General features: G+C 38.4%; 1 protein-coding gene and 1 pseudogene across 1 annotated transcript; one reads left to right on the top strand and one right to left on the bottom strand.

Annotated features, from left to right (window-relative positions):
* Positions 1 to 1,679: 1,679 nt before the first annotated feature.
* Positions 1,680 to 5,571, top strand: LOC142629478 (uncharacterized; annotated as a pseudogene).
* Positions 5,572 to 21,454: 15,883 nt separating this feature from the next.
* On the bottom strand, positions 21,455 to 53,964 carry LOC142622162 (uncharacterized). The gene is made up of 12 exons (XM_075795593.1): positions 53,826 to 53,964; positions 53,436 to 53,697; positions 53,246 to 53,300; positions 49,160 to 49,683; positions 48,822 to 48,855; positions 41,887 to 42,563; positions 41,738 to 41,786; positions 41,539 to 41,664; positions 24,370 to 24,474; positions 24,136 to 24,227; positions 23,591 to 23,744; positions 21,455 to 21,907 (listed from the first exon to the last, which is right to left on the bottom strand). The coding sequence occupies exons 2-12, from the start codon at positions 53,615 to 53,617 to the stop codon at positions 21,641 to 21,643; spliced, it is 2,265 nt and encodes a 754-aa protein (XP_075651708.1). The 5' UTR covers positions 53,618 to 53,697; positions 53,826 to 53,964; the 3' UTR covers positions 21,455 to 21,640.
* Positions 53,965 to 72,089: the final 18,125 nt, after the last annotated feature.

The following is a 72,089-nucleotide window of genomic DNA, read 5'->3' as shown; positions in this document are numbered from 1 at the left end:
GTACAAGCTTGTATTTTACACACGAAGCAATAGCAATCAATTACCATAGAAGAAAAATTTGGATTGAATCTTCCACTCTTTTTCTTATCTTCTAGTTTTTATTTTCCTCTCCTCTTGGTAGGAGTTTTTCTTCTCATCGTGGGTGAGAGTTGTTCCACTCACTAGGAGCAGTGGTATTTCCTTCCCATCACTACATACTGTGGCGAGTGGGAGCTAAGGTTTTTCTTTTTCATTTTCAAATACTAGTTACAGTTTTGATTTGCCATAGGAATTTATTTACAAACACATGGATCCAGATTTCATAGACAGGATTCATCGAATAAGCTTGACTGAGGAAGATGGGGAAATCATAAAGGTTCGATCAGACAATCATGTGAAAATACTCGAAGAATGCTCTCTGAGCCTGATGGGTCGTTTTCATACGATGAGACCAATAAACACTCGAGCCGCTAAGAATCTTCTCTGGTCGGTTTGGAAGTTTGGTCAAGACTTGAAGATCACTGAGGTTGGCGACGGATTGTTTCAGTTTAAATTTGCTATGGAAAGTCAACTGAATTGGGTGCTAAAAAATGGACCGTGGAGTTTTGATAACCATATATTGCTACTACAAAGATGGGAAAAAGGGATGAAGGCTTACTCAGTGGAGTTTGAATGCATACCAATATGGGTACAGGTGTGGGGATTACCGCTCGATTTGATTACTATTGAGGCTGGTCAGGATATTGGAAGAGCATTGAGAAGGTACTGGAGGTGGACTGTAAGGCTATTGTAGCCGACCAAGCCCACTTTCTTCGCATTCGGGTGGAATTGCCATTGAAGAAGCCAATCAAGACAGGTGCTCCAATTCTAAGTCTGGAGGGGCATAAAGTGCAGATCGCTTTCCAGTATGAGCAATTGGTTGGCTTGTGTTTCAACTATGGGCTAATCGGACATGAAGCTAGGGAGTGACACCATCCAATATCAAACACTGAGGAAGACAAGCCTTATGGAGAGTGGCTCAAGGCTGGAAGCAGAGGGGCGAAGGATCCACGAGGGAAGAAGCAAGCAAGTCCACCACAACATAATGCGGAAAGGGCCAATGAACGAGCAAAGGATCAGCCACAACCACCGCGTGAGCAACAGAGGTGTGAGGCTAACGGCACTGATGCATTCCGAGGAACTGTTACAAGTGAGGAATTAGTTGTCAATGAATGCATGGAGAAAGGAGTAAATGCCCCCGTTGCAAATCAAAATAGCATGGATCACGCACTTAATTATTCAAATATGGTAACGGATAACTCAGTGGGGGAACAGGAAACCGAGATTTTAGGAGGAAGACTAGTAACTGTGCCAGTTACGTATATGGAAAAAAATAATGAGGAGACCCGTGGCGCATCAAACTCTGAAACCTTAGCAGCTGGGGCTGGATTTAATGGGTCACATGACCTCACACGTGATATTCAGGAAAACCAAAAATCTGAAATATGAAAGTGGAAAAAAATAGACAAAGCTGTGAAACAAAGCAAACCGACCCATGGGTGTTCAAGCGAAGAAAGGAAAGAAGTAGTGGGGGAAAAATGCAGGCTTGGGGCTGAGCAGAAGGATGGTAACACAGGCGGGAGAAAAAAAAAAACAAAAGGTCAACACAATGATCAATCATGCAAAACGGTGGAGGCTGATGTCCAGCCCCGCCGAGCACAATGAAAATCATAAGTTGGAACTGCAGGGGGCTTGGGAACCCCTGTGCAGGTGCAGTGCTCTCTCACTTGGTGAGGGAGAAAGCTCCCAACGTTTTGTTCCTGATGGAGACAAAACAAACGGTGGATGAGATGAGAAAAGTTCAAGCAAATTTACGTTATGACAACTTGCTTGTTGTTCCTTGTGTTCGAAGGTTGGGTGGTTTAGCCATGCTTTGGAAGGATGAGGTTAGGCTAGATGTCCAAACCTATTCCTTGAACCACATTGATGCTCATATCCTGACTGACCCAAACTCCCCTTGAAGACTTACGGGTTTCTATGGCAGACCGGAGGATCAAAGGAAGCATGAATATGGGGTCTTTTGAAGCATCTACACTTTAGAGATACAGTGTCGTGGGTATGCATTGGAGACTACAATGAAATTTTGAGTTCATCGAAGAAACAAGGTCGTCATCCAAGACACCCTAGGTTCATGGATGAGTTTCAAAGTGCACTGCTACATTGTGGTTTAGTGGACATTGGTTATCAAGGTAATATTTTTACATGGAGAAATGGTAGGCAGGGTGAAGCTTTTGTTCAAGAGAGGCTTGATAGGGTGTGTGCAACAATAGAATGGAGGGAATTATTTCCACAAGCAACTATAAGGCACCTCCAAGCATCATACTCAGACCATAATCCAATCTTACTCACTTTGCAGAGGGATACACACAACGGAAAAAGGAAAAAATTTCCAAAGAGATTTGAAGAAAGATGGGCTACACATCCAGAGTGTGAAAGCATCATACGAGAAGCTTGGAGTAGAGAAGCTCATTCGGGCAACTAGGCTATTCTCAAAAATAAGGGAGTGCAAATCGGCTTTGGTAGCATGGAGTAGGAATATGGGAAGTTTTAAGACAAGGCTAGAAGAAAAAAAAAGGGTCTTGGAGCAACTTAAGGCAAGGAATGATGATGGCAATTTACACTTGATTCAGGCAGTTAAAGGTGAGATCAATGCCCTATTATTCCAAGAGGAGCTATCTCGGAGACAAAGATCACGTGCTATATGGTTACCTATGGGTGACAAGAACACAAAATATTTCCATGAACGAGCTAGCCAACAAGGTAGAAAAAATCACATTGCTGGTTTTATGGATGATTGGGGGCGGTGATGCACATCAAATGAAGAAAAGGAGAGGGTGGCAGAGGAATATTTTCAGAGGCTCTACACCACTACAAATTCAAATGTGATAGGGGCAGTTTTGGACAAGGTGGATCAGGTTTTCACTCCTGCTATGAATCAAACACTTATCCAACCTCATTCACCCGATGAGATCAAGCGGGCTCTCTTCCAAATGCACCTTTCAAAGTCTCTAGGTCCGGATGGTATGTCCCCTTTCTTTTTTCAAAAATATTGGAATATAATAGGGAATGATATCATAGAAGCCATGTTGTCTGTTTTGAACTTGGGTCATTTCTTGAGAAAAATGAATTACGCCCACATTGTACTCATACCTAAGATAAATGAGCCTAAAATAGTTGCTGACTATAGACTAATTAGCCTTACAAATGTTATCTCCAGATTGGTCTCAAAAGTATTAGCAAACCGGCTAAAACTGATCTTGCCAAATGTTATTTCGGATTCACAAAGTGCTTTTGTGCCTAACCGATTAATTACTGATAATACTACAGTAGCATTTGAAGTTTTGCACAGGATGAGAAATAAAAGAACAGGGAGGAAGGGGAAGATGGCCATCAAACTAGATATTAGCAAGGCGTATGATAGGGTGGAATGGGGTTTTCTCAGGAACATTATGCTCAAATTGGGGTTTGATGCTCGGTGGGTTCAGCTAGCTATGGAGACTATTTGTATTGCTTCATATTCAGTGCTTATTAATGGAGAGCCTAAAGGATACATCAAGCCATCTCGAGGTATAAAGCAAGGAGACCCATTGTCCCTTTATTTGTTCCTATTATGTGCAGAGGGCCTATCCTCCTTGATTAGACACGTCGTTGCAGCTCATAATCTTCATGGAATTTTATCCAGCAATAATGGAGTATGCATATCTCACATTCTGTTTGCAGATGACAACTTCATTTTTTGCCAAGCTACTGTGGAGGAATGCCAACAACTCCTTAGACTATTACGGTGTTATGAGGAAGCATCTGGCCAAGCAATTAATAGGCAAAAGACTTCTATTTTCTTCAGCCATAATACAAGGCCCGATGTTAAAAGAAATATCCAGAGAATGATGGGGGCAAGAATTATGGAGGATTGTGGAAAGTATTTGGGCCTCCCAATGGTTGGTGGCAAGTCGAAGGTGAATACTTTTCGGGAGCTTCGGGAGAAAATCTCAAAGAGAGTCATGGGGTGGAAGGAAAAATACATCTCAAAGGCAGGAAGGGAAATTTTAATTAAAACAGTGGCTCAAGCAATACCCACATGCACTATGGGAATTTTCAAAATCCCAAATCCTTATGTGATACCATAAACTCTACTTTGGCAAAATATTGGTGGGGGCAGACAAAAGAGGAAACGAAAATCCATTGGATCAATTGGTCGAAGTTATGCACTCCTAAACAGAAGGGTGGCATGGGCTTTAGGGATATTCAAGCTTTTAATCTAGCTTTACTAGCTAAACAAGCATGGCACATAATCCATAATACCCACTCTCTGTTTTATAGGGTGTATAAAGCAAGATATTTCCCTAATTGCTCTTTCATGGATGCAACTCTAGGCCATAATCCCTCTTATGTTTGGCGGAGTTTACTGGCAGCACGGGAGATTATTAGGGAGGGAGCGTGTTGGAAGGTGGGAGATGGCAGAAAAATTGAACTATTAACGCATAAGTGGCTGTCCCATAAACCTGTGTTTCTGGGGGAGGCTCGGCCAAAAATGTTTGTATGTGAGCTTATGAACACCAAGACAATGCAGTGGGATAGGGAGAAAATCTTTGACCTATTTATGTATAGAACTCGAATGGAAATCCTGTCCATTCCTTTGCAGAACAACACAGCACAAGACAACCTAATTTGGAAGGAAAATGGCAGCAAAAATTTCACCATAAAATTGGCATACCAAGTAGCACTGCGAAAAGGACCAAGCACAAAGTGAGCACTCAAGGGCTAGGATGGATCGGCCAATATAGAAGAAAATCTGGAAACTAAATGTCCCTCCAAAGGTACGTACGTTTCTATGGCGAGCATGCTCAAATATTCTGCCTACCAGGGACGGACCCACACTAGGGCAAGGGGGGCCATTGCCCCCCCCCCCTCCCCAACTGGTATACATATGTAATTTGAAAAATTAAGATTTGCCCTTAAATATATATATATATATATATATATATTTTTTTTTTTTTTTGGATTTCATCTGAAATAACGTCGAGTTCCATTTTGATAAATGTGTTAAAATGTTTAAGAAACACTTATTTTATATGTTATACTTTGTTGATATTTTTATAATATCAAATGTTTAAGAAACACTTATTTTATATATAGTATTTTGTTGAATATGAAATAGATGTTAATTTTTATTTTCTTTAAAAAAAAATTTTGTTTTAAGCTTTGGCCCCTCAAGTTTGAATACTGGTTCCGTCCCTGCTGCCTACAAGGGGAAATCTGCATAGGCACAAGGTGCAGGTAGAGCCAACGTGTGGGCTGTGCTACCAGTGTACAGAAACTGTTGAACATGTACTGTGGGAGTGCCCGTTAGCCAGAAACATGTGGGCTTTAAGCAGCAGAAAAATCCAGAAATGCCCGAATGAAGCTCCAGAATTTTACTCCCTGTTCAGGTTGTTGATTGACAAACTTACTCCACAGGAACTAGAGCAGTGGGCTACAGTGTCGTGGGCGATTTGGAACGGGAGAAATAAGTTCAGTTTTGAAAAACCCAACGGCATCCAGAACAAATCCTAAGAGAGGCTACTGGTTTTTCAGTGGAGTACCAGAGACTGAACGCAGCTTGTTGGTGTCTTCTCATGTTTTGCTGAGTCAGGCTAGATGGTTTTATTTGTTCTTGTCTTTGGTATAGGCCTGACGTGGTATTTTGATGTTGTTTATTTCTCTGATGTAATTTATTCTTTATGTGGCTCGCCTGCTCTGCCCAGGGTGCTAATGCCAGTGTTGAGGCATGTTTTTTGAAACTCAATTTTTTATGCAATTCATTATATCTTTATGCTGTCATGTTTGTTGCGTATGGCTCTTCTATGGCCGGTTATTGGTTAATGCTCACGTTTATGGCATAAGGAGTTGGAAATGATTGTTATTTAACATATATAGAATACACACAATTTTTTGCTTGCCTAAATTGAGCTCTCTTTTTTTTTTTTTTTGCATAAATTATGCACAATTTAAAAGCAACTAGATTTGAAACCTTTTTTCTCGCCTACTATTGTCAGTTTCTATTCTTTTCCTCCCTAGAAAAATAGTTGATGGTAATGCTAGTTCACCTGGTTATCCTTTCAATTTTAAGATATTTACTTCTTTAATGAAAGTAAATTTGTGTTTATAATTTGCTGATGGAAGTGATGAATCTCACAAATGGGCCATCATTTTACAACAGCTCTATTGGCATAGCTTAGAGATTGGATCATCTCCAAGGCAATCTTTATGTCAACCAATCAAGCATTTTCACAAACAATTTAAAGGCAATCTTTCAAGACGCCAATCTTATCGACAAAGCCTATCAATTTGAACAAAGAAACTCATTGACAAATGTTGGGTTAAAATGAATTGACCCCTTGCAAATTAATTAATCAAATTACATGCAACAACGTAGTAGCACAAACAAATCACCAATTATACTAAATGCAACGGAAAATAAATTTGACACAAATGATTTGTTTACGAATGAAGAAAACTACCAAGGCAAAACCCCACTAGGTGAATTTAAGGTCATCACTTCCAAGAATCCACTATTATCAATCACAAGTGGTTACAAGTATAAGAAATCTTACCAAATCCTTTGACCTATCCCGAAATACCAATCTACAATTAAACCCTTACCTTAATACCCAATTGTACTTGTATTGTAGTAGCAACTTTTCATTCAATGTACAAATCCCAGTACGTGACTAACCAATGATGCACGGATCACAGTACGTGACTAACTCTAGCAACTTGAAGAGGTTGTTGGCTGCAAAGTTTTTCAGTTCGTCAACAATGAAGATCAGGAAGCTCCTTGATCACAAAACCCTTGGCGTAAAGACGTAGTAGCTTCTACAAAGAGAATAATGAACTAGGGCAATTTCGCATGCACTCTCTTTTATGCGACGGCCTTTAAAATAAGTCTTATATATATCTAGGGTTGTGAGAAAGGAAATCTTATACAAATAATTTAGCATAGGCTGAAAATCAGATCTGGAAATTCTGATTTTGTAAGTCTCGACAGAAATAGTTTGTGTCCAGCTTCAACATTAAATCTCGATAGAAGTTTTTTGTCGAGATTGCTGTCGAGCTTTAATGAACAGCTCTTCTTCACTTGTTTCTTGGTCAGATCTTCATGGCTTTTGAGAGGAGTAAAAGGACCTAAGCGGGCATTTGGGCCTTTGGGCTCTAGCAAGGAGGGCCGATCTGTTCTTGAGCTAAGAATTTGTTAGTACTGCGAATCAGCCCATACTCTGAGGGTCCGAGGACACATCCGAGGGTGAGTTTCTCCTCGGACAGACCCCAGAGAACTTGGAGGTTCACTACGAAGGTCAAAGTAGAATTCCGAAAAGACTGTTGGTTAAGAGGGGGAAACCCTGAACCTTCTAGATACACCGGTGTTAGAAAAATATCATGAGTAAAGGCTGCCACCTTCACATTTAAGGCTCTGCACCTACCTCCCTGGCCGCATTAATGGGGAAATGACCCCTGAACAGTAGAACTGAAACTTCTGGTTACTATTCAAAGGCACTAAGAGAAGAAATATCTAGGGGGAGGGGATTTGAGCAACATGTGGATAAAGCATCAGAAAAAGAAGTATTTAGGGGGGGCAGTCTGTAACCAAAAGGGAAGGAAGAAGAATTGTAATCTTTAAGAAAGAAAGAGAAATAATACAAAATTAGTCCTCGGCTCACGTCCGAGGAGGTCCATCTGCAATTATCATTCATTATTTACAAGTGTTTGCATACCATAGTCTGTGATCAAGTTCTCAGTACCTCTAATCTAGATTTCAAGCCCACACTCTACAAATTTCATTGTTTATGGCTCATTGGGCCTGAGCCCATAATTGTCTTTGGGTCCAGGTGCAATTGTGCACTTACAATTGGCGCTGTCTGTGGGAATCTAGTCTGGGAGGATCTGGGATACTATGGCAGGCCTAGGTTCACACCATGTAGAATCTCAAGGATCACAACCGGAGGATCTTTTCGAGCGTCTTGAGCGTCGAATGGATCGAGAGGGAAGCGTCCATACAGAATACCCTAGGGCTAGCCATACTCATGGCGGGGGCAGCGCCACCCACGAGGATGGTGCTAAAGCCATGCAGAAGGAGATTAATCGTTTGAAAAGAAAACTACGCCACGCCAGACGGAAGCCTTCACCGTCCTCATCTAATCCTTCTTCAGTGGAGGTCCGAGGAGGTAGTTACAGCTCAAGGTCATGCTCACCCCCCAGCGCAATGTCCTCTTGTGAGGAGGACGACCCGCCAGCTCGCAGACACAAGAAACTTCCTTCTAGGGGCTTGGGGAACGATTCTATGAGTCGGGCGTTGCACCAACTCTCCAAATCTCCATTCTCATGGAGGATTGAGAAGGGAAGGCTCCCCAGGAGGTTCACCCAGCCCACCTTTACCATCTACAATGGCCGGACTGATCCGGTGGAGTACGTGAGTCACTTTAACCAAAGGATGGCGGTGCACTCTCATAACGAGACCCTGATGTGTAAAGTTTTCCCCTCTAGCTTGGGACCTGTTGCTATGAGGTGGTTCAACGGCCTTAAATCGGGGTCTGTAGGTTCGTTTGGGGAGCTTACTAGAGCATTCGCTTCGCTGTTTATTACGTGTAGCAAAGTGCCTCGGCCATTGGACTCGCTGTTATCCATGACCATGAGGAAAGGGGAGATGTTAAAAGCATACTCCGACCGGTACTGGGAGATGTTTAACGAGATAGATGGTGATTTTGATGAGGTGGCGCTCAATACCTTTAAGGTAGGCCTTCCAACTGATCACGACTTGAGGAAGTCCTTGACCAAAAAGCCCGTCTGCAATGTACGTCGCCTCATGAATCGTATTGATGAATACAAAATGGTAGAGGAAGACCAGCAGCAAGGAAAGGGTAAGGAGAAGGTTATCCTGCAGGAGAGAAGGGATTTCAGGCCGGACAGATACCACAACAACAAGCCAAGGAGAGATTACATCGGGCAGTCTGGCTCGGCAGCACCTCAGACCGTGAACACTGTGTTCCGAGAACCAGTACATCAATTACTGGAGAAAGTTCGTAAGGAGCCCTTCTTCAGGTGGCCTAGTAAGATGGCAGGAGACCCTGCGAAGAGGAATCAGAACCTCTTGTCGTTACCATCAGACGTGGGCCACACTACCGAGAACCGTTGGACCCTTTGGAACCACTGGAGCAGCTTGTCAGTGAAGGAAAACTGAAGCAGCACCTGTGTCAACCTAATGGGCAGGGCAGTCAATCCGGTTCAAACAATCAGAAGAATAATCCATCTCGGCCGGCATTGGGAACAATTAACGTTATCTTTGCTGCACCCGGCAGGACCGACTCAGGTCCCACTAGGGTGATGGTGGTTTCCCATTCTCAGGCCGAAGAGGCAGGCTGCAAGCCGAAGAGGTTGAAGGTGAATTTACCCGTCTTGGGATTTTTAGAGGAGGATAAGGTTGGTACCATTCAACCCTATGACGATGCTCTTGTGGTCACTCTCAGGATAGGGAATTATGACGTGAAGAGGGTGATGATTGATCGTGCGTGGTGCGTATATCATGTACCCCGATTTATTTAAGGGGCTAAGGTTGAAGCGGAAGATCTTACTCCTTATGACTCGCCACTCATAAGCTTTGAAGGAAAGGCCGTTGTGCCGAAGGGACGGACCGTATTCGTTTGCCCGTTCAATCCGGCTCTCGAAACGGTTGAGGTGGATTTCATTGTGGTTGACGCGTACTCCCCATATACAGCCATCCTCACCAGGCCATGGCTGCACGCTCTGGGAGCCGTCTCCTCTACCTTGCATGTTAAGGTTAAATTCCCCTCTAGGGAATATGTTGAAGAGATCCTCGGCAGTTCTCAATCCGCGGCACAGTAATGCATATCGGCCGCAAGGTGCTTCATCGTGACGAAGTCGAGTCATCGGCTTTGCTCATCAAAGACTCATATAGCAATTAACCTCCTCGGATGCACTCGGAGCGGTGGCAGGAGAGGAGGCTCTTTTGCGAGGAGTTAGAGAAGTTTTTGATAGCGGATGACCCCGAGCAGAGGTTCTTCCAAGTCGGCATACGTTTGCCACACCAGGAGAAGATGGAGTTGTTGGAATTTCTGAAAGGCAATATTGATGTTTTTGCGTGGGACCCTTATGAGGCTCCAGGCGTAGATCCGAGCTTCATTTGTCATCATTTAAATGTCAACCCCGCCATTGTTCCGAGAAGGCAGCCACTTCGGCGTTCTTCCAAGGAACATTCCGAGGCTGTCAAGGAGGAGGTGCTCAAACTCAAGAGGGTTGGGGCTATTAAAGAAGTTTTCTACCCCGAATGGTTGGCGCGTACGGTTGTGGTCAAAAAGAAGAATGGAACGTGGAGAGTATGCGTGGACTTCACAGATTTGAATAAAGCCTGCCCCAAGGATTAGTTCCCAATGCCGCGTATTGATCAGCTTGTGGACGCCACTGTCGAACATCCTCGTATGAGTTTTTTGGATGTCTTCCAGGGTTACCATCAGATTCCATTGGCATTGGAGGATCAAGAGAAGACTGCTTTCATTACTCCAACAGGGAACTACCACTATAAGGTCATGTCGTTTGTGTTGAAGAATGCTGGGGCTACCTACCAAAGAATGATGACCAGAATGTTCGAACAGTAATTAGGGAAGACCATTGAGGTATATGTGGATGATATGGTGGTGAAGAGTAAAATAATACCTTCACACGTTAAAGTTTTGGTCGACACCTTCCAGGTGCTAAGAAAGTACAAGTTGCGCCTTAACGCCTCAAAGTGCTCTTTTGGCGTGGGATCTGGAAAGTTCTTGGGATATATGATTACTCATAGAGGTATAGAGGTAAACCCAGCGCAGGTCAAGGCTATTCAAGGTTTGCAACTGCCTCGGAACCCAAAAGAAATCCAGAAATTGACCGGAATGATTGCCGCACTGAGCATATTTATCTTTCGGTCAGCTGACCGGTGCCGTCCTTTCTTCCAATTGTTGAATAAATGGAAAGGGGTTCAATGGACCGAGGACTGCGTGTTAGCTTTCCAATAGCTTAAGCAATACCTTTCTCGGCCACCCATTTTGTCTCGCCCCGAGGTGGACGAGGTCTTGTTTGCTTATCTGGCAGTGGCCGTCCACGCGGTCATCCTAGTCCTCATAAGGGATGAAAGCGGGGTGCAAAGACCGGTCTACTATGTTAGTAAGTCTTTGAATGAGGCCGAGGTGCACTATCTACCCTTGGAGAAAGCACTTCTGGCCATAGTTCATGCCACGCGGAAGCTTCCTCATTATTTCCAGTCCCATACTGTGGTGGTTCTGACCCAATTGCCTCTCAAGGCGGTGTTACGCAGCTCCGATTACTCTGGCAAGGTGGCAAAGTGGGGAACCATTTTGGGAGCCTTTGACGTTAAGTACAAGCCTCGCACCTCGGTGAAAGGCCAGGTCCTTGCTAACTTGGTGGCAGAGTTTATCGAGCCATTGCTAGAAGAAACTCTGAAAGAAGCACACATGGATGAAAAATCAGTTGGTGTGATCACAGCCGCAGCACCTCCGACTTGGAAAGTGTATGTGGATGGGGCAGCTAATCAGAGAGGGTCTGGTGTCGGACTTGTCCTGATATCCCTTGAGGGAATTGTCTTCGAGAAATCTCTGAGGCTATCATTCTCGGCTACTAATAATGAGGCCGAGTACGAAGCAGTCTTGGTGGGCATGAACATGGTACATAGGATGGGTGGAAAGGAAGTCCATGCGTTCTCGGACTCCCGCTGTGGTCGGCTGTGTCACGGGACCATGGAGGCTAGGGACCCAAGAATGCAAGAATATTTGGCCCAGTCAAGCGTCGCAAGCCGAATTTGACTCCTTCGTCTTAGCTCACATTTCTAGGAGTGGAAACACCCATACGCGGACTCCTTGGCCACATTGGCAACGTCTTCGGCTCGTGGATTGCCCAGGGATTATCCTCGTAGAGGATTTGCTAGAGCCAACTCTTACCGTCAACGCAGCTCGCATCCATCTAATAAGGCCTGGACCTAGTTGGATTGACCCGGTCATATCTTTTCTTAAGAACGACATCCTTCCTAAGGACAAGTCTGAAGCAGATAAGATACGTCGAAAGGCGCCACGTTTCTGGTTGTCCGAGGACCAGAAACTTTATAAGCGATCCTTCTGGGGACCATACTTGTTATGTGTGCACCCTAAATCAACGGAAGCACTTCTAGAAGAACTGCATGAAGGGATTTGTGGGAGTCACACCGGGGGAAGATCCTTAGCCCACAGAGCTCTGACTCAGGGTTATTGGTGGCCCAATATGCAGAGGGAGGCTCAGGACTATGCCCGAAAATGTGATTAATGCCAGAGGTTCGCCCCTAATATTCATCAACCTAGAGGGGTTCTCAACCCTCTCTCCAGTCCTTGGCCTTTCGTACAATGAGGATTGGACATAGTGGGGCCATTTCCGAGGGCTATAGGAAACAAAAGATGGCTTCTCGTGGGGACAGACTACTTCACTAAATGGGTTGAGGCCGAGCCCTTAGCAAATATCAGAGACGTTGATTCCAAGAAGTTTGTCTGGAAAAACATCGTCACTAGATTCGGTATACCACACACACTTATCTCGGACAATGGCGTTCAATTCGACAGCAAGGCTTTTAGGAAATATTGTGGTGATATGGGCATCATAAATAGATACTCCACCCCAGCTTATCCTCAGGGAAATGGGCAAGCCGAGGCCGTTAACAAGGTCATAGTCAGTGAGCTCAAGAAAAGGTTGGACGAGGCAAAAGGTAGATGGGTAGAAGAACTCCCACATGTTCTGTGGACATATCGGACTACACCGCGCAGGTCCATGGGGGAAACGCCATTCTCTATGACTCATGGAGCCGAGGCGGTGATACCCCTGGAATTTGGTTTTCCCACCCTAAAGACGAGTTCTTTTAGCCCGGAGAATAACGATGGCCTCCTGGAGAAAGGCCTGGATTTAGTTGAGGAACGACGCGAGGCAGCTATGGTCCAAATGGCTTATTATCAACAGAAGCTTAAACGGGGATATGATGCCCACGTGAAGCTAAGGCCACTCGCACCTGGGGATCTTGTACTAAGAAAAGTTGTGGGTGCTTCTAAGAACCCAGCTTGCGGTAAGTTAGGACCAAACTGGGAAGGCCCTATCGCATTGTTTCAGTAGCAAGCATAGGGTCGTATCGACTAGCTGACCTAGATGAAAGAATTGTACCACGCCCATGGAATGTAAATAACCTTCGAAGGTATTATTATTAATAAAATGTGCTTTTGTTAGTTAACAGTTCAAAGTTATAAATACCTCTGGGGCTTACAGTTACTATTCTTAAGTGCCAAACAGAAACTTGGTTAAGTATGGTCCTCGGATCACAAACCTTGTGAAAATTGATATCTTATCATTTGTTGAACAGAACCTTAGTTATGCCGGGTCCTCGGACCTCCTACTTTGGGAAAATTAACATTTGAAGTCACTTTTCTTAAGTATCAAACAGAAACTTGGTTAAGTATGGTCCTCGAATCACAAACCTTGTGGAAATTGATATCTTATCATTTGTTAAACAGAACCTTAGTTATGCCGGGTCCTCAGACCTCCTACTTTGGGAAAATTAACATTTGAAGTCACTATTCTTAAGTTTCAAACAGAAACTTGGTTAAGTATGGTCCTCGGATCACAAACCTTGTGGAAATTGATATCTTATCATTTGTTAAACAGAACCTTAGTTATGTCGGGTCCTCGGACCTCCTACTTTGGGAAAATTAACATTTGAAGTCACTATTTTTAAGTGTCAAACAGAAACTTGGTTAAGTATGGTCCTCGGATCACAAACCTTGTGGAAATTGATATCTTATCATTTGTTAAACAGATCCTTAGTTATGCCGGGTCCTCGGACCTCCTACTTTGGGAAAATTAACATTTGAAGTCACTATTCTTAAGTGTCAAACAGAAACTTGGTTAAGTATGGTCCTCGGACCACAAACCCTATGGAAATTGATATCTTATCATTTGTTAAACAGAACCTTGATATCTTATTGTTTAGACATTGTTCTTATTCTTATCACATACTTTGTGGAAGTCAAATGCCTTACCATCTGTTAAATTGGATCTTAAGGTAAGCAGCTGTAAATATCGAAATAAAGATTCTGTAAGGTATGATCTTCGAACCTTACACTCTACTAAAATTGATATTTCGGATTACAAAGTTTAACTATCATGTGGGCTTTCTAAGTAAGGCACTGCATACCATCCAAGCTAAGTTAGTTTTTGCCAGATTCTTGAACGATATGCTTTGCAAAGCAAGTATGCATATGGGTGTTTAAAAGTTATAATTGTTTAACTGAGTGGAGTTAAACTTATTTATTCTGTTCTTCCTTTAACTATGTGTTAGTGAGAACTTTCATGACAAAGCACAAAAAGAATAAAGTAAAATAAATACAACTTGAATAAAGGTTGAATAAACATTGTTCTTCATTAATTATAAGCAGAATACATCATTACTTGAAGAAAACTGTAAAGTACAGAAAAAATCCTATGCTAGGCCCTAAGCGTTGGGAGGGGGGTCTTGGAGGGAGCTACTGCCAGCCTCTGTGCTCTTCAGCTCCAACTCAAAGGTAGACAAGACTCGTTTCCCTTTGTCTGTTGGAGGAAGGATGGGCTCCACATTCTGGCTTGGCTCCTACTCGGCAGCTTCACACCTGTCCTTCTCTTTATGAGAACCTTCAGGTTCTGTAGGATTAGGAACGAGTTCTAGCACCACGGGAGGAAGGGCGGGAGAGGCAACAACAGGAGGGTCTTCTATCTCCTGTATGTCTAGGGGAAGCCAAACGTTCTCGGGCTTCCTCAGCTCGAAAGCTTGAGGAACCCCTACTGTGTTCAAGGCCTCTCCCCAGACCTGTTGACAGTACTCTCGACACAAGGCCGCAAAGACTTCTGTCAACTGTTCCTGCGTTGCAGTTACTCCCTCCTGATAGCTGGCCTGCTTAGCGGCCTCCAATGAGCGCTTGTGGGTGTGAGCCTCCTCCTTCATCCGCGTAAGCTCCTTCTCCAAGTCAGAGCGTGCCCATTGGGCTTGGGAGAGCTCGTCGTCCTTTTGGCGAAGAAGCTTACGTTGCCCCTCCACTTGGTTCTCCATCGTCTTTAAGCTGGCCTCGGCACCATCTTTCTCTCTTTTTAGATCGGCCAGCTGCGATGTGATCTTCCCATTTTCTGCTCAGGCCTGGCGTAGGGACCTTTCTGTCTCTTGCCGTAGCTCTTGCTCCATTCCAGCTCGCTTCCGAGAATCCTCCACGAACTTCTCGGCCGCGAAAACTTCTTGGATGGCCTGCAAAAAAAAAAAAATGTCAGGGGGTTAACTGTGGTAAAGTGTTTACAAATGAACCTAGAATATAAGTGTGAGGTGAAACTTACCAGAGCTAAATCCCTTTTTAATGAAAGGAATAGCTGAGGCTGGCTCATCTTCTCCAAGGCTTCCATGTCCTTGGGCAGCAGAAAAGGACGCTTCAACGCCTCGGCTAGGTGGAGGGCATGGCCTTGTTAGAACAACCTGATGTTCGACTGGAGTGGAATTGGCGCTCCATCCAGTCTCAGTTCGGGAGACCACATAGCTGGTGCTCGGCGCACCTCGGCCATGTCTCTGATCTCCCCGCTTTCAACTGAACGGGCGCGCCCTTTGCCCTTGTCCAGCTTTTGCTGCTGAGCCGGCGGTGGCTGTTGTTTCAACTTCTTTTGCTTCTCGCCACCAACCCCCTCGGCCTCCACCTTCCTTTTCTTCTTAGGATCTTCGACCGGAGGAGGGGGTGGTGGCAAGGCTGGGGGAGCTTGGGATCCCCTCGCCCCCTTTTTGGCAACTTGCTCCCCTCTTGCGGTCAGGAGATCCTTAAGCACGTCCATTTCCTCCTCAATAGAGCTGTCGTCTGGACGTGCTATCACTAGACCGGCTATCCCAGAGGTCTCGGCGGCTTCCTCTTCCTCGTCGGAGAGGACGACAAATGGGCTTCCACGAGGCCTTTGGACGTCCTCAAGTTGAAACTTATTTATCTCCTCGTCTAACGTGTTCGACGAAGACACTTGCTCCTCTGGAACAGCTGTTGCTTGAGAGTGCGTGGCGAGGGGGATTGCCGCAATGGGTTGTGTGTACAATACAGTGTGGGGGTCGTCAGGAATGTCGTGGTCGGCTAAGAAGTGTGGTCTGGCTACGTGAATCCTTCTTCGCCTCCGGTCACCCGCAACGATAGCGTTCTCAATCTCCTGGAAGTCTGAGGAGATAGGGTCGTACCCTAATATCAAATGAGCCGCTCTCAGTTGCAAATCTTCACTCACAAACACCTCTGAGTGTAGCACTCAGTTCAAATCTGCAACGTTGCAATGGCTCAGGCGCGGGCGGACGAATTGTTTATCTGCAAAGAAAGACACCAAAACAGACAAACATGGTCAGATTTGTAGGAAATGTAATAAACTAAAGTTAAAATGCTCAGTAAACGTAAATGGACATTTTAAGATGTTCAAATGGAGCTATGGGGCAGGAAGTTAGATCCTAAGGAGTCACACCTGGATCTCCCCACTCGACTGGGCAGTGGGGGCCGTCGTGCCAGTTGCCTGAGGCGATGAGGTAGTCGTCCTTCATGCCTTTATTGGACTTAGGCAGACAAGAAATCAACCTAACTACGCTAGAGCGGGATTTGATGTAATAGCCTACCCCAGTAAGTTTATGGCATTCGTACATAAAGGCGACGTCATGCCAGGTAAGGTTTAGACCCATCTGCTCGTTTAGAGCATCGACGCTTCCTAAGACTCTAAAGACGTTGGGAGCACACTGGTCAGGACACAACCGGTGGTTGCGGAGGTATTCCCTGGTCACGCTTCTCATAGGGAGGGTCATCCCACCTTCTATGAAGGCAATCATGGGGATGATAACCTCTCCCATTTTCCTAGACCCAGCCACGGCTTCCGCCGAACAGTATCTTAAACCTACGTCATTGGGAATACGATATTTGGTTCTAAAACCTTCCATCCCGGCAGCGGTGTCAACTAAACACTTAAACTTTCCCATTAGAAAGGAACGAAAGACTAAGTTTTAAAAGGGAGGACGGTTAAAATGGGAGCTGAGGACAGGATCCGAGAAGAATGGGTTAAAGAAGAAGAATAGGAACTTACAAGTTTGAAGTTGTGCAAGTTTCCACGGATTTCTGCAGAGAAAAGGTGATTATTGATGTTTTGATGGGATTAGCCTCTGAAGAAATAAATGAAGGCGCAGGTTCCCAAAGCGTCACGACGTGCGGGAAGCGGCCTTGAAATTGCATTCGTCTCGCCCAAATTTTCAGGGGGTAACAAGGGCCGTTAGATGCTCATCTCACCGTTGAACGTGGGGGACAAGGTGTAACTCACGGTAATAAATGTGGGCGTTTTTGAAATTAAAATCGCCAAATGGCATCCTCTGGAACACGAAACGATCTCCACACGCGCAGTTATTTACAAAACGTGTGGGGTAAGTTCTCGCTGGATCAAAACCCTATTTTTCTCCTCGGATGTTGAAAAATAGAGTTTTGAGGGGCTATTGTGGGGAGTAAAAGGACCTAAGCGGGCATTTGGGCCTTTGGGCTCTAGCAAGGAGGGTCGATCTGTTCTTGAGCTAAGAATTTGTTAGTACTGCGAATCAGCCCATACTCCGAGGGTCCGAGGACACATCCGAGGGTGAGTTTCTCCTCGGACAGACCCTAAAGAACTTGAAGGTTCACTACGAAGGTCAAAGCAGAATTCCAGAAAGACTGTTGGTTAAGAGGAGGAAACCCTAAACCTTCTAGATACACCGGTGTTAGAAAAATATCATAAGCAAAGGCTGCCACCTTCACATTAAAGGCTCTGCACCTACCTCCCTGGCCGGATTAATGGGGAAATGACCCCTGAACAGTAGAACTGAAACTTCTGGTTACTATTCAAAGGCACTAAGAGAAGAAATATCTAGGGGGGAGGGGATTTGAGCAACACGTGGATAAAACATCAGAAAAAGAAGTATTTCGGGGGGCAGTCTGTAACCAAAAGGGAATGAGGAAGAATTGTAATCTTTAAGAAAGAAAGAGAAATAATACAAAAGTAGTTCTCGGCTCACGTCCGAGGAGGTCCATCTGTAATTATCATTCATTATTTACAAGTGTTTGCATACCATAGTCTGTGATCAAGTTCCCAGTACCTCTAATCTAGATTTCAAGCTCACACTCTACAATATTCATTGTTTAAGGCTCATTGGGCCTGAGCCCATAATTGTCTTTGGGTCCAGGTGCAATTGTGCACTTACAACTTTAACATTTGACTTGGACAACATATTTTTTGAAATCTTAAACTCATCCTAAATCTACTCAATTACAAGTAAAGTGCATTTTGTAAAAAGATTAGCCAATTACATAGAATATGTCCCTAACAACAAACATAAACAAAAACATCAAAAGATCCAAAACAAAAAATTAATGGATATTGGCAACTAGGACTCACAATCCCAATCTCTGCAATTCAATTCATCACAAGCATATGTAAATTAATTTTTCTTTTAAGAAACATAGGTAAAAAAAAAAAACCATTTAGCTCTATAATTTACAATTAGTTTTGAATTCCAATAAAGACTCAGTAACATATACATCAAACGATCAAAAATGATGTGAAGTACAATTTATGTTCCTAAAATTTGGTCCAAGTTCAAATCAAAACCTCGTAACAATGTGGAACTTAATTACTTTTAGTAACATATACATCAAACGATCAAAGCATGCTCTCTTTTAAATCCCCTCTTTCAATTAATTTTATCCTACAGGCAGCCAATTGTATATCACGAGGTCATAGTTTTAAGACTTGATTTAACGTGGAACTTAATTACTTTTGCGGTAAGTATCAAATCTTGTAAGAATCTTTTGAATTTAAAATTTTCTATTCGTGGAACTTTAGCCGAAGTTCAGTCGGTGGATTCTAGTTTAAATTCGTAGATGTTCTATATTTTTCAACTTCAAAGCATAGCTTTAACCTAAAACATCGCTGCCCCTATTGATTGTTTTGCTTCATTAATGACCGTCATAGTTCTTGTTCTGAAACCATGTCAGGGCCGAGTGAATGGACTTGGGAAGAAAATAAAGTGTTCGAGCATGCTCTTGCAATGCACTATGATTTCTTTGAAAAAGGTGAGTGGGAGAAACTTGCTGTGTTGATCACTACCAAAACCCCTACTCAAATAAGCTCACACTACACACATCTACTGGAGGATATAGAGTCAATTGAATCTGGTCTGATACCACCCCCACGATTTCAAGAGAAAAGGAGTGATGACAATGGCGGTGGCAGTGATCTTGAGGAAGGAGAGGGATCTTCTACAGAACTTTGAGTGATGACCAAGTCATGTCTGTGGAAGTTACTGCTACACCGGGTTTTTTTTTTGGTGATTGATACTTAGTTGATATTGCATGGGCAAACTAGGAATGTACGTATTATTATGGGACAATAATGCAGTTTTCTATTATTATGGGACAATAATGCAGTTTTCTTTTTCTCTGTCTTCCTTCCAGGAAGTAATAAGAATTACGTCTATTAATTGGACATTAGAAATTTTCTTATCTGTTATGACATAAGTGTAGTATTAGTTGATACGAAGGTGAATATATGCTAAGCTAAGGATCTTTGCTTGAGCAACAATCGCACTAGAAATATTAATCTATATCTCATATTGGAGTTCAGGTCCTGTGGAGTCGGGTTACAATGAGCATTCATTCATTCAATGTTGCTTTAGACTTGGTATTGCTCCTTGTTATGTGGTTTGGGTTTAGTACAACCAAGTCATAAATAAGTTTTACAAGTTAATTGGCTCAAAATACTATTTTGCCTAGGTTATCTATTTGGATTTTCTTAGTGTGTAAGAAAAATCTATTATTTGTTAAAGAAGTAATTGTTGTGAGTTTAATAAATAAAAAATGGCTTTTGTGATACTTGAAATTTCTTTTTTTTAAATGAAATAGGGTGAAGAAATTGACTACCTATTTAATTGGTGTCGAGAAGTAAATTTTACTATTCTTAGAAGTTCAAAACCCTAATTCACATTATTTATTGTCTCTCCAATGCAACTCAATCTCCAACCAAAAAAAAATAAAAAATTAATCTGTAAGACCTGAACTCCAATATGAGATGTCGAATATATGTTTGGTGTGATTGTTGCTCAAGCTTAGTTCCGTATCAAATAATATCAGAAAATAAATAAACAAATATTACTTCAGTTCTTGCACTTATATCAAAACACAGAAAAATTTTAATATCAAATCAATGTTATTCTTACATCTTGTTATAAAGACAAGAAAAAAAAAATTAAAAATTACATTGTTAATCCATACTAATTCTAAAACCTGCGTTCCTAGATTGCACATGCAATATCAACTAAGGATCATCAAAAACTCCTTGGTAGCAGTAACTACACTACAAAAAAGTTTTTTTTGGCCATGTTTACAAAAAACGTGGCTATAGCTAACCTATAGCTACCACAAAATGAACTAGCTCATCACTCAAGTTCTATTGATGATCCCTACCATGTGGGTTTGTGGTTGTTATTTTGTTTGGATTCTGGAAAAATTCTCACTGCGGTGATGCCATGATGTGGTAGTTGGGTTTGGTAGCTGAAATTTTGGTTGGATGCCGAGAAAAGAAAACGTTAGATTAAATATTTTGTTGTTGGTAGTTTCTTTATAATTTTTAGATTTTACAAATTTCATTTTGACAGTTGACATGACAAAATAAAAATTACATGATATTATTTTATTTGATCTTGTGTAATACTGAACAGAAAATATGGATGGAATGGTTTTTAATGCAAGCAAAATATAACTTCAATGGATAAAATTCAAATTCTATAATTTAATGTTTAAAATCCAGATACCCCAAAAACTTAAAGAAGTGTAATTTGCAATTGCATTCTAACCAAATTTTTTTGGATATCTTTTATTGAATGTGAATTTAGACAATTCCACTGATAAATTACATTTTTTTTATTATATACTTCATGCTTGTAAAATTTCAAGAATATAAAAAATCATGTCATCAAATAAATTCTTAAATTTCAAGTTTTTGTGGTCTTAAATTATACACACTAATAGGTTTATGAATCTAATAATAATTAATATCCAATTTGAACAAAATTTCAAATTTGACATGCATATAAGAACATGCAATTAAATCGTTAAATTTTCAAAATAAAAAGGGATGTTAATTTTTAAAGGAGAGATGAAAGTCTAGTTTGGAGAGAAACTTTATCAATTTTTTATTAAATTTTAAATCATTATTTTATCAAAATAGATCACATACAGCACAGAAAATCACATTTTGTCCACAGCCAATGAAAGTGAAAAAAAGGAACAATTTCACCATTCTCAAATACCACGACAATTCTTTATTAACTAGCACAAAAGGGAATGTCTTACACTTAGAACAATTAAAATTTATAAACAAAATTTAAAAATTAAAGTAAATAAAAGGAAAATTTTATTCATGTACAACGAGACAAATACACCAGTAAAATAAACTGTTAGCAATTGTCCTAAAGCTCATAATTTTTCTTAGCCTATGTAATTATTTACACGTTTCAAAACAAGCGAATCACAAGTTAAAACTCCAACTTAATTTCTGGGTTTTGAGAACCTACGTTGTTCTCAAATTTCTTTGGAATGTTGGTTGCAACCCTAATTCCACCGTTGTAACCATCCATCAGCATCTTTGCTATCTTGGATCTCCATTCTGAGCTGTCTCTCTCATTCTTCCTATCATGCACAACTCTGTCACAATAGTTAAGCATCGATCCCAAGCCGCTATTTGGTACCCAACCGTATTCCATTAAAACCTTTGCCTCCCCTTCAGTCAAGTCTTCTCCAACCTTAATAACAGATTCCCAGGCACAACACACAATTAAACAGCAAAAGACATATATAGGCAAATAGCATCAATTTCATGTTTATAGATTATTACAGAAGCATCATGAATTTGTTTAAAAAAATTAGTAGGAGATTTCATTTAACCAGCTTTTAGCATTACAAATTTTGTGTCCATCCCCTTCATAATTAGCTAAACACGATATGGATACTCAAACCACATTGCATTTTCTACTAGTCACCAGTCTAGCATGATGAAGACTTTCATTTCAGATGCTTCTTCCCCAAATCATTTGCATTGGATGCAATATTAGTTTGCTATGCAGTATTACAAAATCCAAGTCATGCCAGGCATATGTATTACCTAGAGTTCTTCAACATTTGCACATTCTACCTCAATCATATTAAGCTCAACATTCATCTTTACTAAATATATATGGACCTCAAAATACACTACTATACAGCAGGTAATCAAGAGAGTTAAGAAGACAGTTGATGATAAAAACAAAGAAATATATGAACCAAATAATCTTAACCGTAAATCCAGTTAGAGAAATCTATGTCATAATTCTGGGTGGTTCCTTAAACGCTCAACCCAAATCCAACATGAATAATATGGTCAACTCCAAACCAGAATCATCAATCCAGTATTATTCTCAGAATTTAACATTTTTAGAAAGTTACTTTAAAATAACGGTAATTTAATAAAATCAAACAATCAACTGACTATCCCTGATAGAAAACTTTTTTTGAGGTAGCCAAAGCCCATACTAATGAAATGCATTTGTTCATCTTCTCCTAGACTCTTCTTGCACCAAAATAGAAAATAAAAGAAAACCTAACTTCAACTGATCTGTAGAACTTGGATTGGCAGGTCAAGAGCCCAAACAGACCCATTTTTAATGGTGGGATCAACTTTAAGATACTCAAAACCAACCACCTGCTTAGTAACAGAACCACCCAACCTAATCCACTTTTAAAGAAAATTGGTGGATTTACATTAACTGCCAGCTATAAGTACAGGCCAAAGCTAAAAGAAATTACATTACAAACAGACTAACACTATAAGTAACTTTTCTTTTCTTTTTTTCCTATTGGGATCAGTGACATGAGAAGCTAGTTATGTGTACAACTTCCAAATATAATGAGAAGCTACTCAACTTTTTATTACCATGAGCATGCATATGAAAAACTGACATTTGATTATCAGAGAAATGAAACAGTTAAAGTAATGTAATAGAGAGTACAGACAACACACAAACACACCTCCTTCGGGCTATTATACCAATTTTTGTATGAAAATAGTCTGGAAACAAAGTTAGCAATGAGAATTAATATATACCTTGGACTTCTCAAAATCCAAGGAATATTTTTTTTTAAATGGAAACAGCCTACACATGATGTTTGAAGTTAACCTAACAGAGTTTAGAATCTAGTCAAGTGTCCCAAGCATCATATTGAACAATGACATAAAAAATTTTAAAACCAAAGTCCCTAATCTAGGTGCAGAAGGTTGAGGTCAATGTAGTTTCCTACCCAGTCATACATGGCCCCATGGCACATCTATCATAGACAATTATTATATACATACAGTCCTAGTAGGCCAATTAATATAACAAAGTCAGTAATAACCATAAGAAAATGATATAATTGACCAGTCATCTTGAAAGATGCACTAAAGCCATTACCACTAATGCTTTGTTCTCAATTAGCGAAACCCTGCCACAGCTACTAAGCCTCATTGCAGTCACCAAACGCTTGATCTGCCAGTCAACGGGTAAGGAATCCACTATCTCAAAAAAGTACGTTGCATAGCCATATTCAGGACGTTCCAGCACTATCCTGCATCAGGAATTCTAACATTATACAAGTAGACAAAAAGATAGACATCAGACATCATTTGTGTAAGAAACTATCAGTCCCAAAAGCTTAGGCTATTAAGAATTAGGTCTATATCAGCAAAACACTAACACTAACACATCCCCTAATGTGTGCACCTTCCAAATAATACTGAACCAACAGCAGGCCTAATATTTTTAGAACACATGAAACTAATAGATTTTGGATCACTGAGACTCATAAAACAAGGATCCTTTAAAAATATACAGCTTTAATACAAAGTTAAAACAATCAATCCCTACTTTCAAATGCTGAAGCATATTAGGCAGTATGCCAACAATGTCAAGTTGACAAACATACAAACACTAGCAATTTTATGATGAAAATCATGCACCTGTTATGTCTTTTAAAGACAAATATAAATGATTGGAGGTCTCGGCACCACCCCCATTCAACAGGCCATTGTCGAAACTGCAAATATCGGGCCTATAAAAAAATGAAAAAACTTAAATCAGAAAAGAATGACTAAAAAAATTAAAACTTATAACCCAATACAGATAGATGGTTAGCTAATGGACAAAAATGAGTATGACTATATTCAGATAATCAGGTTTAATAAATTTGTTACCTGCTCCACAAGTGAAAATAGACAGGCCAAGCAATAAGTAGCTCTAGCACCCTTTGTGCATCGTACAGGAGCAAATTTTATAAAGGATTCCCGCTGAGAGAAAAGCTGTCCACATGAATCAAGAAACTAGGATAAGAAACGAATTCATCGAAAGGTGCAAACTGCCACAAGGAAAAAAAGAAATTAAAAAAATCAATAATATCATATTTTAGAGACTTTGACCACCAAAAGTGCTTAACTCTATTCCTTCACTCATTACTACCACACGCCAGATGACACTCCGAAGTCATTCTTATAGACAATCCACCAATTAGGCAGGAACTATTACATCAGCAATAGAATGCAGAAACTACAATTTAATTGTCTCAACCTATACCCTCAAATATGTTGTAAATGTACATTACATCATAAGGAAAAAAAGATTGAAAAGTTAGAAAAATCTTAAGAGGGAGAGAAGGAACTAATGCTACTCAGGTATTATTGAGGTGCTTTGCTTTGGAATCAAAATGACAAATTTTTAGTGTAATAAAACAAGAATTATGAGATTTTGAAGAAGTTAGCATTCCTTTTTCTTTTTGTTTATTTTTTTTAGGGTAAACTACTGTCATTAGATTTAAATAATTGAGTGTTTCCTAGCAGAAAATTTTCTGATGATTACCCAATACCCAAATTTGAACCCACAATCCTTAAACTTTAAGGCAAGCCCTTCAACTTTTTCTTTAAAAAAGTATTTGTAAGTTACGCACCCAATGTATGTCCTTCATATGAATCAAACACAGGTACAAATAAATTTAACAATCTCACATGATAAGACCGTCACACAGTATTGATCCCACTTAGACAAATCCTAAGAGGGAAGATCATATGTAGAGCGGCAATTTACCCCACTCTAACATACCCTGATCAGGGAGGATTTGAATAGGGAGAAAAATTATGAACCCAGTGAGGATGGGGGTGGATTTTGGCTGCGCTACCCACCTCAAGTATATTTACAAAAAATGACCACCATGTATGCATGTATGCATATGAGATAAGTTAAAGTTACACTTGGTATAACTTCTCACATTTTACAAGCTTTTAACACTGTTGATTTCCATTAGATCTATCAGCAATGAGAATCATTATTATCCACGTCTCTTACTTTCTCAAAACTCTTCTTCGTCTCTTTGATTGGAACAGCTCTTTGTTATTTTTTACTGCTGCAAACAAAGAAAGGAAGGAAAAAAAAATTTCCTTCGTGATTATATTCAACCATGCTAAACACAGACATGAACTACAATTGTTAGTTCCCACCCCAGAATCCCATTAGGAAAGTTCCTTTTTCATTACAACAAGCAGAATCCAAAATGTAGGTCCAAAGAGAATTGACCAACTTTAAAACCTTAACAAATACTTCACAATTCCACTCATCAAGGATATCTTGCTAAGAAACTGCAAACCATTCAATATGAGGTCACTGGGTAGCCCCATCCATTCATCAAACCAAAACCCCTTGTCGTTTTGCCTTTTTTTTTTTCTTGGTCTTTTTCATTTTGTCACAAAAGAATGAGAACTTGCATTTCTGACATAGTTTCTTCCAAATCTCAAAGACTCGAAGAGTAAAGTTCACTGCCATTGTGATTAGTAGGACTTTCATTACTCAATATATAACAAATCTTGCATCGTCTAACCACACCAAATCAACAAACATTGAGATTGAACAAGTATTTGATCTATTCAATAAAGTATTACATTGTTCAAATTTCTGGCTCTTATTTGGATCCTTCCTCAATTTACCACATTTTGGGAAATCATATGACATGGGGATTTAATCTCTCCACACCATTGGAGAGATTTACCTCAAGTGTAACTTGAACCCTATCTACCACTATATGCAACAACAAAATTAAAGAACCAAAAAAAAAAAAAAAAAAAAGAAGAAAGATAACCTAGGAGTCAACACCTAGGCATGCTTAGAGTCAACACTCAACGCCAAACAAGAGAGAACAAACCCAAGAATCAGCACCTAAGGTTGACTGGAGTCAACAATACTCCATTGAAAAAATTACAAGAGGGATTTTATTTATCAACCAAATTGTCTCTCCACAAGAGTAAAATAGTATCTTATATAGATTATTAGGACTAAATCCTACTTCTAATTAACTTGGTAAAACTAAATTATTAAATTACAAAAATGGCCTTAATTCTAAGAAATTAAACAAATTACTAATTAACTAATAAAACCTAAAATAAAATCCAAATGACCAATAAGAATGCAACTGACTTCTAGAAATAAATAAACAAAATTAGAATATAGTTTTCCTTGCGCAGGCTATAGTAAGTCTATTGCACATGGTTCAGACATTCCATCATACTGTTTAGGCTCTGCAGTATGCTTTTATAGTAGCAATATCTGTTAGCATCAAAACGTCCATTTCAACACAAATTTTTGGAGGCTCAACATTATTATCTAGTGTGTGAAGTATTAACTTCAAGATTATTGGTCAGCCTTTGGATGGATGCTATCATTATCCATCCATCATTCTATTTAATCAGGCATTCCATTGGTCATATATTCTAATATGCTTATCTAACTTTGCAAATAGATTTTGGACAGTTTTCACAATATTCTTTAGGGTTTGTTATCAAAACTGGTCGTATGTTGAGTTGGTCCAGAGTGGGTATGAATTTTTTATTATAAATCGGCTGGGCTGGTTTGATATGTTGGACTAACACCAAAATTGATGTAGAACAAAGCAGCTCCGATACCAAAACTTAACGTAGGAAAAAACCAAAACGGATGCAACAACAAACAAAATTTTTTTTTTTGATAAATAACGTAAGAATATTATTAAAAATAATAAAGAAAAAGCCAAGATGAGTACATTGGGGATGTACTATGGGTACAAAAATCAAGAAACAAAAGAACAACGGTCAAGAAAAATAGAAAAGGAAGAACAAGAAAAATGAGAAAAAACCACACTCCATTCAAAAAGTGTGTGTAAGAAAAATGACTTAATCTCCAGCAAAGATCGTTCACAACCCTCAAAACTTCTAGCATTCCTTTCTCGCCAAATGCACCAAATCAAGCAGTGAGGTACTAATCTCCAAACATCAATGTGACGATGTCGCGCAAACTTTCCTTGCCAAGACTCAAACACCTCAATAACAGTACGAGGCATAACCCACTGAATGCCAAACAAACAAAAAACCAAAGACCACAACTCCCAAGCTATGGTGCAATGAAGTAGGAGATGATCCACCGACTCCCCACACCTCTTACACATAAAGCACCAGTCAAGAACTATCACTCTTCTTTTACGAAGGTTGTCTGTTGTTAAGATCTTACCTAAGGAAGCAGACCAACAAAAGAAGGCTACCCTTGGAGGCGCCTTCGATTGCCATATCATTTTCCATGGAAAGGAAACAAGATTATTAGGGTAGAAGGAACTGTAATAACTTCTAACCTCAAAACTTGTATTCCTTGTAGACTTCCAACAAACCTTATCTGGACCAAACCCTCTCGGTGACGAGGAATAGACTAGTCCCATGAACCGGTCAAAAGCTTCCTCTTCCCAATCTTGTGGTGGACGACGAAATTGCACGTTCCAATGAAACCTCCCAGCAGACCAACCCATAACTTCAGCCACTGAGGAGTCCTTGGACCTACTAAGACAATATAGCTCCGGAAAGGCCTCTTGGAGAGTACAATCCCCACACCATACATGCTTCCAAAATTTTACTCTAGTACCATCCCCCACATCATAAACAAGAAGTTTAGAGAAGTTCAACCAACCACTTCTAATATATCTCCACAAGCTGACCCCATAAGGACTTGTCACCTTCTTCGTACACCAACCACCCCACATGTTCCCATATTTTGCCTCTATAACCCTCCTCCATAAAGCATCAGTCTCGGTACCATACCTCCACAACCATTTACCTAATAAGGCAGAATTAAAATTACTCAACTGTCTTATACCCAACCCCCCATCCTGCAAAGGCCTACAAACCTTGGCCCAATGAACTAAATGAAATTTAGGTTCACCACCAATCCCATCCCACAAAAAATCTCTCTGTAACTTCTCCATACGCTTAGCCACCTTACCCGGTAAAGGAAGAAGGGAAAGGAAATATGTAGGTAAGGACGAGAGTGAGCTTTTAATGAGTGTCACCTTACCTCCTTTAGATAAATACATTCTCTTCCAACCTGCTAATCTCCTCTCCATTCTCTCAAGAATAGGGTTCCAAACAGATAAGTCCTTGAATTTTGCACCTAAAGGAAGGCCCAAATATTTCAAGGGCAGAGAAGACTGTCCACACCCCAACAAACCCACCAAAGCCTCCAAATTGGGTACCCCTCCAACAGGTACCAACTCAGATTTCCCTAAATTAATACGAAGCCCTGACACCTCCTCAAATCTAGCAAGAATCGCCCTCAAATTAGCAATCTGAGAAGGTTCAGCATCACAAAAAATCAATGTGTCATCCGCAAATAAAAGGTGAGATACCATTACTGAAGAACCAGTCATACTGCCCACAGAAAAGCCTGAGAATTGCCCAGTGGATACAGCCACATCCAACATACGACTCAACGCCTCTATCACAATATCAAACAACAATGGAGATAAGGGATCCCCTTGCCGAAGTCCTCTAGAACTTCCAAAGAAATCAGATGGGCTACCATTGATCAAAATGGAAAACTTCACAGTTGAAATGCAATACCTTATCCATTTTCTCCATTTTTCTGAGAAACCACAACGCCGCAACATATACATTAAAAAATCCCAACTCACATGATCATACGCCTTCTCCACATCCAACTTACATAGCACCCCCGGAACTCCCGACTTCAATCTACTATCAATACATTCAGAAGCAATCAAGACGGAATCCAAAATCTGTCTGCCCTTCACAAAAGCATTTTGTGAATCCGAAATAAGTCCATGCGCCACCCTACGAAGCCGATTAGCCAGCACCTTAGAAATAATTTTATACATCCCACCAACTAAGCTAATAGGCCGATAATCCTTGACCTCCACAGCATCCACTTTCTTAGGAATAAGGGCTAGGAATGAAGCATTAAGACTCTTCTCAAACACCGCCTGAGTATGGAAGTTGTGGAATACAGCCATAATTTCATTTTTCAGAAACACCCGACAACCTGGAAAAATGCCATGGAAAAGCCATCCTGCAGGTGCCTTATCACCATTAAAGTCATGGATCACCTGAAACACCTCTTCTTCCTCGAAAGGCCTATCTAACCAACTCGCATCTTCCACCGAGATGCTAGAAAAATCTACATCATCTAAGACAGGTCTATGAGCCACCTCCTCAAAATAAAGCTGCCTATAAAATTGAGAGATACAGTTTGCTATCGCAGCCGGGTCCGATGACAACACCCCATCCACCATAAGCCTATCAATAGAATTAACCCTCCTGTGAGAATTAGCTATACGATGGAAAAACTTAGTATTCCTGTCTCCTTCCCTAACACAAAGAACTCTGGATTTCTGTCTCCAACAAATCTCTTTCAACAGGATAGCTTTCTCTAACTCATCACGAATTCTGCCCATTTCCACCCTATCCTCTGCTGATAATCCCTGACTCTCCTCCCTTTTCTCTAGAACACTAAGGTCCTTCCACAATTTTCTAATCCGGACATCAACATGACCAAACACCTCCACATTCCATCTTTTCAGATCATTTTTAAGGAGCTTTAATTTAGTGGCCAGAATATAACTCGGTGCACCATGAACCTGGTAGGAATCCCACCATGACCGAACCCTATCCACAAAACCTTCATCCTTCAGCCACATATTCTCAAATCTAAATGGCATACTCCCTCTCTGAAAAAATCCACCCTCCAGGACAATTGGAAAATGATCTGAACACAATTTAGACAGCCGTTTTTGAGAAATTGTTGGGAATTTATCCTCCCAATCTGCAGAAAACAAAAATCTGTCCAACCTAGCCTTCGAAACAGCTTCTCTAGAATTAGACCAAGTGAAAGTACCTCCTTGCAATGGCAGATCAATGAGACCCTGTTCTGAGATAAAATTGGAGAACTCCCTCATAGCAGTAGTGAAAGAAGTAGACCCCAATCGTTCAGAAGGGAACCTAACCACATTAAAGTCACCCCCCACACACCATGGGACACTCCACCAGCTATTCAAGCCACAAAGTTCCTCCCATAATAATCTCCTATCTCGGTATAAATTAGGACCATAAACACCCGTAAACGCCCATACAACTCGATCTGACACACTCGTTAACTTACAGGAAACCGTAAATCTCCCAACCGCCTCCTCCAGATTTATTCACTACCAGAGTGTCCCACATCACTAATACCCCACAGAAGCACCACGAGCCTAAGTATGACCGGTCAACATGTTGGCCACCCCACAAGCTACGATAAGCCTCTATTAATCAGCCCCATTTTGGTTTCTTGAAGACAAACCACATCTGGCCCCCATTTCCTAATCAAGTTTCTAACCCTGAACCTTTTATCCCGCTCATTCAACCCTCTAACGTTCCAAGAAATAATCTTCAAATTCATTGATAAGACACAACCGCCCGCTCAAAACTTGCACTCCTTGCTTTATTTATATCATACTCAACATTCAAAGAAGACAGCAAATTTTCGGCTCCAGGTGCCCCTTCTGTCCGGACTTAACCAACTTCGTCTGATCACCCACCACAAGTTTCTGTCTATCTTTCTTTCTGGCCTCTATGGCTAATAACAGTCCTGTAATCTGCTCCTCAAAACCTTCTAGTGAAGTACCCACAGATTTCTTGAAAGCCCTAATCCTATTTGTTACCCATTGTGAAAGTTGACAATTATCTGCATTCTCCTTACACCCAATCTCCTTCATAGGACTAGACTCCAACTCCAACGGACCTTCAGTGGCCAAAGGTACCACAACTAACGGCTCATCACCTCCCTCAGAAGACCTCAACCTTCCATTAGACTCCTAAGGCTCACTTACTAATCCGGGAACCACAGCCAAGGAGTTTACTAGCCCCTCACTCTCATCTGCCCAAGTAACCCTCTGCCCTCCATTAGTACAAGGAACGCTGCCTGGTACACACTCACCCTCTATACTAGAGCAGACTGACAAACAATCTGGAGAACGATACAGGGATAATGGGAGTACTAATTGCCGGCCATCACGCATTTGTAAAATCCAGTCTTTGGAGTTACCCCAAGTCTTATCCAAATCTCCAACCAATTCCCTTATATTAGGGCCAGGGAGATGAACTCCCTCAGAGTCAGAATAATCCAATCCTTCCAACCCCACAAAGTCCTCAACCCCATCCTCCGATGCCACTGAAGACGACAAAGGTACCACCTCCGACACTATCGGGTCATCAAGAGTCATAACTTGTTCCGTTATTAAGTCCGATGACACCACCGGCCCCAACCTCGACCCAAACGGAGCATCTAACAGCGGAACCTGTTCTTGGGAGACTTGGGCCACCACCACCGGTTCTGTCGGCTCAGTGGGTGGCTGGACTAGACGAACCGAGCTGAGCTGACCACCCTCAAGTTCAACCTCCGTCACAGCGAAGTCCATCGGAGCTGTCGGCGATGTCGAAGTTTGCACCGAGGTGATGGTTGTGACCATCGGAGCTGTCGGCGATGTCACCAGGATCTCCGATGTGCTGGAAGAGATCGCCGATGCCTTCGACGGCATCGCTGGATGCTCCGATGTGTTGGGTCTGACCATTGAGCGCCGATACACCTTCGTGGCAGTAAGTTTATTTCCACCTGGACTTGGCAAAGTGACTCCTTCCTGGAAAGAAGACTCCAGACTCATAGATCCACTAAGTGAGCTCTCACCGGCCTCAAAATTAGTTGGGCTTAACAATCCCAGGCCCAACGTGGGTTCTTCATTACCCAACGAGGCTTGGGCCTTCAGCTTGGATGGACCATACCCACTGCCTTAGTAGAAGCGAATTACGTGGAACCCATTTGCCCAAGCCTGTTGTTCTCCCTTAACGAAAGCATCCCATAATACCCGCCTCTTTCCAAATTCATTCACACTCACGTAGACCCTCTCCCCAGCCAGCGTCCCTTCCTATTATCACGCAACTTTCCAAACTCAACCATTTTTGAATTCAAATTAAGTTTCAAAGGAATATTACAATTATTTCCTTCCAAGATTTTCTCATCAAGTTTATTCTTGCCATTAATATCACCTGCTCCACCCTCCCCACCACCCACGGCTGCCTGATGAGAACTACCATCCTGCGTTTCAAAAGCTACAACCTGTGTATGAGACTTTTCACTAGGAAACTCCACAATATTCTTCACAAAATCAGCCTTAGGCTTATCATTGTTGAAGGGCTGCTGAACATGCTTCAACCTCGCCTGCACTGGAGCTTTGACAGCTTCCACATAAGACCTGGGAGGATGATGTTTGGGGATCTGCTTAGACCTATACGGTACAAACTGCACTCCACCCAGCGCATATTGGGCTGGTTCCAACATCCTTCGTAATTCAACCCCAAAAATTCTCCATCCATGTTGTAATTTACCTGCAGGAATAATGATAGTTCGCCGCCGCCCACCAACCTTAAGCTCTGTCACTGATGCGTACTGCCCAGGAAAGACTAAACCCGTTGTAAGGTGTACGCCGTAGCACCTTCCCTAAGCGTGAAAAATTGCTTAGGACTAACCCCAATCACAAGGTGTTCCAGATTCCGTACTAACCAAAGGGCTGCTCTCTTGCCCAAAAACACTGATTGCATGTAGAATTTTCCCCGTTCAAAGATCTTAAGAGAAAAAAAATTCCCTCCTTCCTCCACCACCAACTGAAAAAACTTAGATTCAATGAAGAAACTTCGGAATCCCCCCATATTGATCCTAGTACATAATAACTAAAACAGGATTTCTGGCTAATTCGAGGTAGCCGGGCCTCCACTCTCCTAGAGCGCACATACATATGTCATTCCGCAACAACAAACAAAATTGAAGAACAGTAAAATAAAAAAGATAGACAAGGGATGATTTGGTATGATGTGGGTGATGGTACTCGTGTGAAGTTTTCCAAGTTCCTTCGGTATGATGTGGCTGAAATGTGGCTGAATTTTTCCAAGTTCTTTCGGTATGATGTGGATGATGGTACTCGTGTGAAGTTTTGGGTTGATGTGTGGTGTGGGGATAGTCCTCTTAAGGAGGCGTTTCCAAATTTATACAATATTAGTAGGACAAGGGATGCTTCGGTCTCTGAAGTTATGTGCTATGCAAATGGGAGAATTTTTTGGAACTTTCAATTTTGCCATTTAGTGAATAATCAAGAGTCACACTCGTTGGATTCGTGTATGGCTTTGATCTATTCCACAAAGGTGCGGGGTGTAGGTTCTGACGAGCTTTGTTGGAAGCTAGCCAGCAGGCGAGATTTCGAGGTGAGTGGGTATTATCACTCCCCTCCCCCCCCCCCCTACTGCCACTCCCTTCCCTTGGAAAATGATATGGCAATCGAAGGTTCCCCCCCAGGTTGCTTTTTTCTCTTGGACTGCTGCTCTAGGCAAGATTCTTACTATTGATAATCTTCGGAAAAAGCACTTTGTTGTTCTTGAGTGGTGTTATATGTGCAAAAGGTGTGGAGAATCTGTAGATCATCTCCTCCTTCACTGTCCTATAGCTTATGAGATGTGGAGTATGGTCTTTTGCTTGTTTGGTATTTGTTGGGTGATGCCGCAAAGGGTAATGGATCTGTTGAATTGTTGGGCTTGCAATTTCTGGTGTCATCACAATATAGTGATTTGGAGGATGGTGCCGCATTGTTTGATGTGGTGTATCTAACGGGAACGGAATTCTAGAAGCTTTGAGGGTCGCAAACGGTCCATTCTTGAGTTTAAGTCTTTTTTCTCTCTTCTCGAATGGTGTTTTGTTTTACCATCTTTTTCTTGTCTTTCCCTTCCTATTTTGCTTGATCATTGTAATTTGGTTTCCTGATGTTTTTGCCTCTTTAGTACATTTCCTATGTACGGGGCTGTGTTCTTCTCTAATATATATTTTCGTTACTTATCAAAAAAAAGATAGACAACCTAGAAATCAGCACCAAGCAAGAAAGAATAAATCTACGAGTTAGTACCTAGGGTTAGCTGGAGTAAGAACAAAACCATTGGAAATATTTTATATTATTTTTTTGATAGGAAGAATAATTTTATTGAAAAGAGACTCCATTGAAAAATAAACAAAGTAGCCTAAAGATTACAATTGAAAAAATATCTACATGTGAATCAACTCTATGAAGAATTGAACAAAGTTAATATATGTGAGACCCGATACAAAAGACCACTCATAGAAAGAGCTAATGAATGATGCTTGCAATTGAGTAGACATGCATTCCACATCCTCAAAAGTATGTCGATTTCTTTCCCTCTAAATAGTCCACATCAAACTTGGAAGGAACGAGATTTCAGATATTTGGTCCCCTACTCCACCACCCACATAATAAATCAAGAACCTTCTCCAGTAAAATCCATTGAATCCCAAACAACCTAAATATGAAACTCCACAACCCAAAAGCTACACTACAATGTAAAAAAAGGTAATCCACAGTCTCCCCACTACGGTGACACATACAACACCCACTCACTATTGAATAACCATCTTGGTCAGGTTCTCAAAAGTGAGAATTTTCACCCAAGCCACTGTCCATACAAAAAATGAAATTCTTCAAGAGAGAGGCATAGAAGATGAGCCCTGTAATGTCTCATAAAAAGATCACTTAGTGAAATCCCCATTTCTCTTCAACTTCCATCTCATTCTATCATTCCCCTCCCTAACGAGAATATGAGATTCTAATAAATAGAAAAATGAAGCCACCCCATCAAACCATTGGAAATATTTTAGGAACACAATAGCTTGCTTTTTTTTTTTTTTTTTTTTGATAGGTAATCAGAAAACTATTATAAATGATAGAAAAAAGAGAAATACAAGAAGTTCGTGATGATGAACAACAAGAAATAAAAGAAACAAACAGAGGGTAGTCAGGAAACTAAGCTAAGAGAGGACAAAAACTCAGAGAGAAAAGAACAATCATTAAAACCCTAACAACGAGACCACTCCAAAAGACTACGATGGCATAAAACATTTAACTCATCCAACGTCTTCTCTTTGTCCTCAAAGGATCGACGATTTTGTTCCAACCACACAATCCACATTAAGCACCCTGGAACCAAGTTCCAAATGTCCGAATTATGCTTCCCAAACCACTAATGCCAACAAGATAACAAACCCGCCACCGATCCTGGCATAACCCAAAGAATACCAAAGGCCTGAAGCATAAAAGTCCATAGGGAAGGGGTAACAGGACAATAAAGAAGAAGGTGATCTACCGACTCCCCATCACAACAACACATACAACACCTATTAGCCAAAGGGCAACCCTTAAGCATTATATTATCTAAAGTGAGGATCCGACCATGTGTAGCAGTCCACAAAAAGAACGCCACGCGCTTAGGAATCTTTGGTTTCCAAACACCCTTCCAAGGAAACAAAGAATTCGAAGCACTCCGAATCGCATGGTAGTAAGACCAAGTGTCAAACTTACCATCACCTTTAAGCCTCCAGTAAAGAGTATCTCTCCTATCACCCCGAGGAATACGAGTTTGGATAAGCTGAAGTAGAGAATAAGATGCAGTCAACTCTCAATCTTCAAAAACTCTATAAAACCTTAAACTCCACACTCTAACAGTACCCTCTTCTGAAATCCACAAAACCTCAGAAATACAAGCATCCTTGACCGCTAAACACACATAGAGCTCAAAATAGAGATCTTTTAGAGTATTGTCACCAATCCACCTATCATGCCAAAAGCGATACGAGTGCCTTCACCCACTACAAAAGACAGATGCTTAGAAAAGCTCCCCCACCTTTCATTAATGCTTCTCCATAGGCCACACCCATGAGTCCTACAAACATTAGTACTCCACCCTCACCATATTTAGTGGAGATAACTCGCCGCCATAGATGGGTAACTTCATGACCATATCTCCACAACCATTTCATTAATAGAGCTTGATTAAAAGGAACCACACTTCTTATCCCCAAACCACCCATCTCAACAGGTAAACACACTTTTTCCAAAGCCACCAAAGGATAATTGAAACTCCCCTCAAAAGACCCCCAAAGTAAATTCCTTTGAATACGTTCCAATCTAGCAGCCACAGCTTTAGGAAAAGTAAAAAGAGATAAAAAGTACGTTGGGAAACTTGAGAGAGTACTCTTTAGTAACATGAGCCTACCACCCTTAGATATATAGAGACGCTTCCACCCAAATAGCTTATATAGAGCCATAAAACCTAATTCTAATTGAATTAAGAATACCAAATTATTGAATTACAAAAATGCTCGAGTCTAAGAAATTAATTAAAATAGAAATGAAAATAATTAACTAAGAAAACCTAAAACAAATTTCAACTGACCAATAAAAAAAAAGTTGAGTTCTAGAATTACATAAAACTAAATTAAAATCAATCTCTCTCCAAATAAAATATTTCAAGAACATAACTTAAATTTAACAATAAAATAGACTATATAACTGAGAGCAAAAATTAATTTACATGGAAAAATAAATAACATAAGACCCAAGGTTTTATTAAAATAATAATGAAATTTATTATAAATTTCTTGAAACTTTTGGTAATTTAGTTTTAATCATAAAATTAATTTGAACTTCTTAAAGCATTGGTAAAAGAGTTTCAATTAGAGTAAATACTATGTTAATAGTTTTTATTTAGTTGTTAGGGCTTATTGGCGATATTATTTTCCCTAGTTTATTTAGATATAGCTTTTTAAAGCCTCACCTTTTTCTAGTTACAGCTTATTAAAAGCTCACTAATTAAAACAAGCTCCACTTTTTCTTTTCCTTTTTTTTATATATATAAAACAAGCTCCACTTTTAAAAATAAGTTGCCCAAAATAAGCTAATCCAAATAAATAGTTAGAATGCATCACATGGTAGAAGCACTTTTTGCATGTAATACCTATGGTGAACCACACAATGCAAGCACAACGTGTGTCTCTCCAATGCACAGATTAATCAAAAATCACATATACACCCAAAAAAAAACCTTCAATAATATAATTGAAATAGATATATAAATAAGATTTTTAAAAAATAAAAATAAAAAAATAGCAAGAGCACACTGTATAAACCATTTTTTTATCAAAAAAAAAAATTATAATATATTACAAAAGTAATTCAAAAAATGAATAAGAAAATACATTTTAAATTTCTTGAAAGTTTTGATAATTGAGTTTTAATCATAATAGTATTTTAAATATTTTAAAGCTTAAGTAGTAGAGCTTCATTTTTTTTTTTTTTTTTTTTTGATAAGTAGCAGAATTTCATAAAGAATAAACAATGTTAAGACTTGCTTGAAACACAAAATGCAATCACGTATAAGACCCGACTTTTATTAAAAAAAATTATGGTAGATTATTAAAATTATATATATATATATTTAGAATAATTAAAATAATATAATATAAATTATAAAATTTCATTAAATTTCTAGAAGCTTTTTTAATTGCAGTAGTATTTTTAAAATATTTTAAATTTTGGAAGTAGAGTTTCACTTAGAGAAAACAAAATCTAATCATAGCGTACTCATAATTTGCCACATAGAAACCCCATCTTGAAGTGAGTTAATGACTTCCTTCTTGTCGCCTAAGGCCGGTAGAATGCTTCCTATATCTATCTTCTATCTAGGAAGCTCACTGCAATTCCTCAGGACTTGTAACCTTTCACCTTCCTTTTATGCATTACATTCAACAGATTAGGTCTTCAAAGAAAGCTTGTGCCCCACTCAAAATTCCTTGACCTTTTTGGTTTCATTTGCAAAAGTTACCAGACAAGAGCGGGAATGGTGAGTTCCCCATAACATGACTTGCAGGTCAGAGGTTTACGTTGCTTTCTGAAACCAGGAGGAAAGAATTGGTGATCTCGATCATCACTTATGCAATTTCCTCAGGAAGGAAAGAATCAATGTTGATGGACAGATCAGATGATTTGTCCAAGTGAGTTTGCGATGGGTAATCTGCATTGGAATCAAATCTATTCCCATGTTCCAATTTTCCCATTTGTTTTACCCATTTCTTGGGAAGAGGCTCCAACTATATTTGAAAATGAGTTGGTTATCCATAAAGATAAAGAAAATTTTCTTGTAGTTTCACTCCTTGCTCTAAATATGAAGAAAAACTTGTCCGCAATCTCCAGTTGGGTAAGTCCAACCAAGAAAGGCATGGAAGTCTTTGTGCATTGCATGGGCAGAGTTAACTAAAGACTGACTACCTATAAAGATCCCTCACTGCACTTTCTAAATATGTCTTGATTATCAACTGCATGCTATCAAAGACAGAGCAATGGAAGGTTACAATTTCGAGTCCACTATTATAGTCATATTTTTATGTTGAAACAGTCTTTATCTATGGGCAATGACTTTCTAATGTATTGGGCATATCTAAAATCGCTTCAAGCATCCGGCTTCACCACTGCTGCCTGCTCTCTCCTATAGCACTTCCCAATCAACAAGAGACCTTATCTTCTCTTGTTCCATCTGAATCACACCGTTGCTGATCTAATGGCCAAGAAAGAGCATTTTTGAATGAGCACTGTTTCACATATAGCTTATTTTCCTGCTACACCCAGAACCCTGAGTAGAACTGGATAATCAAACTGATGCTTCTACAGTGGAGAAGAGAGAGAGAGACAGAGAGAAGGCATGAGATCAAGCAGAGGAAAAAATAAAGAAGCTGTCCACTTGGCACAACCACAAGTTACAAGCTGCAACTTTTATAATATAATATATGATACGAAAAATTATTTAAAATTTTTTTTCTCCTTTTGCCAATTAGCTGTCCCTCCCCCTACTTCCGATTCTCACTGATACCCCCCCCCCCCCACTTTCCATTTACACGCGCACACACTCTCTCACTCACCAAATTCATTCTGCTATAGCATTTGGATTTTCTTAAAGCAAGCAAGGCAACTAGATAATGGAACCACATGCTATGTTAGGTGGGATAGAGCGGGATGGGGATGGGTTAGAGAACTAAACCCCAAGTACAGATGGGAGATTTTGTTAGCAGGGCCCATTGCCATCCTTAATTATATGCTCCTAACCTTTACATATCCACATGAAGTAGCCACTCTCAAGAATTGGATCAATGCGCTTGCGTAAGAACGTGCAACTCTTATCATTGTAGCCTATCAACATCTTTTTTTTTTATATAACATAAACCAATCAACAAATTAGTGCTGAAAAACCCTCCTACAAGTAACTCCTTCTTGAGATGTTTGAGCTCTACCTCTTTCTGCAGAAGGCTCCATCACTATATCTACCGCTTGGGTTTACTACCAAGAGGGGGGAGATGATTTGCAACCATCTGCCTCTTCTCCATAATCTTTGGCTATTAAATAAATGATGTTTATTCAGTTAAAAAGAAAAATTAACTCCTCTACTAATTCAACGGACCCAAACTTCAATTATTATACTAGAAAGTATAAGCTACATATAACTCTTTCCTTTTAACACCAACCACGTGCTTAAAGACAACTGTATAAACCAATTTTTTGTTTACAGAAAATGCCCAACTCTTATATTGCTTTTATACAAGTAAAGATTATTTTTCTTATAACAAATACTATTCCCTGGGAGAGTCCATGGTATATTCGATATTTTCTACATCAATGTGTCTATGGCATGTCACATCTATGTTCCAAGTCTATGTATCAAAAAAATGTTCTACGTTCATGTCTATATCACATAAACAACCGAAGCAATATCGTTTTTTCCATTCTGTTTCTCATACAAGGGAAACAATTTCACATCCAACAGGGAGTATGCCTTGGATCTTTTACATAAAGCTAGGAAAATGGATGAAATCAAATGGACATCAAGCAACATGAAAGACCAAGAACAAATGTGTGGTACAACAGGTCAGTCAAGATAGTGTTACATCTTTTAGAGTGATCTCTCTGAATACATAAGCTCTAAATGACAGTTAATTTATGAATTCTTGGAGTACCATAGATATCCTAACAATGTTCAGGTTGTTTTTGTTATTCTCCAACAATACTCCCATTAGAGTGGAAACATAAACCACTGCGAACTGCACTATATTTATTTTAAAAACGATTCTTAACAAAGGGAGTCCAGAGACAAAATAGATGATATATGAAATAGTCGAAGCTTTGTCTTTTCTTGCAAAATACAGGGCATCAAATTTGACAACCAATGAAGCATAGTGACAGGCAAAAGAGCATCAGTAATAAATAAAGGCCAAGTTAAAAACATTAATAAATATGGTGTTCATTGTCTTTCCAAAATAGACAATATTTTGGGACATCTCAAAATGAAATAGTAGACAAACAATATGGGTCAGAGGGAGTAGTATATACAATAACTGACTGTTAGTGAGAGCTATCACTACAACAATGATGGAAAACTTAAAATTTCTCTTTCTACCCACGACTTTAATGAAAGCTATGGACAGTTGCCTCATAACTAATATAATGTTGGGCACCTAATATAGGGCATTTTTGCCAGTATGATGACTGAGTGTAATCAAGATATACGTACAATAATCTTATATCACAAAGGAACTTGAACAGTGAACTCCAACTATAATAACCAAAGAGACATTTGACCCTATTATTCACAACACATTTAAATAGATTGATAATCTTGTAGACAAAAAATTAAAAAGATGCAACATGAATTAGAGACTGCCCCTCCCAAATTTTCTTTCATTTCATTAAATTGATTTCAGAAAATATTGCATATACTTCATAACAAAGGTAAACAAGCCAAAATTACATTTTGCCCATAAATCCAATTCATTTTCAATTAGAATAGACAAAAGAAAAATTTGCCATCTCTGCCAACCATGATACTCGCCAAAATAAAATATCAATGATTCTATCTGTTCTTAACAAAAATCTGCATATCCATGTCAATTCTTTTCTTTCAACCAAGTTCAGTTTTTAATTGGTCATTTATGTCTTTCATCCTCAGGACAATAATAACCTTAAGATGATTTCATATATAGTTTACCTATATGGTTTAAAACAGAGAAACCACAAAAGTAAAAGAAAACCACATCATATTATCAGAGCAACTGCAAGGCAAAGACGAGAAATACATCTAAATCTCAGAACTGTGGCACACCTTTGTAATCACAGCTTCAAGCTCAGAAAAACTTTCTTCAATAAATGACTCATCAAGAGCTTCATCACTCTCCATCTCCCCATAAAGCTTAATTTCATCAACTGAGACCCCTTTGTCAATCAACACCTGCCAATTGACATTTCCATTAATCCTCATCCAAATGTCACAGGAACTGCAACAATAACATGGCTATATATACCTTCAGGAGTCCAGGAGCATCTTCCTCCAATGCTGACTCAACAGAATCACTGCAATTGAATTAACAAGAAGGAAAACCCTAAGAAAAGTGGAATAATGCTAGAACAAGAAAAACTAATTTATATAAATACGTCAAAAAACAGAAACTACGTGACAGTCTTTTTTCTCTTCCGTGGACGGCTTATGCGTATTGGATCAGCAGATTCTGAAGCAATAATGCTACATCTAACAGAAGACAGCACACTTTTCTTCAAGTATTCATTGTTCCTCGATATGTTATTTTCCACCAATATTGGCATCTTCATCCGGTCTCGCAGTGGCATATGGTCTACATCATCTCCATATAGTTTATCAGAGACTCCCAATTCACTCTTCAATGGCTGCTTGTTAAAGGAAAAGTTATGCATAGCATTCTTGTCAGGGTCAGGTAAGTTATTGTTATCCCCAGGTTCATCCTTGACCTTAACAAAGGTTGATGAAAGTGAAGTACATGCACTACTTGTGTTAGAAGGCACATAACCCTGCCCCTCAGATGAATTCAACTCCACCATCATTCTCTCTGATGAGAAGTTCCTGTCACTTACATGAATTTCCGTATCATCACCTGATTTAGTTGATTCGCTTGAATATTGATTGACTACAGAAGACATTTCTGCAATAATGTCATCTGGCGAACCAGTTACCAAAGTTCTGCAGGAAACAAAAGCAGTTCCTTCAGGCTTGTCGTCAAGTTGATTTCCAGGCACCAACTCTCCAACATGATCGTCTTCCTTTCCTTTTTCAGCGTACTGTTGTTTAAGGATTTCTGATAAGCCTCCAGAAGTACCCTGTGTAATTTATAGTTAGTAGCAAACACAAGATATCAAAGAGTAATACTACATTTGCAAGCCACATATTTCCTGGTGTGAATTGAATGGAAAACAGAAAGCAAGAATTTTTGTTTCCATTCTTTTTTTTCTTTTCTTTTTTGAAAGGAGGGGGGGGGGGGGGGTAAGGGGGATTACATAATAAATTTATATTGATTACAAAAGCAATTAATTAGCCAAGGAAGGGTGACAAACACAAGCATGTGTCATGTGTGACCAAGGGCGCACACACAGATTTATATATATGGGAAAGGTATGACTCAGCTCATTTAGCAAAATGAAAGATTGCACACTGCAGTAAGATCACATTTACTGAGTAAACAAATGCAATATATCTTTTGAATCTTAAAAAGGACAATACTAGACGCAAGAAAAATTACAGGAACTAAAAGGAACAAACTATAAAATGCATGTCTTATAATTCTTTTAAAGCAAGCCATGCCACTCAATCATTTTTTTTTTTTTGATAAGTTAGAAGGAAGGGGTGCAACACGAGGTCTTCCCGGGAGGTTACCCTACTCAATCATAGTGATTGTAACCAGCAATATAGTGATATAGGGTCTGTTTGGTATGTGATTCCAAACAACTTTGGCAAGGGTGTTCAATTAATAGTGTTTGAGTCACAGTTCTCAATTTAGGGTGTTTAAACACTATATTTTGAAAACTCATCCGGATCAGTTTTTAGTTTTTGAGTAACATTGCTGAGTGGCATTGTTGTAAATATATTGAAAATTGTGGGACCCACATGATTTGACCAAACACTGAACAGCAGGTGGGACTCTTCTCTTTCTCTTTCTTCCAGAGTTTCCTTTTCCACTCCTTTTTTTTTTCAGGCCTACAGGTCTCTGTCTTCTTTGTATCTTGTGGGAAGCACTCTGTTATGAGCATCACCGATTCACCATTAAATCCTTAGATTTTAAGATGATAAGAAATGGCCCTATATAATATTATGAACCTGCGGAGTGATAACCATGAAAATAAATGTGGTGGATATAGACCGTGGAGTTTTATCACAAATCTTAATAATCCAAGATTTAGAAGTAAATAACAATCATACACACTATCAGTGATGCATGTTGCAATTTCCCTTGGAATTTAGAATTTTTGTACCAATTTAACAAAACCCATCTCACAATATTGATAGATCCAAATGTGAAATCTATTTAAAAGGAAAAGAAGAGTATGGAGATATCACTAAGGGAGATGAAGGAAAGAGACCTGTGAATTTTGAGGAGACAGAGCAGAGACCCTCTGAGAGAAACAAAGGAAAGAATAGAGATAGGAGTTTGAGGAGAGAAAGAGAATAGGGGGAAGCAAAAGCAACAGTAATAAGTGGGAAAATCTCTCACATCAAATAAAACATTAGTAATTCTACTGTATATGTTAGATGAGACCTCACTTAAAAATAAAATAAAAAAATAAAAAAAAAGCATACACATACCAAACTCACAATTATGTTAGAAATATGGAATCAAACACATTTTTTGCATTATGAGTATTTCAAACACGTATTTTCACAACACTATTTAAACCACAGTTTTCACATCATTTTAAAAACTGTTGTTTGAAATCACATACCAAACAGTCCAATAATCCTCTTCTCTACCTTTTGAGCTAAGTTCATGCTGAGCAAGAACTCTTTCTCCACAGCAGCAGAGAAGAATATAGGCTGACTGAGGTCAAAGGTGAATTTCATAATGACCCTTTATTATAAAATCCTCTTCTAGGAATGAAACTTTACCCAAGCATATAGAAGGGACACTAATTCTTCAGGAAAGCAACAATATACAAACTATCTATAATTTACTAATTGCTGGATATGAACAAGTGTTTTGCATTACAATCTACAGCATAGAATCCGTGGGTGTTAAGATACTTCAGATTTTTCCAACACTGTGTAAGTATGTGGAGGAATTGAAGAATTTTATGGCAAGTTTGATCATTTTAAAACAGTTTTTGTAACAAAAAGGCGGAATTTAGCTTTTTACACTATTTGAGAAGTGAATTCAGTAAATAAAAGAATAGCGAAGGTACTCCACACGGGTTAATCAAAGTTATACAAGAGAGAACTAATGGCACAAAAAGAGAGATAATGGAAATTTAAAAGAACACACACACACACACACACATATATGTATGTATGTATATGCATATGTACACACACAAAAGAAAACAACTAAACACGTGGAATCAAAGAAGTCTGAAAGACTTAGTATGTCACTCCATCATCAACACGTAAAATGTTCAAAGAAACAAATTCTCCAAAGCCAATTCCTCTCTGTCCATAAATGCCTAAATAATACTCCCTCGGTCACAAAATAGGTGAGGTGCTCTGTTCCAAGAAATGTCAAAAACAGTTGCGAGTTTCAAAAATTAAAGCATTAAACCATTTAACTTCCCATATTACCTTAAATTTGAACCCACCTTCTGTGGTCCATCTCAGGGCATTTAAGTAACACTGTTGTGTTTATTTGTTTCATTAAAATGAATATCATATGAACAGACTGAGTTCCAAAAAATTTTAAAAAAAAATTCAGTCTCCAATTTGGCTATCACATTTGTACAAAAGTTAGCGAATTTTCAAAACTGTAAACAAAAAATCAATTCAGTACCGTAAGTAAAACATTCCTTCTTTTTCAAGCAAAACATGCAACACCAAAGTATCATAGCCAAAAAATTATATTTAGCACCAACCAACACATCACAAGTGCCCAGGCAGGTGTTAGACTCGAGGATCCAGGCATCAACCTACAAAGTTCCCAACACAACCTTTTTTTTTAGTAAGTACAAGGTGCCCAGCACACTTGCATCCCTCATATTATACCTTGCATTAACCATCTATGCATACCTTATACTTTTTTTATATAAGTACTAATGTTTTATTGAACGTTAAACGAAAGTGGTCCCCACACTAGGATACAACAAAGCATCAACTAAAATTACATAAATATAGAATCCTCCAAGGTAGACAAAAAATGGCCATTTAAGGCAGCAAACCAGTCAAACACAGATCATAAGGGAGACAATTTTATCTCCACAGAAAAACACTCTTTTTTTCCTTTTTTTGATAAGTATTTGTTGTTGGTTCTGTGTGTGGGCTTTCGTACTTGGAGACTTGGGATTATGGATGGAGCTGTACAGATTGTGGGTTGTCCCCTCTCAATTTGGGTTTGTTCTCTCAAAATATTTTGGTCAATCTGTCTCTCAAAATAGTGTTTTAAATTCAAAGAAAGGGAAATCAAAAACAAGAAAAACAAATGGACTCAGGATGAAAGTTGAAATTTTTAGAGAGGAAAAGTTTGTTATGTATTCATGTGTGTGTTTTCTGTTTTCTGCTTCTCCTCTCAAGACTCTCTCTACATTCTCAATGTGGCTTTGTGACCAGAAAGCCTTTTGAGACTCTCTCAAAGATTTTCCTTTACACCCACTGGATCGCCTCATCCACAGAAAAACTCTCAATCCCATCAAAAGTACAGAGATCCATCTCCCTCTAAATGGTACACATAACACAATGAGGCATGAGGAGCATACATCGGCAGCATGATGGTTACCAAAGCCCCGCTTCCAGCACTCCAACTCCTCTACCACACTCTTTGGCATAACAAATGCACTCCGAAAAGACAAAACACCATAGACCAAAGATCATGCACATAGTCGCAATGAAGTAACACATGGTCAGTGGTCTCCCCACTGTGCTTACACATGGAACACCAATCGACAAGGCATATATTCTGCCCCAAAGATTCTCCATGGTAAGAATTTGTCCCAAGCTTCTGTATGTGTAAAATGCTAATTATAGAAATCTTAGCCTTCCAAATGCTTTTCCAGGGAAACCTGTAGTAAGAGCCCGATAATAGGACTTAAACCTGAAAAATACCATATGGGTCCCACACATCCAGTCTTCCTCGACCCTAGTAACTTTAAATGAATAGAGAAGACCAAGAAATGACTGCAAAATCCCTACCCCCCAATTATTAACAGATCTAGTAAACGAAATATCCCAGTGAAGTACCCCAGAATTCCAATTCATATTATCTGCCACAAACACCTCTTTATTTCTAACCATGTAGTACATCATCAGAGAAGCATCCTCTAGGATTGTATCTCTAGTCTCCACACCATAACTCAAGCCAAAAACAAACTCTGAGTCCATTACCCACCCCGAACTCAACATATCATGAAAACCTCCCCGTCCTCTACGGATAGGTTCCCAAAGGAGCACACCATAAGGTTCCTTAAGCACATAGGAAGTCCAGTCACCCAAAATACACCCACACTTCGTAGCTGCTACATTTCTCCATAAAGAATCAGTGTCAGTGGCAGACTGGCTGTCCCAAAGCCATTTCCCCAACAGTGCATTATTAAAATGTACAAGGCTTCCAATACCCAAACTACCACATCAGACTGGCTGTCATACAGCCTTCCAGTTTATTAAATAAATTTGAAATCATCCCCTAACCCTCCCACGCACAAAATCCCATTGTAACTTCTCAGGAGAATGAGCAACACTTACTGGAATAGGGAATAAGGAAAGAAAATAGGGAGGCAAGCTAGATAGAGTGCTCTTTATCAAAGTGATTCTGCCTCTCTTTGATAAACATAACTTCTTTCAGCCTGCTAACCTTCTCTCCATCTTCTCCAAAATCAGTTCTTTTAGCCTTAGATTTATAACTAGCCCCCAAAGGTAACCCCAAATATTTCATAGGCAAGGTAGAAACTTTGCAGTCCAAAATCTCAGCCAAAACTGACATGTTTGGGACCTCACCATCTCAAATTTGCTTAAATTGATTTTTAGGCCAGACACCACGTCAAAACACAACAGCACATACTTCAGATACCCAAGTTGCTCAGGTTCAGAACCACATAAAATCAAAGTTTCATCTGCAAACAAAAGATGTGAGATCATCAATGGCTCATTGTTTGACCTCCCACTGTAAAACCCTTATATACTGTTTATCTAAAGCCTCCATCACCACTAAAATAAAAGAGGCGATATTGGATCACCTTGTCTCAACCTGTGGAGCTTTCAAAAAAGTCACTAGGGCTCCCATTACCAGAACAGAAAATCCAACTGTGGACATAAATAATTCATTTCCTCCACTGCTTGCTAAAGCCACATTTCGCCAACTTATGTAACAGAAAGTTTCAATTTACAAGATCGTATGCCTTTGCCAAATCCAGTTTACATAGTAAAACCTGTATACCATTTTTTAATCAGCTATCAACACATTCCTTAGCAATCAAAACATAATCCAAAACTTATTTTTATGCATACCTTACACTTTCACCTCAAAGCCATAAAATTAGGGTTTCCCAAATAAGCTAGGGTTCAGGCCTTTTCATATTTCAAGTTGTCAATAAGGAACTCAAAGCCAACAAGGGAGAGAAGCAGGGGTTTCATAAGTTAATTGACTACCAACCTCCCACCTGGATTTAGCTCCTTCAAATTCATCGTTGAGATATAGATAGACCTAGCAAAGGGTCGGGTTGGGTAATGTTTGGGTTTGAGAGTTTGACACACTCGGGTTCAGGGAAAAATTACATGATTTCAATGGGTCACTATTTTTTAGACCCGTGATGGGTCTGCATGGGATCAGGTCAACTTTTTGGTCCTCCCTTACTTTTTTCCCCCAAACATTAAAAATATATTAATCAATTAATTAATGTTGTAGAGGTAAGAGGATATGAGCCAATGACAGTGATTTCGCATATCAGGTGACAACAGGACTACAATTCCCACACCTCCTTCCTAAAGAAAATGACCAGTCTTCCCCACAGTGAACAACCTTTTCAAATAGTTTCTGATTCTGCTTGTGCTTGATATCATTGGTGCAAATGATTTGTTGGTTTCTAAGATTCGTTTCATGAAACCCAAATTTGAGTTGGCTACATGTTACAAACCATTTCTAACAGCTTAATTGTTATATACTCATGCACTTGCTCTATATTATATTCATGATATAAACGAAAGTTTTGGATTGGAATTATAGAAAACATTACTGATTTTCTATGCGTACCAAACATCGGGAAATTTTTTCCAGCTTATTTTTTATGTTGCAAACAAATACCGGAAAACAAGCCTGTTCCCCCCCCCCCCAAAAAAAAAAAAAACAATGGTTTTACTATAAAATTGCATAAGAGGGTATTGAAAGAATACCCTATTACTTCTCACGAACTACAAATATCTTCAACCAATCAAATAGCAGAAAAATGAATTACCTCTTGAAGTGGGTTAGCAAGCTCCAACAGTTTCCTGCAAAATAACATAGAAAGACCATATTTGATTAGTTCTACGTTACATACATCCATATGCAAATACACATGCACATACACATACGTAAGCACACACATACATCTATATATTTACACACCATATTTTCATTTATATACGTATGTGTGTGTGTGTGTGCGCGCGCGCTGTGTTTGTGTGGCAGGAAATTGAAAAGACACGTGCTTAGAAAACTAGACATATTGACAACAAGGACACATCATAAGTTCATGATGTATCTAAAGAAATAGGCACCACTGCATAATAATGATAAATAACAAAATGGCACCTTGATAGCAGCATCCTTCGCCGCTCTTTCAGCACAATGTGATCAAGATCATCATCAGGAGAGTCACTGGGGATTTCAGTTTTTACCGCAACTGCTGACATGTCATCACCAGCAAAGCCATTTACACCATTACCCAATGAATTTAGCAAGTTGTCAGAATGTTCAACCTTAATTTTGGCAGGAACCACCAGCAATGTCTGACTTTTGTGCAAAGTGCAATCATCAACATCATGTTTTTTCTCTTCTCCAACATTATCAGTGTTAACTCCACTACATCTTCTCTGCTCAGAATAGGGATATGCATTTACTTGAGTGTCATGGTGGTTGCCATTTCCAGGCATACCCACATATTTTCCGCAAGTAGAACTTTGTGAACAATGATCAATTGCAGAGTCAAGCAGAATTCTACAGCATGGATCTTCAGAAGAAACTCCGCTGGGATCTTCACTATCATAATTTTGTTTCTTTGACAATTGCTGATCTCCTACTCTCGCAGAGCAAGCAGAAGGGAAAGGGAGAACACCCTGCAGAACAAGGATATTCTATTTACTTTTCTTTTCTTTTCTTTTCTTTTTTGATAAGTAAGGGATATTCTAATAACCAAAAAAGAGATATAGATAAATAGAGAAAGAGAGACAGGAGCCACATGTAGGAGACTTTTTTTGGGTAAGTAAACCACGTGTATGAGACAATGGATAACAAACTCAAACTTCACAAAGTGATTCATCCCTGAATCTGTCCTCACTCCACAATTCATTAGCAATCCATTTATTTCTTAACTGCCCTTTACACGATTTACCAAGACTACTAGAGTTTATAAAATTCTCACAGCAATTTAATTAATTTAATTAGACAAGAGACATGGTATCCACTCTTTTTGTTCTTTTTTTGATAGATAATATAAGAATTACTATTGATAAAAAAAAATAAAAATAAAAAGAAACATACAATGTGTTCATGAGAATGAACACAGCAAAGCACAACACAGAACACAAAAGAAAACAATCAAGAGACTAAACCAAGAGAAGAAAAAACTAAACAATAGAAGAATATTTGCCACATGACAGTGAATAAGGAGATGATCCACAAATTCCCACTGCACTGGCACATACAACACCGATTTGCCAAAGGGCGACCTCTTAGCATGAGATTATCCAATTTAAAAATGCTATCATGAGCTGCCGTCCATAGGAAAAAACCCACCCTTTTGGGAACCTTTGCTTTCCAAATGCCCTTCCAAGGGAAGAAAGAGTTGGGAGTCTCCCTTAACTCATTATAGAGTTGGTATCCACTCTTTTTGTTGACCGTGTGTCTCCATTGTCTCCCACGGTACAATTGATCTATTTTTATAAATACCACAATATAAAGGATAAATCTACTCTTAACTCTTTAAAGTATTAGCCAACCTATTATTTTTACTAGAATAAAATTCGTTTTGTGTTTACTTATAATAAACAAAAAGCTCTACCTTTTTACCTACTTAATAATATATTGTCAATGCAGGGAAAAAGGAAAAGAGAATAGAAAGAAACTAAAGGTTCATTTCATCAACGGAGTACTCAAAAAATTCTTTTTTCTTTTAATTAATATGGCTCAACTTCTATTCAAACCAAAGTAGCTGTAATCAATCCTATGCTTTAATGCCTTGAATTATATTCTCACCAATGTCTAAGACCTCTATATCTTTTCAATGTTATTGTGCTCTAATATGTCTAAACCCAATTATAACAACTGCAAGTAAATCGTTCAAACCAAAGTACTTGGCACAATCATCATATAATAAATTCTTGAAGCAAATATTCACTTTACTTTGCAATGCCTAACAGATTATAAATTTAGTTTCAAGACCTTTTATATGAATCACTGAACATGGGTCATGCATACATAACTCCATATCCAATCTTGATGCAAATGGGAGGGGTGTTATAAACTGACCACGGGATCAATGTAAACAACTTCCATTACAATCGTATCCTAATTCGTGTGGTTCCTATAATCATGAAAACAAAATTAAATGGCTGGGAAGCATATTTGCAATTACAAAAGATTATAGACAACATAAGGAATACTGATGACTGTTTCTGTTTCTTTTCCTAGGATTGATTATTTGTCATATTCTAAAATAATAAAACATTATATAGCAAACAACAACAACAAAACCATAGCCCCAAATTTGGTGGGGTCGGCTATTTTCTAATAGGTGAATAGTGAGGAAGAGGGAGGTGAGGTCCAAACCACCAACATAAGGCACCACAAAGGAAGTCCTTACCATTAGGCTATCACCTGAATCCCAATTTTTTGATATTGACTATGAATCCTCGATAGATTAGTCGGAATCGGCCGGATGTATTCTTTTCCTCCGTTTCTATTCTATCTGAAGGCATACCATTTATCACCATCTCACACGACTCTGCCTCATCTTTTCATCATTTCATCAATAGAGGTCACCCCTATCTTTGGAATCATATATTTTCATGTATTTCCACTTATCCATCTTAACATTCTTATTTTAACTACTTATCAAAAAAATATATCTATTCTTATTTCAACTACACTCATTTTATAAATATGTTAATTCTTAAAAGCCAACATTCAGTACTATAGAATATAGTTGGTCTTATAGCAATCTTATGAAATTTTCCATTTAACTTAATAAGTATTCTACAATCACACAATACTCATAATGTGCTCCACTTCATCCACCATGCTCTTATCATATGATTCACATAGTCTACAATCTCTCCATCTTTATGAATTACTAATCCAAGGTATCAAAAGCTTTCGCTATTTAGTATTTCTTGACCATCAAGTCTTAAAGCACCTAATATATAGGGGTGGCAGTTCAAGTTAGCAAGTCGTGTTCATCTCATATTCAACTAAATGGGTCAAAACTCCTCAACCCTAATACAACCCATTTATTAAGTGGGTTGACATGATATGACCCACATAATTCGGTTAATATACAAGTCTTGTTAGGTTGACACATACACAACCCATTTCTAACTCATTTAAAAAAAATGACCAAAAATTAAGAATTTATCAATATAATCAGTAAAATTCTTTTAATTTCTCACTTTCTATATTTAAAATTTAAACTTATGTTGGATAAATGACATTTATTTATGTGAATTGAGTCATTTTGGGTTGATTGCAGGTTAAGCAAGTCCACATGGAGTTGACCCATTTATTAATCATGTCAAGGCAGGTCAACCCGCTTTGACACAAACTCATTTAGGTATTTACACTAAACACTAACCCACAAAAAATCCATGTCATGTTCTCGTGTCATGTTAAATATTGCCACCCCTAATATATATTAAATGAAAACCTCATTACCAAAAGTTCTCTACACTCTGCAAAATTTAGATGACAAATTATGCCACCATAAAATAGGCTCCATTTCTACGAAGTTTAAAAGATGACTTTATTTGATATTCAAGCACTTTAGAATCAATAGTTACTAATTGGAAAGTAAAGTTTTATTCTGGAACAAGTAAAGCAGTCGTTGAATTTCTTAATACATGAAAAAATTCAAACCTTCAAACAATAAAGGCGAGTTTGGAAGGGCTGCAGCTTTCAAAAGTACAAAAAGCTGTATCAGCTTTTAGAAGCTAACCTTGGATAAATTTTCAGGGGCTGTCTAGAAAAGCTCATGCTACTTCACAAATAAGCAAAAATCCCATTACAAAACAAGCTAATAGGGTAGGTTCTTCTATTTAAAAGCTGAAGAGCCCCTAGAGAAGCCACTTATTTTTTTTATCAAAATATATTGTTAGTCCCTAAAATTTATCTCATGAGCGATTTTAATCCTTGAAATTGAAAGTGATTTAAGTCCTTTAAAAATTAAAATTGATTGCTTTGGTCCCTAACAAACTTAAAATTATGCATTTTAGTTCCTATGGCCTACACTTAAAGGGACAAATAGTGTATTTAAACACTTTAACCCCTCTTTTTTAAAATTTATCAGTAGGTTACACACATGCATCCAATATGTTTTAAACCCACAAACTAAGAAGTGTCATTTGAACCAGACCTCATTCACAGAAAAAAAAAAAAAAAAAAATCCATTGCTCAATGCTAAATTACCTGTGATGAATCACAGTTCAAATCTTCTTTTTTGACAACCACATCAACGCAAGGCCTGCATAAAATCCAAAACACAAAAACAAAAAAACAATGCTTTTCTAGCACTAAACCCACACTTATAAAATCTATAATGACATTAAAAACAAACAATGACTAAAAAAAACTATATTAAATAAATGAGAGAACTGACATAGATATTTTTGTTTCACTTCCATTTTGGACAATGCCACCAAAACCCTTATGGCGCTTAGTTGAAGCCCTCAAAAGCTTTCGCCTTTGTGACAATGGAAGATGCTCAAGCTCAAAAATTCCATCCTCAGCCTCGGCCTCAACCTCGGAGGAATCAAACAAATTTGCATTCAATTGAGCCATTTTCGGAGCTCTCAGTTTCGAGGATTAACGGCCATAATAACTAATTACGCCGCATATAAATAAGATTAAATTCTTAAAATCTGCAAACAAAAGTAAGTTTGATTAATTTTTAGGGATTTTTAAATTGCAGAATTGTTACAAAGGAACAGAGAACTAGGGTTTGGAGAAACATAGGGAAATAGTGTAAGAGAAGGTAGAGAGAGAGAACCTTGGAATTGAGAGGGATGCGCGTGAAGCGTTACTGTTGGTGTTGAGCGAGTGTGACGGTTTATGGCGCGACCGAAGCTTATTTCAAGCTTCGCTCCTTTCGTTTAAGCTGTACCCCAATTCTTTATTCTCCTTTTAAACTGTTTATGTTCTTTGTTTTGAAGTGACTGAGGAGTTTGGTGGGAGATTTTTATTTAGGTTATTTAAGTGATCTGAAAATATGTGGGTAAAAAATTATTGTGAAAATATGTGTTAGGTTGTTAAAACAATATTACAAAATAGGCTTCAATATATCATGGGAAAATTTCTAGGGTGAAATTTGGGGTTTGAATTTTTTTTGAAAAATGGACACAATAAATTTAATAACAAATTTCACATTTGGTGACATGGCAAATTATTAACGGTAGGTAGGACTGTAAATGAAACAAGTTATTTATAAATGGTTCAAATTAGACTAGGGGAAAAATTTTCATTTTTGTTTGTTTAACAAACAAGTTAAGCTCAACCACAAGTTTAGACTTGACTTTTAAAATAGTCAAGCTCAAACATAATAATGTGCTCGTAAACAAACTCGTGAACATGCATACTCGATTTAATTATATATAATATTATAATTTTATATGTATAATTGTTCAAAAATATACTTGTATAGACTTGAGAATGAATTGTGTAAGTTTGTAACTAAGTTCATATAATATCAAATTCATATTTGTAGTTTATGTTGATACTATAACTAGTGAAATTCATAGTGAAATTCATAAATTTGTGAAGGGGTAAGAAATTTTATTCATTATTTAACTATATACGGGAAAATAATAAGTTAATCAAGGTACTTGTGAACAAGTTTAAGCTTGTTTGACAAGAAAATGTACAAAACTTGAACATGAAATTTTGTTTGGTAATGAGCTTTAGCTAGACTAGTGTTTAAAATAAATTTAAATGAACAAGCTTGAACGTTTAATACCTAGCTCGGTTTGACTCGTTTGTAGCCCTGTTAGTGAAAAAAAAAAAAAAAAAAAGTGATTTCAGTGATGAGCTTAAATAAAAACCAATAAGACCTTACAACGTCAACTATGTGAAAAATGTTATAAAATTTTTTATTTTATTTTTGTCTATGTAGCATTACTCATATTTTAGTGAAAAATTATCTTATGGGATGGTCTTATAAAACACCCATTTTATATCGCATGTGAATCTCACGTATTGTGAGAGAGATATTCCGTTAGACCGTTTTATAAGATACTGTCTCATCTTTAGTGAGGATTGTGTATGCTTTTGGATTGTGCATGGCTTTGGTTGGATTTTAAGTATTTTTCAATTTCATTCCATCTATTTTTTAGGAATCTTCAATTTAAATCAAATAATGATAGCTCTTAAAAAAAACGACTCAAACATCCCAATAATATTGGGTTTTCATTTGGGTTGAGCTGTCTTATTGAACCTTTATATAATAAACAGTTTTCATTTAATTATTTAAATTCATTGTTTAATAACTTATTATAATTTACAAAATTGAGCCTAAAATTATTATTTTAGCAAAACTGAACCCCTAATCACTAAAATAAATTATATTAACAAATTTAAACTAAATCTTTAAAGTCTAAATAAATAAAATTAACAAATTTAAAATGCATTTATTTTTAAAAAACTAATAAAGTGATTTTTTGATAATATTTTTTTTAGTTGAAAATTTCATTAATCCAACCCAACCCAAGCTTCAAAATTAAACTACTACAAACCCATCAACCCACCAAAGAGCAAATCAAAGACATCGCATGGGGTTGCTTCAAATTAAATTCATCAAATTTGTGGGTGAATGCACACCCTCAATATCGGTCTAAAACCCAATCCATTAGCCTAATTTGTAGGACACACACACACACACACACTAGCCTCCGAGCATGCATGTATTGCGTGTGCTTAGAGGCTCTTCTTTTCTTTCTTTTTTGTAAATGTTAATAATTTGCATCTATTATAATAAGGAATGGCAACGGGTTAAGTTCGAGTCGGGTTTTTTGATACTCGGACCCAACCCACGGGTCTGTCCTGTAGTGCACCCGCGGGCCCCGCCAGCCATGCCACAATTTGGGCCCAAATCGTGGCCCAATCCCAAAAAAAAAATTCCCTGAAGCCTTTATCGTGGTCCAATAATTTAAAAAAAAAAAATGTTTGCCCAGATTCAAGGCTTGAATCTGGGCAAACATAAAGAGGAAAAGAATTAATAATAAAAAAAAAAGATTGCAAATAGTTATGGGCAAATAATTTAAACTAAATCCAGTCAAAGATCTCTTTCTACCATTAATTCAGTAAAAAAATAGATCGAATTTAATTGGTTGATAGTGCAGAAGATTGTTTTCCACTATGCTGATACTGCAAATTTTGTTAAGATGTGATTCATGTGAAGCCAGGGCTAAAAGGAAAAAAAAAATTAACAAAAGAAAAATAAAAGTGGAGAGTGTGAGACCACGTATTAGTCAAGCTCCTCTATAGTCTGTACTAACTTCATTGAACAAATTATAAACCATTGCTACTCCACAAGTGTTTCATTTCTCTATACCAGTCTCATCAACAAAACAGAACAAGAAAAAGAAGATAATTGATGGCTTTGATACACGACACAAAGGCAATCAACGGCTCACAATAAGGCCCAAAATTATCACTAACACAACATAAGAGTGGGAGAGGAGAAAGAGAGTAGGCTAAGTAGCGGTTGAGTGAGTGAAATGGGAATATGGGGTTAGGGTTTTTTTTTTAACTTATAAAAAAAAAATTATATATATATATATATATATATATATATGCTAAGGGGGTATTTTAGTATTTTTAACTTTATATATATATATATATATATAAACGGGTCGGGTCGGGTCCGGGTTTTTGCAAAAACCTGAACCAACCCGGACCCGCTTCGGGTCTTTTTTTTAACCCATACTCGACCTTATAATTTATCAGGCTAGGTAAAATCTGACCCATTAGGGTCGGGCCGAACTGGGTATCCGTAGGTCAGATATAAATTGTCATTCCTAATTATAATTTAGAAATATTTTTTGATTTCTTAAATAAATAAAAATGATAAACTTTAAAGATAAATAGTAACTGTAATTTCTTTTTTGAAGGTGAAAGGAAAAAAATCCTAAATTTTAAGAGTTTTCTTTTTTAATTCAAAACATGGGAGTTGATACCGTACCGTACCGGCCAGTATGGCCGGTATTTTCAGTCTCGCCACCTTTGCCGGTACAGAAACACCTTTGTTTCGTACCGGTTTGAGTACCGGACATACCGGGTTGTTTCGTTTATTCCAGATAAAATATTGGATTCCGACCGAAAAAGATATACTGGACCGGAACAAAACCAAAATTACAGAATTAGATTTAAATATAAAAACTAAAAATTACTCTCTCTCCTCCCACAGTAACTTGTTGTTGCTCACGTTGACCTTGCCACCTCCATTTCGCCTTCATGTTGCCAGTTAGCTCAGGTTTTGGCGAGCTCCTCCTCTCTGCTTCTTCTTCTTCTTCTTCTTCTTCTTCTTCTTATTTTTTCTTGGCTCTCTCACCCGAATGCTTTCTGTCTACTAGTCAACTTTATATTAACTTTTCCAATACTTTTTCATTTTTCCTCTTTGTTTTTTGTGTCTTCTGCCAAGCCCACGTGAAGGTTACTTTCAATATCAAATTTTAGTACCATTTGTCATGGCTATTGAGTACTATTTGTCAGTGACGTGATGTCATTGATATGCTATTGCCTCAAAAGAAATTCATTTATATATTTATATTATTATTTTAACTATTATTTTTAGTATTAGCATTTGGATTCTCAGCCGAAAATATATATATATATATATATATTAAATATATAAAATAGCGGTAAACTCGAAATGGTACACCGATATTAACCGGTATCCGAAATATATTGTACCGCTGGCCAAACCGGTATAGCTTCCGGTACGGTATTGACTTCCTTGATTCAAAATAAAATTTGTTATTTGACATTTATAACCCTATTTTCTAATTAAAGTTAACATTCATTAATGAGGGTATTATATAATTTTTTTTTTCTTTTATTATTGCATTATTATTTATTAATAATAGAATTGTTGGTACTTTTTTTCGCAATAACAGTGATTTTGGTTTTAAGTATGATTGACAAATACTCAAATGTTTTGTGATAAAATGTTTTTTTTTTTTTCTAAAAAAAACCTTTTTTTTTTGAGAAATTAATAAACAATCTAATTATAGAATAAACATTCAAAAATGATAAATATTTTTCAAAGAAAATTATTAGACACATTTTTTAAGAAAATATTAGGCATAAAATTAGCTCTTGCTTTTCTGTTCAGTTTTTTTTTTTTTTCTTCTTCTTTGGCCACATGTTAACATGTAGCAACATCAATAGTAACACTCTATAGATTTTTTTAGTTTGAAATTCATATTTTTAACAATGTTATTTATTTTGATAACAAAATAAAGGGTTATAACAAATGCTCAGTCAGGTGTAGCACTTGCACAGCAAAAAAAATGTATTAATAAAAAGGGCATATTCTTTTCTCTCTCTTATATACTCATGCATGATATGCTAAATTGTGCTTAAAATAAAAATATGCAAAGATGTGATCAAAGAAAAAGAAAAGACAAAAAGAATCTAAATGCTTTAAAATATGATTGCAAGCACATTTCTAAAAAATGTGGGAGTTATAGAATGTACCTCAAAGGTAGTAGTATCCATCAAATAGTTATGATTGTGTGTGAATTTTCATGATTCTATTATATTTTATTTTTCATTTTGAGACACAAATGCTTACTTGAAAATGTTTTCACACACTAACATACACGTAATCTTTGCTACTCTTGATAAAATGTACAAACACAATGTGATTTGGCCATTTAAAGTTACTTTTATACTAGTGTGAGTATTTTTTTTTTTTAACAAAAATTTTTGTTTTTCCTTGAAAATTATTTTTGGAGTTTTAGCTCTGAGTTTTTCATTCATATGTTTAACTCTTTTTAATCTAGGTTGGTTCATGGCATTGATTTTTTCATGTTTGCATTTGCTTTATGCTTGAAAAATCTTAATCTTCCGCATCTTGATACCTACCCGTTACATCGAGTTCTTTCTCGATACTTCTTCGATCCATCAAGAATCATTTTCTAAGGTTCTTTTTGCTCGATACCTATGTCGATCTATCGAAGTTTTCCTCAACACCTCCCTCGATACCTTCTGATAGATCGAGCTTCTCTTGCATGCTTTTCATGTGTGTTTCATGTTTTGCTTTTTCTTTTTTAATCCCTTTGTGACCAAAGAATCTTGTTTTCATGTTTTTCATGTAGGTGTATGGTTCCCTTCTCAAGCTTATTTTTTTTTAACTTGTCAATGTTTTTCACTAAGTAGCTTGATGCGTCTTGTTTAGTGCATTTGAGGAAAGACAAGTTAAAATCAAGTCAATATTCTATGCCTTCTTCTTGCAACAACTTCCAAGGTTCACATTTTTTAGACTAGACTTTTTTCTTTTTCTTTTTGTAATCATGAGTAGAGTGTATTTTGTTTTTAGGATATTCAATGTACTCTTGTGGTTTTGTCACGGATTAACAAATGGGAAGATTGTTAGAATCATATTTTTCACGTGTTTGCATATTCTTTGACAAAACACATTTTACTTATATTTGGATAGTTCTAAGTGGTTTCTAGAATATAATAAAGTATGTCTTAGGTTTTTATCAAGTGGTATTATTGAAGGCATGAAAACTGCAACAAGAAACAAGTGAAGAAAAGCTAAATCTGCAGGTTCCGATACCTCCTCAATACCTATTGATCTATTGAGATTTAATGAAGCTCGATGCCTGTCTCGATGCTTCTTGATCTATCGAGCTACGGGATTTTAGAATATAGCCTATAATGTTTGGATTCCAATTGACTATTGATCTCATGGTTTGAGTAAACCTAGTAGGAATAGGTAAACCCATTTAAAAGGCTCATTAAGCTCCTATATAAACAAGGTGGTAGAAAAAGAAAATCCTAACCATAGAGGGCTTCATAAGATTTTCTTATTGAAACCTTAGTCTCCTCCTACAGAAGAAAGAGATTTTGTTGCGATTCTTGTGCGCCTTTGGGTTTTGTACCAAGCAAAGTCTCCAGCACCAACAATTGAAAATCTTATTTGTGTTTTTATGTGAACCTACTGCAAATCAACTACAATAATCAAAAATGTTGCTATAGGGTTAGTCACATACTAGGATTCGTGCAAAGGCATAAGTCACGTACTAGATTTATGCAAAGGAATGAAGTCTTTAAAAAATCAAAACCAAACTAATTGTGAGAAGTTTTTCTCATTAGTCAACAAATCACCGTTTCAATTTAATTTCTATTGCACTTTAGTTTATTTGGTGATTTGTTTGTGCCTCCACAATTTTACATGTAATTTGACCTAATTAATTAACTTTAATTAATTGGGGTCAATCTATAACCTAACAATTAGTTTCCATGGACTTAAACAATAATTTGTATGGTTTCTCATAAATAATATTTGACATAGGTTTAATTATTTTTTATAGAATTTGATAAATAATATTTGTCATGGATTACCTTGTAAATAGTATTTGCTATGGGTTTATAATGTTTGCCATCATGAGTTTTGGAAATAAATATAACTTCCATGGGCTTAAATATTAGTGAAATAAAATAGTGTGACATAAATTATTATAATGGATTTTTAAGATAAGTTCCTTGGACTTGTAATAGGGTATAAACTGAATAATTGCCATGAGTTTATAATCTTCATCGGCTTATGATATAATTGCTAGGTAATTTTATTTGTTAAGAATTATTAGTATTTGGCTCTAAGTAAAATATTCACATAAAATAATATGTTTTGCCAAACATTATTCGTCTTGGACTTTTGAGGTCATAGTATTTGCCAAGTGATATTGGGTTTCAAAAAAATCATGTGTCAAGCGGTAATAATCCTGGGTTTAAAATATTTGATTGCCAAGCAGTAGGAATGACAACAAGTCGGGTTCGGGCCGGGTTTTTTCATACCAAGACTCGACCCGCGGGTCTGCCCCAAAACCCAAACCCGGCTCGTTTATTAAATGGATTTTTTTCTTAACCCCAAACCCGACCCGTCGGCACCTGCGGGCCCCGCTAGCCATGCCATAATTTGAGCCCAAACTGTGGCCCAATCCAAAAAATAAATTGCTTGAAGCCTCTACTGTGGCCCAATAATTTTAAAAAAAAATGTTTGCCCAAATTCAAGGCTTGAATCTGGGCAAACATAAAGAGGAAAAGAGGAAAATAATTAATAAAAAAAAAGGATTGCAAATAGTTCTAGGCAAATAATTTAAACTAAATCTAGTAAAAGATCTCTTTCTACTGTTGATTCAGTAAAAACAAAAGGATCGAATTTAATTGGTGGATAGTGCAGAAGATTGTTTTCCACTATGCTGATACTGCAAAATTTTGTTAAGATGTGATTCATGTGAAGCCAGGGCCAAAAGGAAAAAAAAAAATTAACAAAAGAAAAATAAAAGTGGAGAGTGTGAGACCACGTATTAGTCAAGCTGCTCTGTAGTCTGTACTAACTTCATTGAACAAATTATAAATTATTGCTACTCCACAAGCGTTTCATTTCTCTGTACCAGTCTCATCAACAAAACAAAACAAGAAAAAGAAGATAATTGATGGCTCTGATATACGACAAAAAGACAATCAACGGCTCACGATGAGGCTCAAAATTATCACTAACACAAAATGAGAGTGGGAGAGGAGAAAGGGAGTAGGCTGAGTAGCGACTGAGTGAGTGAAATGGGAATATGGGGTTAAGGTTTTTTTTAAACTTATATATATATATATATATATGTATATATATGTGGGCTATGAGGGTATTTTAGTATTTTTAACTTATATATAAACGGGTCGAGTCGGGTCCGGGTTCAGGCCGGGTTTTTGCAAAAAACCCGGACCTGACCTAGACCCACTTCGGGTTTTTTTAAACCCATACTCAACCCTATAATTTATCGAGCCGGGTAAAATCCCACCCATTAGGGTTGGGCCAAATCGGGTATTCGCGGGTCGGATATAAATTGCCATCCCTACCAAGCAGTGATAATCATTGGGCTTTTTGATATTGCCAAGAAATTGTTTTGGGCTTTTGAAGTTGTCAAGTAGTTATTATGGGTTTTGATGTTGCCAAACAATTAGCTTGAACTATGATATTGATGTTGCAAAGTAATTAGCTTAGGTTTTGACAAATATTGCCAAATAGTTAGCTCGGGTTTGGATAGATATTGCCATGGTTCTTTGGGTATGAGCTTGGATAAAATGGGATGTATGTATTGGGTTTATAAGGCCGGTTTTTTGGGCTTTGCCAAATTGTGATATAAAATTGGATATAACTCTTTTGGGCTTTTTTGTGCTTGTTATATTGTGGCCCAATTTTGGTAATAAGATGAGAAATAATTGTAGAGGCCCAATTTCGGTTGATGAAAGATATTTATGTATTTTTTGATGAGTGGGTAGATAATATCAAATGAGAATAGACACGTGATAGATATGAAAATTTGTACCTCAACACAAGCAAAACCAATGGAGTCAATCAACATATGCCATCCTTGTCATGTGTAACAATATTGGGATAGTTGCCCCTATTTAAAAAACTAACAAATTTCAAAACCATATGGAAGATAATCAAGGAAAAGTAAATCGTCTACGAACCGTTGTTATGAAGTTTCTAACACCTTCCCCACAATTATCTTTGGTCTTAATATATATTTTTTAATTTAAAAATAAAATCAATTAGGCATAGGTGACCAATAACACCTCAAATACTAATGATTGATAAGGATTCCATGTTTTTTAAACAAGAAATCCCCCAATGCATACAAGTATATGCACATGTCACCTTCAAGTGCACACGTGTTTATTTCCACATTGCCATGCTTAATGAGGTCAATTACAGAAGCAAGCTTCTGCCCCTTCCACATGAATAACAAAGGTTAGGCATCTACAATTATTATTGTGTAAAAATAGTTGTACCCTAACTAAAGTGATTTAAAAAAAGATTGAAATATATTGTTGGTTCTTAAAGTTGACATCTTAAGCATTTTTAGTACACGAAGTTTCAAATAAGTGGTTTTAATCCATAGAGTTTTAAGAATAACAAAGTGGAAAACCTATGAAATAAGGACTCACTTACATGAAAAACCATTGCAAGTGTTAACCAATAACCTTGTAGGTGGTTTTTTGTGTCAACGGGTTGAAACCTGTTTTGCTACACCTAGGTCCATTCTGTTGTGGGTCAGAGAGTTAGGTCTGGCCCAATATTCTAGCAAGACCGCGCTATGGGCCAATCTATGCACAAGCCTAGCATCCAAGAAAAGAGACAACAAAGATAAACAAATACATATGCATTTTACTCCGCAGGCATTAACACATGTTTTATGGACTTAAAAGTAAATGCTTTATAGCAAAAAATTAGCCGTAGCAAATGGGTTAGTTACAGTGGATAGGTTAAGTTAATAGAACAATTGGTACAACAAATATAATAAAGATGCTACAACAGAATAACTGATACATAAAATATAATAAAAATGAATAATTGATACATTATATATAATAAAGATGTTACAGCAAAAAATCTGATACTGTAAATATAATAAGTTTCTAGTAGTAAAGTTATGTGTGCAAACGTTTCTAATGAGAGTGAGATACGGAATCTTCCTGCAAGAAGTGAACCAAAAAGAGCTTGAATCCCAACCTAAACAACTTTACTATTGAACTATGCCATTAAAGTTGTGCATTTTGAAAAATTGGCCTAAATGGCTACTTGATACTGCTTCTAGGATTTTAAAGATTGGGTTTGCTAAAGAGGGAGGGAAAATATTTCCTACTAATGCATGCCCTTTCTACCATTGTTTCTTTCTTTTCTTATACTTTTCCTTTTTCTTTTTCTATGTTATTTCTCTCTTAGTTCTTTCTGTTTTCTTGCCTTGGGTTCCTCCTCCTTATCTATGGCCATTGCCCCTATTTATGATGGGTTGATCTTATGAGACTTTTCACTTTTACTCCTAGAGCTTTACCAACTATTTTTGGTCTGCAATGGACACCCGTTCAAGGCTGCCCACCAACCCATTGGTTGCTCGTCCAATGTCACTACTGGGTATGCCCAGTGCATTTTCTTTCTTCCACTACCCACTCCATTACAAATTTCACTTTTTGTTTGATCTTACTATAAGCCCTCCCTTTATTTGAATGGATGAGGCTTCGGAGTATTTTGCTACCTACCTCTCTAGCATGCATCAAGTGATCCTAACTGGCTACCACTTCTTTTGGGTAAAATGTCATCTCAGCAAAGCATTTCCCTAGAAGAGGTCCTAGCTAAAAATTGAAAATAGGCTATTTTTCCCCTCCACCAAACCACACCCTCTGAATCCCTTGACTGTGGACCCACTTTTCTTGTATTGACTGGGTACAAGTTGGCGGTACTCTGGCTATTATGTGCTTGCTCCATTACTCTCTGCTTTAGTTTACTTTCATTTTCACGTCATTTTTGCCATTGTAGGTTAGTTTTATTTCGTCTTGCGACGTCCCCTCTGCTCGTGCTTATCCTGTATGGAGAATGACGTGGCCTTCTTTCTTTGGGCTTACCCTATGTTCTTTCATCCCTTCTTGGACTCGTGGGTTTGCTTGGCATGATTGCCAAACTGACCCATTGGCTTTCATTCCTTTCTTTCTTTCTTTGGGCTTTTATGGCCTATTTGCTTCTATCTTGCTTTGCTTTTACCTTTTATTGTGCCTGTGAGCTTGTTTGCTGCCATTTCCTGCCAAGCTGGTCTATTGGGTTTTATTTCTTTCTTTCTCTTCTATTTGGGCTTTTATGGCTCAATTTTTTCTACTTTGCTTTGCTTTTACCTCTTATTGTGCCTATGAGCCTACTTGTTGTCATTTCCTGTCACGCTAGCCCACTGGGCTTTATTCATTTCTTTCTTTTCTTTTTGGGCTTTTATGGCCCAACTGTCTCCATTTTGCTTTACTTTTACCTCTTCTTCTTCTTCATTTTTGATTGTTATTGGGCCTTTCTGTTGTTGGGCTTGTTCTATCAAAAACGAGTATCAACAAACCTCAAGGAAAATTCCACTATTAAACATATCCTTGGTCCTAATTACTAACTCCAGTAGTACTTACAGATGTAATTCCACATTGCTCTTAACTTCTTAGACTATTTTATATAGAATTCTCCATATGACCTATGTCTGTGACTCCAAAAAAAACCTCTTGAAGATTTGATTCTCTCACAAAACCAAGAATAGCTCTGTGGCTTCAACCTAGATATGTATTATGGTACTAATAACATTGTGGATGATGGTTCTCCATTTGCTTCTCAGCTTAAGGGTGAATAGATGGAGGTTAAAGTTTTCTCTCTTAATAGCACAAGTCATCATGCCTCTACAAACTCCAGAAAAGTTGTGCACAATGACCCTTTAAATTGGCTCTCTAATTAGGCGTAAAAGAACACAACACCAACTAGAATCAACACATGCAAAATTTTTATTTCCCGTGGGCACCACTCTATCAATCGAGTATTTGTGGAGCTTATAAACACTTCCTTTTTCTTGAGCTAATCATGAGTTTCAGTTTTGGACTTAAATATTAGCATTTCAATTTAAGAAGAAAGAGAAACCCTAGGATTTGCATATGTATAATTTTTAATGAAAAATAAGTTACCACATCATTGAAGAAATGTCAAATCATTGTTCATAGACAAATAAGCAAGAAAATTATGGAAGTGAACATGTGGACTAATAGCTCTTATTTTAAAAACTTTAAGAATTAAAATAAATCATTTAAAATTTTAAATTTCAATATTTTCAGGTACTAAAAAATGGATAAGTTTAAAGATTGTAAGACCACGATTTGCACCTAAACCCAAAGACAAGATTGGGGTAGGCCCAAAAAGCCCAATACAATGAATTTGTAGAGAGTGAGCTTGAAATTTAGGTTCTAGTGATTTTAGATAACAAAGATGACGGGCTAGATTGCAACACCATACACATGGGATAGTTTATATATCAGAAATTGTCCTCGGGCTCAAGACGAGGATACTGGGTCTTATATTTCACTCTTCTCAAAGACTGATTACAGTTATTGATCTTAATGTCTATAGTCTTTTTTCTCTCCTTTTTCTTCTGATCCCCCTCTTCTCCGGGACCTCTCTCCTTCTAGGCAGCTCCCTTGGATACTTGTCTCATCTGCACCTTCCTGTGGTTTTTAGGTAATAGTTGTAAAGCTGACGATCACTGTTCAGATATATTTCCTCATTAATGCGGCCAGAGACTTAGGTACAGAGCATTCAATGCGGTGGTAGCAACTTTCTTCAAGATATTTCCTATCTGTCCTTCCTCTTTGCTCTCTTGTGAAACATATCTTTATTTACGAGACCTTCCAAAATATCATTCTAGTTAACATGGCGTACCATCTGATCTTCACCTCACTTAGCCGAGGAGATACCCTTTCTCGGACTACTTCTACAAACCTATTTCACAATAATCTGCTCATGGACTTTTAAGCTTGACATACTCACTACCATCAATTTGCCCTCAGACAGGTAAGTATCCTCAGATCAAGCCCATGCCCCAAAAATATGCCTTGGGCCTGTTATCCTCACAATAGCCTCTTAAAACTTCACTTTTCTCTCCCATCCGAGGAGAAAATTGGAGTTTTGACCCAGTGCCACAACTTTTGTACACTTCTCAAATTTTCACACATGAGAACATCACTTCTCACTTTTGAAACTGCTCCTGACGCTTCGAAACCCACGACACTCCCATTATATGCTACAGGCGGTGCCCTGTCCTCCACGTTCAATGGTGAGATGCAAATCTGACGATTAGAATTTCCCCTTAAATTTTGAGCGGGATAACTCCCACTCAGTGCTGCATCTCATATAAAACGTCTGGAAGGTTGCAATTATTCCATTACTTCGGAAATCGATTAACCCTTAAGAATTACCTATTTTCCTAACTCCTAAGAAGCTTCTGAAGAATCACTTATTCTTTTTCCAGTAAGTTTTCACGCTCCCAAGCTCTTTTCTTCTTGGCCGTTCTTCTCGAACCCATTAATTTTACATCTTTTTTCTAAATCGTCATTTTTATTTCATCCAAATGGGTAGATTCAAAAGTTTAGTAGACACTCCCGCTGGTAGGGCTTTTGAGCTAAATACCACATTCCCCAGGGAGTGGGTTTAAGGTACTGTGCCCCAGACGCCATATACGACGATAGGAAAGAAAGGGAAGTTGTCATTCCCATAATCGCATTTTTAGAAGGAGGAATGACATTTCCCATGGGAAACATAACTTAAGACTACCTATATAATCATAGATTATGCCCAGACCAATGTGCACCTAACATGTTTAGAATCTTAGGCTCTGTCAACACTCTCAACGAGCAAATGGGTTTGAGACTCACATGGCATCACGTTGTCCATATGTATAAGTGTCGCTCACTTAAGGATGCGAGGTATTACCTCAAGTCTAGGTCTAACATCATCAAACTCATATCTTGTCTTCCCAAATCTAACAAAGGCATGAAGGATGACTACTTAATTGCCTCCGGGGAGTGGTACGACGGTCCTCATTGTCCAGTCAAGGAGGGAACACCAAGTGTGACTCCATAGGATTTAGGTCCCCTAGCATGGGGTTTTGTTCTTCTAATTTTATCATTCAGATTTACATTGCACTTTAGTTTCTCTTTAGTTGGCAACTGTTATTGGTCTAACCATATTTGGCTTCTCGGATGTTTCTGTAGATAAGCAGCATGTATCACCTCATTTGAGTCTATCCAACATCAAGGATCTTAATAGGGTTTTAAGATCCGAGGTGTTTGTGAGTGAAGACGGGCAATTGAGGGCAGCTCATCTCATCCTGGGCTTTAAACCTCTATCAAATACCTTCCAAGACATTGGTAACGCAATCATCGTGGGTGACCGTAGATGCAAAAAAATAGACGTCTCAAAAACGGGATTCCTCGCCTCACGAGATCTGCCCGACGACCCTTTTGTCATCCTTTATGTACGCCTAATAGCAGCAGTTCCCCCACCCGTACACCTCGAAGCAGCGGCTCTCCGAGAAGAGTCCACATCTTCACGCTTGTCTCTCAAGGAAGAAATAGACCAATTCCGACTCGAGGAAGTAGAAAAAACACTAGAGGACCCTGTTGTCAACCTCTCGGATGAAGAAAACGAATTTGACACAAGCTCTGGTATTAGAGGTTTCGTTGTTGCGCGTGTAAATAGCAACGCCGAGGAAGAGGAAGAAAAAATGTCTCTGCAAAAAGGAAGAGGCTTGAAGGCTATCCTTGCTAATAGGGGTAAGCAAGCCTCCAAAGGCGCTTCGGGGTCCCAGCCCTCTGCCAATCCCCCACCCCTTTCTCCTCCTCCCAATACCCTGCTTCCCATACCAAATCTTAAAAATAAAAGACAAGATGAAGGTGAGGAGGGGGAGCTGGCTCAACGGAAGGGGCCTAAACAACAAAAGATAACCAAAGGCTAGACACGAGCCTCTTTTGTGGAGAGTAGGGAGAGCCATGAATTGGTCGAAGTACGCCAAACCCAATCTAATTAGGCCCCTCGGTTGGAGTTGGATGGAGCCGCTATTCCCCGAAACTCTACAATAAGAGAATTTCAAAAAGAGGATGTCCATTAGGGATGTCCAGAAGGATCCGGTAACCCGACCCACCCGAAGAACCGACCGGATCCGACCCGAATCCGGCCAACCCGAATCCGGCCGACCCGACTGCTCCGGCGGATCGCCGGCGGGTCTTCATCACCAAAAACCAATTCCGGCGGGTCGGTTTCGGTTTTCCTCCCCTAAAACCCGAAAAAATCGAACCGACTGAGAGATTTCTAGAATCTGAAAATAATTCTAGAATTTGGCAACATTTTTCCAGAATCCGACGATATTCTTCCAGATTTCGGCGAAAAAACCTAGTATCCGGCGATATTTTCTTTAGATCCGGTGAGATTTTGATCGGATCTGGTGAAATCTCATCAAATCCGGTAAGATTTTCGCTGGATCTTGCGAAATATCACCGGATCTAAGGGAAAACTTCGTCGGAATCTGGAAAACTTCGCCAAAATCTGGGTTTCTTCGCTGGATCTATGTTTTTTTCACCGTTTTCTCGTCGTATTCTCAGATCTATGAATCCGACCGACCCGCCCGCCACCCGTTGATGACCCGAACCGTCCGACCCAATTACTCCGGCGGGTCAGCGGCGGGTGCATTTTTTCTCCACCCGATTTTGGCGGGTCGGTTCCGGGTTGGGCACAAACCTGACCCGGACCGACCCGTGGACAACCCTAATGTCCATTATCTGGCAGAGGCTTTAGAACAACTTATACTTCTACCTAAGGATGTGGCCGCCCTAAGAAAAATGAGGCAACAAGAGCTCTTCATGTCCCTCAAAAGGGACTTAGCTTTGGTAAGATTAATTATTAGCGTCAACATCTCCTCTTATATTATTTTGTTATCATTCGTTTTCTATTAGTATTATTTTGTTATGATGCACTAGTTCGTTACTTTTATGCAGACTATCTATGAAGTGTTCATTGCTGAGGAATAGGTAAACGACACTAGGAACAAGGCTAAAGCTGAGGCCAACCTCAGGGCCGAGACTGAAAAAGCCCTTAGTTTGGCCGAGCAAGAGAAAAAAGAGCTTATTGACAAGCTAGCAGAAGAGGGGAAAGGAAGGAGGGGCGCTGAGGCTGGACTTAAGACTGCCGAGACTCAGGCGGAGGAGCAATGCAAACAGCTTAATCACAAAGGAATAGAGCTAGCCACTGCCCAACAAGAAATTTTGGGCTTGAAAGGCGAGTTAACTTAGGCTAAGGAAATGGCTCGCATCATCAAGGAGAATATGGAGGCCGCATCATTGGCTTCCTACAATCGTGGGGTTGAAAAAACGGAGATCCGGCTGGCTAAGAAGCTTGTTGAGGTATTTAGGGACTACTGCCAGCAAGTATGGGCGGAAGCCATCAATGTGGAAAGAGTCCTTGCTACCTCTGAGTGGAGGAAGGCCGAAAACGTATGGTATCCCCCAGATATCCGTATGGTTGAAGCCATCCCTCCCCTTTCAACTGCCCCCGAGACAGTTCTTCCTACACAATCCTCCACCGCCCAAGGTTCTCTTCCACCTTCTAAAGTATTTATAGGTCCTGACCAAGTTGTGGACCAAGGTGAGAAGACTGATAAGGTTTTGAGCGGGAAGGCTAGCTAGGGTGATCCTCAGGCAGGAGAGAAAAACAAGGGAAAAGAGGTTATGCCCCTATCCGAGGCTAAAGCTCCAAATGCTCCCCTCACTATCAAAGAAGTGGCTCCCAATCCTAAAGGGACTGAGCCCAAACCAAAAGGAACGGAGGACAAAACAAAGGAAACTGCAACAAAGTCCAAAGAAGACCCTCCGCCGAAGACCAAGGCGTAGCCTAGGACTCTCCTTCCTCTCTACCCAATTTTAGGATAGCTTCAGCTTACTATATGTTTACTTTTGTACTTTTGTCCATGTTTTTATCTACAATGTAGTTATGCATAGTTGTAATGACAAGTTCAAGATTTTTTTATTCTTTTATTCGACACATATTTTTATTCATTTGGTATATGAATGATCGATTGTTTAATTGAATAAAATAGGTTTTAATGCACGATCAGATAACATATGTAGTTTGACAAGGAAATAAATTCTCCTCCAGAATGAATAAATGAATTCCAAAAGCATTTGTATTACTCACCTAGGATTATATTCCCTCCAAGATTAACAAGCAGTAGCAAACAAATACACATCAAAAAGTATGCATAAACCCAAAGCAAGAGATGTGAAAACCCAAACGTGGTCTAAGACTAGGATCTATGTAACACTTAGGCAAATAATAAAAGATATCAATTTTTATGTGGTCCCAGGAGTCAGGCATAGTCAAGGATCTGTTTGGTACTTAGAGAAAGAATGGAAGATATCAATTTCGCCAAGGTATGTGGTCTGAGGAGCTACGCATATTCAAGGTTCTGTTTGATACATAGAAAAATGAACTAAAGTGTTAATTTCCCTAAAGTAGATGATCAGAGGACCAGACATAACTAACGTTCTGTTTAACACTTAATAAAATATCAATTTATACAAGGTATGTGGTCCGAGGAGCCAGGCATGACCAAGTTTTAGTTTGATACATAGAAAAATGAACTGAAGTATAAATTTCCCCAAAGTAGATGATCCAAGGACCAGATATAACTAATGTTCTGTTTAACACTTAATAAAATATCAATTTATACAAGGTATGTAGTCTGAGGAGTTAGGCATGACCAAGTTTCAGTTTGATACTTAAAAAAATGAACTGAAGTATTAATTTCCCCAAAGTAGATGATCCAAGGACCAGACATAACTAAGGTTCTGTTTAACACTTAATAAAATATCAATTTATACAAGGTATGTGGTCTGAAGAGTCAAGCATGACCAAGTTTCAGTTTGATACTTAGAAAAATGAACTGAAGTGTTAATTTCTCCAAAGTAGATGATCCAAGGACCAGACATAACTAAGATTTTATTTAACACTTAATAAAATATCAATTTATACAAAGTATGTGGTCCGAGGAGCCAGGTATGATTAAGTTTCAGTTTGATACTTAGAAAAATAGTAAACTACGTAACACAGTGTCAACAGAAATAAGATGGCAGAAGTGCCTTTCATTAATAGTAATACCTTCTTAGGTTATTTACATTCCAAGGACGTGGTACAACATTTTCATCTAGATCTTCTAAATAATATGCCCCTATTCCAGCTACCGAAGTGATGCGATAAGGTTCTTCCTAGTTAGGTCCCTATTTTCCCCATGTCGAGTTCTTCACAGTACCCAAAACATTCCTCAATACCAAATCTTCATGTGCGAGTGGCTTTAGCCTTACATGGGAATCATACCCCTGCTTGAGCTTGTGCTGATAATAAGCTAGCTGAACCATAATGTTTTCTCGTTGCTCTTCAACTAGGTCTAAGCTTTTTTCTAATAAATTGCCATTACTACTTGGGATAAAAGAGCTCATCCTCAATGTCGGAAACCCAGTTTCCAAAGGGATTACAGCCTCGGCTCCATAAGTCATAGAGAAGGGTGTCTCTCCAGTGGACCTCCGAGGTGTAGTTCGATACGTCCATAAAACATGTGGCAATTCTTCCACCCACCTTCCCTTAACATCATCCAGTCTTTTCTTGAGCCCATTAATTATAACCTTATTGACAGCC

Source organism: Castanea sativa, chromosome 1, assembly GCF_040712315.1.
Source record: "Castanea sativa cultivar Marrone di Chiusa Pesio chromosome 1, ASM4071231v1".
Taxonomy (NCBI): domain Eukaryota; kingdom Viridiplantae; phylum Streptophyta; class Magnoliopsida; order Fagales; family Fagaceae; genus Castanea; species Castanea sativa.
Note: the sequence above shows the minus strand (reverse complement) of the source record. Positions and strands in the feature narration are given on the sequence as shown.

Coding starts and splice junctions, on each gene's coding strand:
- LOC142622162 (XM_075795593.1), bottom strand. CDS start 53,617: ATGGCTCAATTGAATGCAAATTTGTTTGATTCCTCCGAGGTTGAGGCC. Junction 53,301..53,435: donor AGTGAAACAAAAATATCTAT/GTCAGTTCTCTC, acceptor GATTTTATGCAG/GCCTTGCGTTGATGTGGTTG. Junction 49,684..53,245: donor TGAACTGTGATTCATCACAG/GTAATTTAGCAT, acceptor CTTGTTCTGCAG/GGTGTTCTCCCTTTCCCTTC.